The sequence below is a fragment of the Neofelis nebulosa genome, chromosome 5, assembly GCF_028018385.1.
Source record: "Neofelis nebulosa isolate mNeoNeb1 chromosome 5, mNeoNeb1.pri, whole genome shotgun sequence".
Lineage (NCBI taxonomy): Eukaryota > Metazoa > Chordata > Mammalia > Carnivora > Felidae > Neofelis > Neofelis nebulosa.
Genome location: NC_080786.1, coordinates 36,211,814 through 36,283,902, shown reverse-complemented (window position 1 = coordinate 36,283,902; position 72,089 = coordinate 36,211,814). Strand labels below are relative to the sequence as shown.

Here is a 72,089-nt window from a genome sequence, read left to right as displayed (position 1 = left end):
CTAGTGTCAGTGGCATTTTCTAGCATTACTTTGATGGGATATTGTGATACTTATCTGTTCTCCAGGAAGGAGTAAGTGGGAAGGAAAGAAGGCCAAAAGAGGGAAAGCACACCTCCTTATGCCACAGCCCACAAAATGTAAAGCAAAGATGAATGGGAGTTTGCCAGACTGCAGAGGAAGATGGTGGTCCAGGCAGAGAAGATTGCTACAGAAAGGGAACGATTTAGGGAGGCCACAAGCATGCTAGGGCCGCCCCTCTCGTCCCACCTCCCCTTCCTTCAACAAAAGGCTCAGCAAAGCCTGTCAGGGGTTACCTTGTCAAAGGCTGTAGATCTCGAATTCACAGAGTTTCTCTCTTTGCCTCAGTTTCTTCATCTATAAAATGCTAGTATCTCACAGGGTTATCATGAGGATTTACTGAGTTAATTTTTGTAAAGTGCTAAAAACAAGGCCTGGTGAGCAATAAAGGCCATATATGTGTATGAGTTATTATTATAAACAATCTGTGGCCTTGAATTTTTTTGCAATTTCCTCACGAGTTACCTGTTTTTAAATTTTCTTTAGAAAATTTTTTTTTTCAGTTCATGGAGAGAAAAGAACCTGTCAACTTAGTACATTTGAACAACAAAGTGGTTTTATTTCAGAAACAGTCCCTATTATGCTGTCCTGGTCAAAAGCTTTTTGGCAGTTCTTTTTCACTTGGGTTCATCTGATCCGATAAAAGATTGACTGGCCTCTGAGCACATATTCTTTTTGCTGGTTTTTCCTCTTTTTGGAAAAATCAATGGCAGCTGGCTATCAGTGGGCCTCTGGGTGCCCCATGTAAGCTGTTGAAAAACTGTTTAGTACAGAGGAAGCTGTGCTTTAGGCCTATTGTTCCCCATAATGTCTAGCCTCTTGCCTCTGTGCACCCTGGTGGACCTGGATGGGTAGGATGGTGGAGAAGTATAGCTTGCTAGCGGGGGTGTGCTGCTAAACTGGCTCCAGGGGGATGGGGCTTTGATTTTTGGCACTGCTGATTACTGTAGTATAAATCCTCCTGCTATGGCCGATCTCAGACTGCCCATATGAGGTCATTGAATGCAGGGTTGGGAAGAGATGTGAACAGCCAGTCATGGATGGAACAGAAGAAATCTTACTCCTATAGCAAGGTTGAGAATGTTCCTGTGGGGATTTCTTTCCCAGCAGGGAATGCTGGAGGGACTAGAAGAGAATTAACATTTTCTGAGCATCTTCTGAGTACATTGTGAACTAGGTGCTTTGCAGACATTATCTCATTTGATCTTTGTAGTGACATCATGAGTCAGCTAACTTCAGCCCCATGTTCACCCAAGAAGGGGAGCCTCAGAGCTGTGAAGCAACTTGCCCAAGGTGACACAGTGGAGGAGCAGGGACTGAGACCAGTACTGGTGAAGCATAATGATTCCTGGGATTGAAGTAGCAGAGAATAGCACTAATGGAAAAAATTATAGGTAATTCTCTATGGGTGAATCCATTTTAACTTCACTCCATCACTCTGACATAAAAATCATGGCTTTAAGGCCTGGGAGGAGCCTTTATTTAGCTCAATATCTCATCAAGAGGATGAGGCAAGTGAACGAGAACAGCTTAATTTTAGCATAAAATAGGGATAATATGAGCACATGTGTTCTTATAGTTAGGAAGGTGCTCTGTGTTCTTGGGAGAAACAGGCTGGGAAGGGTAATTTTATTTTCCCAGGGCCCTGCCATCCAGGGCAAGAGGCAAGGGCATTAGTGTCCTAATTTGGGGAAAACAGAGTAATTCCTGGAACCAGAATTACAAATGAGCCCATGGAAGGATGTGCATCCTTTCTTCTCCATTAGGCCTTTCCTATGGGTTCCAGGAACATGGACTCAAACCCAAGGAGGGGAACACTGCTTGAGGATACTGATGACTTTACACCCACAGGTAGACCATTTAGCTCAGACACATGCCCCGCGGTCTCTACCCAAGGAGGGGTGCCTTTGTGAATAGTCCTTGGCATTGCGGTACTTCCTGGTTTGGCTGTCACTTCTGTGCACAGGGGATAGGGAAAGCTCTCACATTCTTCTCATATTTCAGCCTTTGTCTATTAGGGAGGTATTGAGGAGGGACATTTCAAACCCACTCTCCATCCTGCTTTGATTTCCTCTGCTAGTGTGATTAATTAGCACCTGGGTCAGAGGGGTCATGTTAGTAGGTAGGGTCAGGGCCACCATGTCTTAGAGGGCCTGTAGGCATGCTTCTCTATCACATCCTGTGTCCAAAGGCAGTGGGTCCCTCTCTGCCCGTGGCCCATGTGCAAGCTCACTTGGGCAGAGCTGGCTTGCTCAGCTTCTGGCCACCACCATCTTTTCTGCACTTTGAACCATTGAGTCGGTAAGAACATTCTAATGGTGGAGACATAAACTAGCTGCTCGAATTGAAATGAATAGAATTAGTTTTTTTTTTCCCCTACCATAGTACGTCCCAGGGGTGTTTCCTATATTCATTTATTTATTTTTTTTAAAATACTTTTATTTTTTAAAATGTTTATTTTTGAGAGAGAGAGAGAGCACACACATGAGTTGGGGAATGGTGGAGGGAATGGGGGAGAGAGGATCTGAAGCAGGCTCTGTGCTGACAGCAGAGAGCTTGATGCAGGGCTCAAAATCACGAACTGTGAGATCATGACGTGAGTCAAAGTCGGACACTCAACTGACTGAGCCATCCAGGCGCCTCTCCTATGCTCCTTTAAAATCTGCTATTGTTCTATATAAGGTTCATTCACTCATTCATTCTTTCATGCACTTATCAACGGATATCTGTATGTCAAGACTCTGCTGAACTCAAAGATCTTGGAGGCAAGGCTCTTGACTCTTCTCTTGGGTCCCCCACAGTCCTTACTCATAGCCAGTTACACAGGAATACTTGGCAAAGAGTTACAGCATATTCTGGTCTTCAGACTCTGGGGTCCCTTGGAGTTAACCCCATCCTCCCAGGGGGTTTCATATTCCCAGAGGCTTTGAATCTATAATGCCAGGTCATGTATACTTCCCTCCTTACCCACGACAGACATAATATTGGATTATGAATCTCCGGGATTTCAAAAGATTCAGGCTTAATGACCCAGCTCTGGTTTATGTCTATGAAAGTCAGGGAACCTTAGTGAAGCCAGTCAGCAGAGAAGACTGGGAGATCCACAGAGAAATGGGGACTCAGAGTGGGAGGGGGAGGAGGAAAGTTGGGGAGGAGCCAGCAGCAGGGCTGTCTGTCCTCCTGGCTGACCTCGGGGTCTGAGCTAATGCAGCAATAAGGGGCCAGGCAAGTCAGGTCTCAATGATGGATGGGCCTCTCTGTCTCCATGGGCAGAGCACAGAGCTGGGGGCTTTCCCAGATGAAGCCAGAAGTCATTTTCCCTTCCAATGAAAGGGCAACTTGTTCATGTGGAAAGGAGAATTATCTGCATGTGAAATCTTCAGTTTCTTGAGGCAGAAGGCCAGAAATGGTTGCCTGGGCAATCTCCATAGCCCAGGCTGATCTGAGGAGAGCCACAGGCTTGGAAGCCCACAGACTTGAGTTCAAACTCTGGCCTGGCCACTCTGTGGTTTTGTGACCCTGGATAAACAAATAACCTCTCTGAACCTCTGTTGCCTTTTCTTTAAAATGGGGGCAAGATCACCTTTCTGGATTGTTGTGAGGACTATATAAGGTGCTATTGTTTAAAGGCCTGGCACACAGCAGGCACTTCATAAATGCTGATCTTCCTCTTCTCATCCTTAACATTTATTTCCGTGGTAATTGGTCTTCAAAGATGGCTTCCCATGAGTAAGACCTCCTGACATCCACATCTAGAATCTGGGCTGGGTGTGACTAGCACTTGACTAGCAGAGTGCAGTGGAAGTTATACCGTGTGATTTCTAAGGCTAGGTTACCAGAAGCCAGAGACTTGCGGCTTCCCTTGGGCCTCCTGAAGGGCTTGCTCTTGGGTTGCAGGCTCTCAGAACCCAGCTGCCATCATTATATGGAGAGGATATATATGTAGTTGCTCCAGATGACAGCTCCAGCTGAACTCCTAGGCAAAGCCAGCATCAACTGTCAGCCATGTGAATGAGTTATCTTGTACATCTGGCATAGTTAAGCCTTCAGATGGCTCTAACCCTAGCCACTGTGTGAGAGACCCCAAGTGAGAGCTATGCAGTCAACCCTTAACGTTTATTTATTTTTGAGACAGAGAGAGACAGAGCATGAACGGGGGAGGGTCAGAGAGAGGGAGACACAGAATCCGAAACAGGCTCCAGGCTCTGAGCTGTCAGCACAGAGCCCGACGCGGGGCTCAAACTCACTGACCGCGAGATCATGACCTGAGCCGAAGTCGGCCGCCCAACCGACTGAGCCACCCAGGCGCCCCTGCAGTCAACCCTTAGAACCAAGAAGATAATTATATATATAGTATATATTACAATATATTATATATATATATACATATATATATACACACACACACACACACACACACATATATAGGGAGTTTTGTTTTAAGCACTTATGTTTTGCATTTGTTTGTTAAGCAGTAATAAATAATGGTAACCATCAAGATCCAACATTTATTATTGTGTGGAAATTCCGTCATGGACAAATTTATTTCCTTGGGTTAGATATTAAGCTATCTGGATTCCCCTTTTAAAATATGAGGTCCATATTATCTCAGGTTTTACTGGGGTTAGGGTCCATTGTTGCCTGAAGCCTTGCACATGTGGATGAGGGAAGGGGATGGGCAGGGGGATAGCTTGGGGGATTCTGAAGTTAGACCATGTGGATTGAAAATGCAGCCTGAATGCCCTGGCTCAGCTGTCAGGCTCAAGGAGGGCATGGCTTCTGCATCATGAGTGCCTTTGGTGAGCCCAGTCCTCCATAGCTGTGGTATTTGCTCATCTTCACCACAGCCTTTGAAGCAGAGTTGATTGTACCCACTTTATAGATGAGTAAACGAAGGCTCAGAGATATGGAGATGTGACTTCACCCAAGGTCAGAGAGCCAATAGAACAGGGCCAGGTTTGTGTCCATTTCTGCTTGATTCGGAGTGGGGTCTCTTTTATCTGGGACCTAAGCATTTTTCTGGGATTACTTCTTCCCCCATCTCACGAGTTAGCACCAGAGACCTGCCACACACTTTTAGGTGGTGGAGGAGTGGCAATTTCCCCTGAAGGGCCATAACCAGAGCCCATTGTCCATCTCTTCAGAGTCCTGTGGTCCAGAGCAAGGGCAGGGGTCTTCCTCTGTTAAACATCCAATCAGAATGGATTTTCCCAGGGAGGCAAACCGCAGGTCCATAGTCTGGCAGGCAGGTGCCTCTGGGGCAGCCGGGTGGGGGCTGGGTTCCATCCACTACTCTACATGCAGCCTGCTGCTGTCACCAGGATCCTGGGTACATCCTATGTCTCTTTACCAACAGAGGCAATAAACTTGGAGAAGTTTAAAGTGGGAAAAGTCTGGGCATCTCCTCTCTCCAAGATGGAACTTACAACTTACACTTCCCTGCTAGTAGGTTCTTGGCAGGCTCACTTTATCTTCAAGGAACAAATGAGATGTGTTTCAACCAAAACAGCTTTCAACCTAAACCTGCTATCAGATGGCCTGACAGTCACTCCCTGTCTACCTGTCTAGCTTTTTTCAGAGACAGCACCTCCTTTAAATTCAGGAACAACCTTAATCTCCTGTGGATTGGGTTAGACTCAGGAAAGCTGTAGTTCACTGTGGGCAAAGGGAAGGGACTGGCTTAACAAAGGGCAGAGTGGGGGGACCACCCATGCAGTGGACTTTCACATGGTGAAGGTTGCTTAAGAGTTGCTATTGAATAACTCTTCATGAGGGCAGGCACAGCTCCAAGTACTTTGCAAAGAGACCTTCCTTTACTTCTCATGATAGGTCTGTAAGTTGAGTATTACTATCTCTGTTTATAGGTCAGGAAACTGAGGCTCAGAGATGTTAAGTGACTAAGATTCTCTTTATTCATTCAACAACCATTACCGTCTTAGTTTGTGTTCCTTGAAGCAGAGCCTGATGCAGGGATTGGACATATGTGATGTATTGAGGGAATGCTCTCAGGAGAATCATACAAGGAAGTGGGGGAAGCAGGATAGGCAGAGGAAAGGAATGAGCAATGATGTGGTGTGTCAGGTGTAGTCTTGCCTTGGCCTAAAACACTTTGGGGGCTCTGGAACATAAACAGCTTCACAGAGTTGCCCTATCTTGAGGCAAGAGAGCTCTGTGTTCATACTCCTGTATCAGCCAGTTACTTTGCCCCTGCATGTGGTGTAATCTCCTAGTGCCTCTGGACAAAGAAGCTGCTGTCAGCCAAAGGCCATTCACTGGAGATGGTCACATAAGTAAGCTTTTGGTACCAGCTCTTGAAGCTGGTGTAAATGACACTTGAGGGTGACCAGCCATTTTGATTTGCCCAGAATTGAGGAGTTTCCCAGATGTGGGATTCTTGGTGCCAAAACCTGGAAAGTCTTGGGAAGTCTGGCACAAGTTATGCACCATACTGGGCAGTGAAGGTACCTGAGTGGGGCAGTGACAGTGTCTACTACATTGACTGAGGATCTTGATGTGGGAAAACTCTTCTTGGTAATGGGAATGCAGTAGTTTCTGCCTCCAGGAGCCCAGAATCTACTTGGGGATACCCACATAGATGACAATGGCTGTGTTGAATGGAAGGAAGCACGGGAGACTCAGAGAAGGAATCCTCACCTAGCTTGGAGAGGTAGAGCATGGGGAGCAGGATAGGTAAGGTTTCCCAGAGGAGGTGATACTCAGTAAGGATCTGAACATAGTAGGGACTTAGCCTGGTGAAGAAGTTGGGAGGGCAGAGAAAGATGATACTGTAAATAGGGGGATTTGAGATGTGAAAGATAGAATCCCAACTACAGAAAAAAGTATGGTATAGGATGTCTAAGGTAGAGCTGGAGATGCTTCATGTATTAATTACCTAGTGTTGAGAAAGAAATTACCACAACACTTTGTGACTTAAAACAACACACATTTATTGTCTCACAGTTTCTGAGGGTTAGGATTTTGGGAACAGCTTAGCTGTGTGGTTTTGGCTCAGAGCCTCTCATGAGGTTGCAGATAAGACATTGGCTGGGGCATCTGAAGGCTTGACTACAGCTGCAAGATCCACTTCCAAGATAGCTCACTCTCATGCTATGGGAAAAGGCCTTCAGTTCCTCTCTGGCTGTTGGCAGGAGGCCTCAATTTCTCACCATGTGGGCCTTCCTAGAGGGGTGCTTGAATGTCTTCTGATATTGCAGCTGGCTTCTCCCACAACAAATGATCCAAGAGGGAGCAGGATAGAAGCCACCAATGCCTTTAAGACCTATGCTCAAAGTCATGTTCTGTAATTTCAATCCCATTCAGTTGATTCATCAGAAACAAGACACTAAATCTGGCTCATACACAAGGAGAGGGGAGTTGGGCTCCACCTGTTGAAGGGAGAAGTGTCAGATAATTTGTTAACATATTCTACATTCACCAGATCTAGGGATGAAAATGAGGTCTGTCATTCCTTCTCTCTCTCTCTCTCTCTCTCTCTCTCTCTCTCTCTCCTGCTAACTTTTCCACTTTAGTTTCTCCAGCTAATGATCACTCCACCTTGGAGGCAGGGGGGAAAGGATGGCTTTTGGCAGCCCTTGGTGTACATTATTCTATCTGACAGAAGAGATAAGACATACTTCTCTTCGTTTAATAACATCAAAAGGCAAGGCTCTGATTTTCCTTATTTGGATCACTTGGCCATACCTGGCCCAATGTTATTTCCAGGGGAAACATACTTCTCTGATTGACTGAGCCTGAGTCACATGCCCATTCCTATATCTAGAAGGAATGAGTCTTGTGATCATAGGTCCCACAGGAATCACGTGATAATGCTGAGGGAGGAAAGTACCCTCCAGACTGCAATTTCCATTTAATGTGATGGAAGCAAAGAGGATAACTTTGATAAAGGTCACAGGTAAAGTAAGAATGTGATGCTTCCAGGTGAGTCAGTCTGTGTGTATGGGTTAGAATGTTGATTGGTATGAAAGAGTTGGGGGTAGTGGTAGCAGTGAAATACAAGGCTAAAGTGGGGGCCAAGAGTGTGATGTTTGAAACCTCCCATGCCTCACCAAAACCCAATACAACATGATCACATCTATTTGTAGAGATTATTCTGGCAGTAATTAATTAATTAATTAATTAATTTTCAAATTGGTTCCATACAATACCCAGTGCTCATCCTAATAGGTCCCCTCCTCAATGTCCATCACCCACTTTCCCCTCTCCCACCCTAGCAGTAATTTAGAGGCTATAATTAGAGGAGGTTGATTGGAAATAAGCTGGTTCAGAAATGATTTCAGTGATACAGTTAAAAAAATCATTTAATAAGAATTTAACATGTCATCACACATGGTGAAATCTTAGTTAGTCTTGTTGGGTGGCTAGGAAATTACTGTGAAGGAGAACTTTCTAACCCTTTTCACCAACTCTATGTTAGAAATACCTTGGCTAGTCCCTTTATGCCCTTTCCCTCTAAGCCTCCTACACTTAGTGATGTTTGTAATGCACTTAGACCAGATAATGGTTAAACCAAGGGAATTAATTTCTGATGACAAAATATCAGGCATCTTGGCAGCTTGGCAGGGGAGATATTTTGGGTAAGAAGGGTAACTACCACCTTGTTCCATGCACAAAACTGTCTCATCCTATCACAAATGCAGGGGATCTCTGATGTTCACACCTTTTTTCATTTTGTTCTTATAGCACTTACTGGCCGTGTGCTCCTTTGTGAGCACCGAGCACCTGGCGATATGAGTATGACCATTAGTTCCTGCACGAGATTGAACAGCAGGCAGAGAGGCTTGCAGAGCCAGGCCAAATGACAACACCAACAACAGCAAGAAGAGCAATGTAAAAAGTCCTAGGCACTGTTCTAAGTGTTTTACACATATTATGTCTTTTGATTCTCATGACAGTCTCTGAAGTACTATTGCTATTGTCATTTTACAGCTGAGGAAACTGAGGCTCAAAGAAGTTGAAAAAGTTGTTCATAGTCACATGCTAGAAGTGGTAGTTTTCAACCCACACACTGTGATACCCACTACGCTGCTCTTTCCACTCTGCTGTGCTGACTCTTACTAACACACCATAGTCTAAGCCAAGAAAATGAACCTCTGGGTAGAAACTTACTGATATGGGTCACATGTGGCATCTCCATGTGTTCTATAGAGCTAGCAGATGGATATGATTGTGAATACCCTGGGGAGCGTTTTGTTCTCTGTGAATCTCTAGGCAAGGTCAGGATTTCAACCACTGTCACTTCCCTGGGAAATGTCCTTACAAGAAGGAGCAACGAAAAGCTTGGCAAAAAAAAAAAAAAAAATACAACATATTAGAGCAGAAGAATATAGGATAACACCATGCATTTTCTCTCTTCATCTTCATATAGGTGCTTGTGCATTAAGAAAGGGCTCTGAAAATGTCCTTGAACAGAATCCTGAAAAACTCTAATCCAGATGTGGTCATTAGGAATGCAGTTCTCCAGTAATCTTGGTTTTCCTCCTTCTGAGGCATGGCAAGGTTTTACACACCTGCCCCTTTGAGGTAACATGTGGCCATGTGACTTGCATTGGCCAATGAAATATGAGTGGAAGTGACATGTCTTACTTTGTGGAAGCCACGCTCCGTCCCTTTGCTGAGGTGCCCAACAAGGCTCAGATAGGACATGCTCTATCAGCTGTGTCTCAGAACCCCAGAACCCCAGAGGACCTGTGACAGGTACGCAGCAAGAGAGAGTTATACTTTCTTATCTTAAGACATCGATTTTGGGGTTGTTAGTTACTAGATCGTAATCGGGCATATCTGTCATGTCTCTGTTCAATCAAAGGAACCCTGTGTCTCCTATTGAAGGAATTACCTGGGTCTCTAATTGGCTTTGATTTTGGGACAGATAATGTTTTGGTGGCCACTGTGGCCAGATTTGGAATGGATCTATTACTTACCTCACAGTAACACTAACCAGAGTAGATTAAAAATGGAAAATTGAAGTAGGGATCATAATGGCACTTGATAGATGCACAGAGATTTATTTTTCAGAGTTTCTATATCATAATTTTTGTTCAGAATAACAACAAAAAAAATATGTGACAAATTCTATTTTCCAATATCTATCATCCCATTTGCTCTTCTGCAATGTGATGCTCTTGTTCCTCCATCAAGAGATGAAGTTGATTTCTCCATCCTGGATTCTAGGTGGGACTGTGAATACTTGGACCAATAGAATAAATACAGTGGAAATTATGTTGTGCTAGTTCTGGGAGTAGCTATTAATTGGCTGGAAGTTTCTGCTTCCTGACTGCTGTGTTTAGGCTCTGGGATACCATGTGGAGGCAGGGGAGAGGGGAGAGGGGAGAGGGGAGAGGGGAGATAGAGAGAGAGAGAGAGAGAGAGAGAGAGAGAGAGAGAGAGAGAGAGAGAGAGAGATCAAGAAGTGTGCTAGATACATGAATCAAGCAGAATTCTGGAACTGAATCCTCCAGCCCCAGAAGCCCCAGCCGATTCCATGCAAGGCTAAGATAAACCATCCAGCTGCATCCTTCCCCAGATCTTTGACCCAGATACTCATGAGCAAAATAGATGGTTGTGTTTAGCCACTATCTTTTGTGGTAGTATGTTAACACAGCACTAGATAACCAAACCATAAAAACAACAGTAAAACCTGGGAGGGAGGGAGGGAGGGAGGGAAGGAGAGAAGGAGGGCATGACTTATTTTTTTGTTTTAAAGATAAGAAACTGATGCTCAATGACACTAAATCCTTTGCTTAGATCATAGTGCTCCTTGGCAAAATAGGAAGGACTAGAACACAGATGTTCTAATTAATGTAGCTTCAGATTTTTCCATAACAAAAGATACCCTGACACATAGGATTTGGGGGCATATCTTGCAGAGGATCTACATGAGAGGAAAATAAAGCCCAGAAAGTTGAGAGCCTTGCTTTAGGTCCCATGGGGGAGTTCAGGCCACGGACCTGACAAGAATCCCTGTCTTCTGCCTCTGGGATTTAGTTCTCTGCCCTACAGGGTTCTGATTTGTCCATTGTCTGAAAGAAGAGCCAAATAGTTTGAACAATTAAAATGCGTTTTTGTTGCTTTTGTTTCTTGATAATACTGCATAAAAGCAAATGATAATTCTCAGGGGGATGTTAAATAAAAAGCTATAAAAATATCTCATTGCCACAGGCTGAACATTTGAAGGGAAATTTGCTGAGGAATGAGCTGTATTGTTAGAGCCAAGGGAACTAAGGAGAGGAGAAGCCTGCAGTCTGTTTCCACTGCAGGAGCCCCCTACCTGACAAACAGCCCTGGCTCAGACCCACCCCTGGCCATTTGTTTTACCAAAATAGAAATAAAAATATAAATCTGTGTATTGACATGCTTAATATATTGTATGTATTACATAATTTATATAGTGGGTGTCACCATTTTATTGAATAAAGTTCCTGTCACTGTCATCTCATATGGTCTGTCAGATTTGTTTCTTTCCCCATAATGTAACCTCAAAATTCCATAGCTTTATGGTCATTCTGTTATAAGAATTCTGTTTTCAGGTATTAAAAGGCCAAATCTAGCCAAATCTAAATAAAAGCCGTTATCTCCCATTTCACTTGTTTGTCCAGTTTACAATGACCCAGGCTTGGGATCTACAGTGGAAAAGGGGGAATGATTATCTTTCTGCTCTTCCTTGCTGTGTTTCCACATCCCTGATTGCTGCCTGTTGTGCCCTCTACTCTTGCCCCTCAAAGGTATACCCACAGCCTCTTCTCATTGGATTTCCCTACCTGGTAGACTCTACTTTTGAGTAAAATTCTATCAGGATGGCTCAAACCCACTAACCTCTGTGTCCATTTGACACCCTGGGTGTCACCCTGGACATACAAACTTGTTCTTGTCCAGCTCTGTCCCAACTCTTCTTGTATGGACATTATGGGCAACTTCTGCTAGATTCTGTCCTCATAAGTTTCCAGGCAGGAATCAAACATGATTCTGTAGGTTTACTAAGTCACAAACTCTTCAATTATCAAAGGTCTGAAGAACCCACTGTTGTACTGGTTAGCTCTTGGTGCAATAGCACTATATAACAAACCACCCCTAAACTCAGTGGTGTGGAAGAATAAGTTCTTATTCTCATCCTCATTGGGCTGCAGTTCAGCTGATTGACAAGTTGGCCTTTTCTGGGAAGCTTGGCTTTAAGTGGTGGTTCTTGCTGGCCTTGGCTCCTTGTTGTTGGTTGGCCTAGGTTTGTTCCATGTGTGTTTCTTCTAGGCCAAAGCTAAAGAAGAAGCAGCTATCTAGGGGAGCTATACCCAGAAGATGACAGAAGTGTAAGGGAACAAACTAAACCATGTATGTACCTGTCAAACCTCTGTGTATCTCGTTGGCCTGAGCAAATCCCATGACTGAGTGCAAAGTCTAACGGTACGTATACTCTGCTCACCTGGGGGCCAAAGCAAGTCACATGACCAAGCCCAACACTTGGGATGGGAAAGAACACTCCCATGTAGACGGTTGATTGGAGGGAATATTTGCTCAGTAGAGATCTTGTTTACCACAATCGCTGAGATGGGACTCCATTTTTACAACTCAGTTTCTAGGTGGTAAGCAAACGAGTAGCCCTGCTTCTCACAAGTACCCCCAGTCTCTTCAAACAGTTGTCTTCCTGGGGACACCCTCTCCACTACAGATGAAGAGAGGAAACCAACTCACTAATCCTACTTCATGTTGAATGAACTCTATCTGAATGACTCATCTTCTCATTTATTTATTTATTATTTATTTATTTACTTTTAAACATTGATTTATTTTTGAGAGACAGAGAGAGGCAGAGCATGAGCAGGGGAGGGGGAGAGAGAGAGAGATACAGAATCCACAGCAGGCTCCAGGCTCTGAGCTGTTTGTTAGCACAGAGCCCGATGCAGGCCTCGAACTCACAAACTGCGATACCATGACCTGAGCTGAAGTCGGACGTTCAACCAGCTGAGCCACCCAGGCGCCCCTCATCTTCTCATTTATAACCAGGATGGAATATTTGTTTCTGGACTGGCTTTACTGCCTTACAGCAAGGCCTGTATGGATGTGTCTAGGAATTCTCTTTAGAATGGATGTATATGTATCACCTTTTGTTCTCAGCTTTGGAGCTTACATCAACCAATGGAAAAGTCCAATTAACTAGTCTCTTTCTACTGGATGATGCTATAGTTCCTCTCATACTAGCTCCTTTTGTTTTTCCCCCTTACACCTATCAGTGGACATCTTTCCATGCCAGCACATAAATGCTACTTTCACTCCTTTTAATGACCTTATAGTGTTTCCAAGTATAAAGATATATTTAAATAACCAAGCTCTTAAATGGTAGACATTTAGGTTGCTTTTACTTATTTATTTATTTTGTTATTTTGAACCTCTTTGCAAACAAGCCTCCTTGACGTGCATCTTTATATATTTGTTTTATTTCCATAGAATATATTGCTAAAAGCAGGATTGCTGGGTTAGCAATAAACTCCAGAAAAAGGTCTTTTAGTTTTGTGTGGAGAAATTAAAACTCAACACAACATGTTCATATAACATTTCTTTACAACTGCTATTGCCGGAAGCATTATTATTCTTTAGAATATTTTCAGACTGGCAATTCTGATGGGAAAATGGAAAATCCCAATGATAAATCTGAGAAGAGTTAAGGAGATAAAGGCAAGAGAGACATCTCAGTTGTCCCTTTTCCTTTCTCTTAATTTTGCTGTGCACACACTGACCAACAGTGACAGATTGAAAAGATGTCTTAAGGCCAAAGGTGAGACCAGTCATTGGAGTTTCTGGGATTCACATTCTTTGCAATAGTAGCATTTGGTGTCTTTCTTCAGAGGCAAATTAACATGCTGAGTGCAGGGGGTGACAAGGATGAGCATTCAAATAATAAATAGCCTCTTAATAGGGTGGGCAAGCTATAGACTGTGGTTGCATCAGAGTCCCTGAATTCATCATATGCACACCATTATATTTAATAGTAGCAAAAGGTAATGCCCCAGCATTCGTTTTGCTCTTTGTATTTGAATAATACTATTACATTGTAATAACTTTAAAATGTTTTAAATAAACTTCTTTCCTGATTATCAAAGAAATATATTCTTTTTCAAAAGTAGAGGGAAAGCACGGAGGTGTAGAAACATATTTACCTCATAATCCTACCACCTAGAAGCTTATAGAACAAATGTTGGTGTTTTGACTCTGACTTAGACAAATGTTATTGCTGAGTCTGTAATAATGGAGTATCATCCCCTGGTGGAGCCTTCCTGAATTGCAGGTTATACAGGTGACCAATCATTTCAAAGGAAGAAATGAAGGAAAGGGAATGATAGATTTGTTCAACTTTATTTCAAGACAAAAGCCTTTGGATATTAAGTAAGAGGAAGAGGGGTGGGGGAGGAGGGAAGAAGCATAGGCTTGGGATCAGAGGAAGAACACAGATGTGATGGAGGGGCTTTGAAAGAGTTTTATTCATTCACCTCTCTTGCCGTAAGGCATCTGTACTTGTTACAGTTGTAAAAACATGTTTTCATCAGCTAAAGCATAGTAGGTGGAAGACAGTTTAAACCTGCTATTTTGATTGAGTAGCAGTTGGGAGCAAAGTGGAACATAGGCTTCTTGAATTTGAGAATCAGGCAAAACTACTCTTTTTATCTAACTTTAGTTTCTGTGACTTTAAGAGAGCAATATAGAAGAAAAAACAAAGACAAACAACTCAACCTAAACCTTCTCTTTGTGTGTGAGAGGCTAGATGTGGAGAACTGGCCAAGTGGCTCTGAGCAGACACCGTGACCCAGGGACCCTGGAAATGGGGTTTATTTGCAGAAGCTAAATAAAAGGGCCCTTGGTTGTAGCATGATTCACTTCTGTTTAAACTGTGCTGGAAAAGATTTCTACTTTAATCATATTAGTTGGCACAGCAGGCCAACCGTGCAGGCATTGCCTAGGCAACCTTCTGTCATGGATGCTGACATGGACTGGGGGCTGGGGAAGGGCAGTTGGACCACAACAGGGATTTCTGACCTTGTCAAGTTTGAGGGTCTTCATAAATGGCAAAATATTTCTGGTATCTCCACAGGTTGGTGCTTGTGCTTGTAGTAACTCTTTGTTCATTGCCGCAGCAGCTTCCCACATTTGAAAAACGCAAGCAAGTTCATGCATGGGATAGGCGCTGCTATTTTTCACAGGCTGCAAACAGTGCTTGGTGTACATGCTGATGCCTGGAGCTCCTTGTTTGCTTGGTGGCCCAATGCTGGGCCTCTCTGGGCCAGGAGATCTCTGTGTGCCGTTCATGGCAGATGAACGACAGATCGCCCAGCACTGCTCTGGGAAAGTGCAGAGTCCATCTCACTTTTATCTCGGTGCAAAATAAATCAGATCAGAGATAGGCTAGGTCTCCAGATGTGGGGCCTCAGAACTTGTGGCCCTGGACTCCTGCAGGGTGAGGCGTGGACATGGAATTTGGGGCTTGTTAATTTTTTTTTCTTTTTAAAATATTTAGAATTTGGGGCTTCTTGAGTTCACTGAAATCCTGTGCAAAATCTCGTGTATTTGTGCTTTCATTAGGGTCTGTCATTTCTGCAGATTCTCAAAAGGAGCCCAGTAATTTGGAAAAAGTTAGAACTGCTCTGCTTTAAAAGAGGCAGGCTGCATCAAGACACAGTTGAATGGAATAATGGCAATCGTGTGGATTATCACTGCAATTATAGCAACAAATCTCAATTGCTGAGCATTTGTCACAGGCCAGGCACTATGCTTGAGACTGTAGGGATATATTATCATTTTACACCCCTGTAGTCTTCATGACTATCCTTCCCAGTGGGAGTTCATATCCTCTTTTACAGAGTGAAGTCCTGGGGCCCAGAGAGTGTAAATACCTGGACAGAGTCATATAGGAACAGAGTGGTAGAGAAGGGACATGGGCCCAGGTCTGGTTTCCTTGATGCTGGTGCTCTCTTGGGGTATCACCTTGGGAAGGTGACAGTTGCTCAAAGGAGGTGTCCTCCTGGTGATGCTGCAAATGCATCAGGGACTTCACTTTCCCTTCCTGGCTGTTCCTGGAGAGCTGGGGCCAGGGGGAAGACCTTGTTTTCATAGTTAGAGCTGATCCACTGAGAAAACCCAGTATTCACAGGTGAGGCCTGAGGTGAGGTCCCTCCAACCTGACAGGTAGAGTCTTGCCTTTAAACCTACAGAGGTTCTGGGCTGGTGCAGAGAGAAGCTTATGTAGTTCTCTAAACTATAGCCATTCACTTTTAACTGCATAAGACCTGCAGCTTTTTTTTTTTTTTTTTTTTTTTTTTTAACTGGGAAACAAACAATTTAGTTAGGGACACTGAGTGTCCGGCACTTGGATATCAGTGGCCTTTCTGTTACTATTCTTTGTGCGGAGATGGGCCCCAAAAGCCTCTACTGACATGAGGCAACCATGCAAGGGAAGGGGCTGTCTGGACCTTGTCACAGGATCTTGCTGGGTGTCCCTCAGCCTAGGCGAGCACTTGGGTCTCTCTTCCAGTGTCTTTACCCTGTGCCACCCGGCAAACTCCATGCACCCTCTGTGCTGCCACATGTTGCTTCCCCTAGGAGACTTCCTTGACTAGCTGGAGCATCTTGGGCCCTCCTGGTCCCGCTGTGACCCACCGTGCCCTGAATGCTGTGCCCCTTTCCACATGGTTTCCATCCTGAGGGTGGGGCACTGTCTCCCTTATCTTAGTGTCCCCAGCACTTAGCAAGTACTTAGTAAGATGCTGCTAAAGAAGGTACAGACAAGCCCCAATCTGGTACTTACAAAAGGTGAAGGGAAGGCATATTGTTAGTGGCAGAACCCCTACTCCAATTAGCTTAAGACACAAGAGAGGATTCAAGAAGGCAAGGGTGCATCCTGATCCTGATCCAGACCCCAGATCGCCAACCCCCACCCCCACCACCTCTCACCTCAGCTTCTCTCGTGTTTCAGCCTCATCCTCAGACAAGCTCTCTGTGAGACAGGGCACAGAGGGAAGGTACAGTGGGACCATCACCCATCACAGCCTCCAGGACAGGGGCTGCATTCTACCTCAACCTCTCTGTGCCACTTAGAAATTGTGTGACCCCGGGCAAATTACTTGACCCCTCTGGGCCTCATTTTCATCAGTGAAGTGGCGATCCTAATAGTGCCTACCTCAGAGGGCTTTTGTGCGAACTACATAGCCAGTACAGGTGACATGCTTTGTACAGTGCCTGTAATGTTGTCATAAATGTTAGCCATTACTACTATAATTACTATTCATTTCCAACCCAACAACCTATGTATGCTTCTCATTAGCGATAGGATAAACTCAAAATCTATTTTTCATTGACTCCTATAATGTGCCTCAAATCCTATCTAGGCTTATCACTTTTGAAGAGGAAAAACATGCTCTTGTGTATTTCTCCTTCTCTCTCACACTGCTGCCACGCTTCACTTCTGACACTTCTGATGCCACATGTGTGGGGCAGTTCTCACACCAAGTGATTCTCTGTGACATCAGCTGGTGTCCTGTCACTTGCTTCAATTCTGACGTGATCAACCTGGAATCAGCATCAGATCCCACAGTCTTAAGGGCTCAGTCCCACAAGACCGCCCCACTTCAGACACCACTCACACATCCCAGGTCACATGTACTCTGACCTACTGGCTATAAATCAGGGTTCCTACAACTCCTCCTTGGGTTCAGTCATTTGCTAGAATAGCTCACAGGACTCAGGAAAATACTTATACTTACCAGTTTATGATATAATAAAGGATATGATAAAAGATACAGAAGAATAGCCAGGTGAAGAGGTATACAGGGCAAGGTCTGGGAAGGTCCTAAGCATAGGAACTTCTGGTTCTATGGAGTTGGCGTGTGCCACCCTTCCAGCATGCGGATGTGTCTAGCAACCCAGAAGCTCCTTGAGCTATTGGGATTTTTATGGGGGCTTCACCATATAGGCATGATCAGTTATTAACTCTGGAGAATGAGGGGTGGGACTGAATTCCAAACTTTGAATCATAGCTTGGTCTTTCTGGTGGTCAGCCCCCAACCAGGAGCCCACTGAACTCTCTCATTAGAACAAAAGACACTCCTATCACCCAGCATATTCCAAGAGATTTAGGAGCCCTATGTCAGGAACCAGGGTCCAAGACCAAATATTAGAACAAAAGGTGTTCCTAGTGCTCTTATTGCTTAGGAAACTATAGGGGTTTAGGAGCCCTGTGTCAGGAACCCGGGGCAGAGACGGATACATATTTCTTACTGTCTTGCGTTCATATATCTGACATGCTAGTCCAGCCTCTGCACCTTTATTCACACTGTTCCTCTACCTACTATGCCTACTTTTCATTCTCTGCTACTTCAATTCCCTTTAATCTTCATCACCCTAGGGACATCATGAAGGCCCCCACTCCTTCTGTGAAACCTGGCCTGGACACCAAAGTCCACATAGGGGTAGGACTTGATTTTCTCCCGCGGTTTCATGTGTGGAAACCCATGGAGGGCACAGCACACCTGTCTACTCCATGTGCCCACGGCCAGATGGGTGCAGCACTTGGTCATGTTTTCCTGAGTGAATTTGTTGTCTGCATCAGTGCTCAGAGAGAAACTTCCCACATCTCTCTTTATTAAGATGAAATACTCCTTTTATTCTTATTTTCTTGGAAGGAAACAAAATCAAAGAAATAAACCCTGAAACTGCTACAGTTTTATATAGAAAGCATTATTTCTGAGCTAAATGATTTTTTTCCTGAAGGAAAATTTAGAAATTGTGGCTCCTGGTGGAATTAAAGGAATGGAAATGAAGTCATGCATAGATTCACAGCATCTGAAGAACTCTGTTTTGGACCCTATTTTGCTCACTTCTACAACTTGGTATAAAAAATTCAAGCTTCTGGGCCCACTTCAGCTTTGCAGTAACACGTGTCCCTTGGGCTTTTCCCCAAATTGCATTTTTTCCTGGTTTCAGTCAATTATTTGCCTTGGACTGTATTAGTTTTTCTGAGAACCTCTACAAAACTGGATTCTTCTGGTCATTTGCTGGCTGGCAAAGAAACCCTTTGATGTCAAACCAGAATGTCCTCACGGATCATTTGGAGACCAGGGTGACCGAGGAAATGTCTCACCTTACCCCCTTCCTTCTTGTCACCTACCCTTCCTCCCTGGCCTACTTCCTGTAGCAGATATTGAAGTGTTCTCTCAGAACCATGTCTATTTGATCTTCTAGTCCTTCAGGCCTCAAGGCAAGTCCCTATTAGTTCAGGAAGTTTTCACTGACCTCAGATTGGATGATGTGGCTCAGAGGCAATGAATGTGGAATGTGCCTGTGTGTATGCACACACACACACACACACACACCTGTGTACACGTGTCCATACAAGTGTATGTGTGCATACTAGTGTGTGTGTGCATGAGCATATGTGTGTCCACACAGATATATGTATACAAGCATATGTGTGTATGTGTGTGTGTGCCTGTGTATGTTGATATATATGTACATATGTGCTTGTGTGTCTGAGTGTGTGTGTATGTGGCATAGCTGAGTATGTGGGGCTGGGTACTGATGATAGCTTATACTAGGAAGTCATGGCAGTAGGCAGAATTAGGGACACTTGTATGTAGGTGTTCTCCCAGCACGTTGCTAGTTGTATTATCTGTCTTTGTTTTCTGCATATACCTCCGTATTTACTTTGGGGTAGAGCAGGTGTTGAAATGATATCAGCAATTTAAATTATATCAACATTTCCCCACATACCCTGTTTCTTATTATTTCTCAAAACAAAAAGAGGGAAATACATACATGGCAAATTCAGAGTCTAACAACCCAAACCAGTGAGCGCTTTGTCTGTACCTATTAGGGGCCATTCCTTCTTGCTCTTCTGCAGGCCATCCTCATGGTAGCCTTTTCTTTGGCCTGTGTCTTTTCAGTGTCCCTTTCCTATCATCAGTCCTCCAGTCTGTTCAACTAGCCACTATGTTCAGTTTTCTCTGTTAAAAGGACTGGTGTGGTGTTTGTTTTCCAAGCTGAGCCCAACTGATAACAACACATAGCTGCTGCTCTTTGATTCACCAGTCCTTCAAGATCTTCACCCATTCAAGTCAGAACTGTGATATTCTCCAGAGCTTGTCCAGTTTCCGCTGCCTGGATCTGCCATCCGTTCAGTGCTTAATCCAGAATCTTGGGCACCATCCTTAATTCCTCTCTCCTGCTCACCTGCACCCACCCCATCCCCGCCCTTCCATTGGTAAGAAGGGGCTCTGATTCCACCTTGAATCTCCCCCAGCCCAGGTATCCATGCTTGTACTAACAGTCCTCTTGTCTTTTCTCTTGGCCCCTCACAACTCATTTCCTACCCAGAATCAAAAGTACTACTACTTTTGAAATATAAATAGGATGTTATATTGTGTAGCTTAATATCTTTCAGCAGCCTCCTGAGGCACATACCTTCTGTGATGACCCATAGATCCTGCCAAGGCCACTTTCCTGTCTTTTTTTCCTCCTTTCCTACACACCAGCTTCCCCAGCTGTGTTCCTGTTTCTTGAACATGCCAAGCTCTTTTCTGCCTTAGGACCTTGGCATCTACTACCTTCGATCTGGAATGCTTTTCTCCTCTGTTTGTCATATGGCTGGCTCTTCCCCATTCTTAAGGAAATAACTTTAAATTTACCTCCTGGGGAACCATTCACTGACATCCTTTGTTTTAACAGCGAGGGCTGCCATAACAAAGTGTCATAGACTGGGTGTCTTATAAACAATAGAAATGTATTTCTCATAGTTCTAGAGGCTAGAAGTCCAAGGTCAGGGTGCCAGCATGGTCAGGATCCAGGCAAGGCCCTCTTCTGGCTTGCAGACTGCTGGCTTCTTATATCCTTACATGGTAGAAAGACAGTGAGCTAGCTCTCTTATAAAGGGCACTAATCCTGTTCATGAAGGCTCTACCCTCACAACCTAATCGAGGCCCCACCTTGAAATATGATTACCTTGGGACTAGGGTTTCAACATATGAATTTGGAGGGGGGCACAAATACTTAGTCCACTGGACCCTCTTTAGAATTGGTACTTCCCAGGCTCCATACTCCTTTCCTTCGTAGTAATTGTCATTATTTCCAGTCATCAACATATCTATATCTTTATCTGTCCTCCCTCATTATAGTGTAAAATACATGGGGCAGGGACTGTGTCTGCTTAATTCACCACTGTATTCCCACGCCTTGCACCCAGGTCTCAGTACAGATGTGCCTAATGAATGAATAAATGTAGAGTGGCTATCAAAGGAAAAAAAGAAGAGAAAAGAAAAAAAGGAAAAAGAGGAGAGGTGTAAATAAATCACAGTTTACTTAGCTAGCAACTGTACAGCTACAAGCTGTTTTAGAATAGATGTGACCAGAATTATCTGTTCGTGTAGCCCTAAACTCTTCTCTGAGGAAAGACTAATAGGGATGTTGAAATAGGTAGATATACAGAGATTATGGCTCAACACAGTGGCATATACCTGTGAATTTCTTACTTATAAGTGGCATACATGTTTATGTATATATACTTCGGTGCATATACATCGTTTCATCTTATAAAACCTCTTCCTCTTACCAGCATTTTCCACTTTGTAATATGCTGTTACCTATATTGCTCATTTGAATCCAACCACAATCCTAGGAGTCAGGGAAAGGAGCATTATTCTCATTTTATTAAAGATCACTTGTAAAATCTCACATCAAACCCATCATTGTACAGACAAAGAAGCTGACACCCAGTGTGAGAGCGAGACTTCCTCATATGTTCCTCAAGTTCAGGAAGAGCTGGTGTTAAAACCAGATTCTTGCCTCCGTTTTTGTACCTCAGGAAGGGTCCTGGGAAGGGAGCCTCTGCATGACGTGTAAGGGATTCGATGCCATTTAGAAATCCTACCTTGCATTTGGTAGAATGGCTTGGCTACTGGTTAAGTGGACCTCTCAGAGAATCCAGCCAACTCTTGTGGTCACTGAAGGCAAGGCTATGTGTCCTCTAGAGAAGGAAGGTCTGGGTGCTGTGGCTTATCCAATTCTGGCTGTACTTGCTTTTCTGTGTGTAGGTGTGATCATTGTAATGCAATATTCATACCACTCTGTTTTTTTAAGTTTAATTTCATTTTAGTTTATCAGTAGTAAAATCCCTGCTGGCATGTCATTTAATTTGCTCCCTGTGCTAATGATGATTCTGAAGCCTTTTACAGAAATGATTATATGGTAATACCAAATCTGATGGTGGATTCAAGCCATCATTTACAGTAATAGGATCATAACGAAGCTCCCTGGGGAATTTCTTCTTGTAATACTGTTATGGAGCGGGGCAGGAATCTGCTCGACTTTATCCTACATTATTAGAAGATCCTCACAGGGCACCTCTTGTGGGAAAGGGCCTTTTCTGCCTTTGATGCTGAGGTTCAGGGCAAAATAAAGGATTGCAAAGCAGTGGTCCTATGGGTGAAGCTAGATGGGATGGCCACACCTGTTTTATGGAACAGCTCATGAAAAGGATGGGATTAGAGAAGGTGGAGACCAGTGACTGCATGTGCCTTTCCACCCCCACTCCCACTTCTGTGTGTAGAACCTCGTCATGCAGATTGACATGTGGGGTTCAGAGGAGGGTTATTCTATGTGCCTGCCTTCTAGCCATACTCTTTCCCTCCCCAGTACTGATGTGCAATGTGAGCCTCACCAAGCCAGGCACTGAGAACAGAATTAATGAGGTCCCACCTCTGCCCTACAGACTGGGGACAAATGCAAGTGCCTGAGTTTCAAGGGCTGGAATAGATATCTCTGTGGGGGATGAGAGTGGGGGAGGAGAATTTGTTTAGTGAGGATCCAGGGGAGGAAGGAGGTATCATCCCTACCTAGAAAATCAGCAAAGGCTTCCCAGAAATGGTTGAACTGGGTCTTTAAAGACTGGTGGTGTTTAACCAGCAGAAATGAGGTGGGGTTCAGGAGAAGGTCATTCTAGGCAGATAGGGCCTTGTCAGTCAAGAGACCCTGGGGGCCTCTTGTTGTCCAAAGGGCCAGGGCAAGTTCTGACAGGCTGTGACTCTGCCATTCTTTCTTACCTTGCTTTCAAGGACCATAGAGGAGCCTCCAACCAAGCATTCTACTGTTCTTTGCTCTGGGGACCAGCAGAAGTATGGAGGGGAGGGAGTGCTCTCATTCTTTATGGGTCAGGGGCAAGCTTCAGAGCATGGGGAAAGTTATGGGAAGGCAAGTCCAGACTCCATAGTTAGGAAGAGCATTCTAACAATGTTGGCTGCTTATTGTTGAAATAGACAACAGGGTGAGGTAATGAGCTTCTCATCAATCATTGACTTGCTCAAACACTAAAATCTAGTTAGACTAGGGTCAGAATGTATACCCACAGGAACTGACTGCAAAAAGACCACCCCTTTTACCACCCCGAGGTCCGGTGGCTGCCATGTACACAACACCACAGAATTCTGAGCCAAGGGTTAGGCTCAGAGCTACTGGAGGCATAGAGACTTGTGGACTGTTTTGCATCTTAGTTTCAAAGTAATCAGCAAATAGCAAGCCATGACATCAGGCATTTCCTTTTATTAGCTCTTAGAAGACTCAGAGGTCCCGGGAACCTCGCCTACAGTGATAGCCTCACTGAAGCATGTGTTGAGAAAAATACGTATGTATGTGTGTATATATGTCTATCTGTGGTACATTGCTGAGGTTGCTTCCTGCTCTGCGAGGAGCTCAGAAGCGCTTCTGGAGGGCAGTCTGGATGTTCTTCAGCAGGCCCCACTTAGCTCGGTTCTTCCCATGCCCATCTGGGGTTACCACCTGCAATCAGAAGCAGAGAACCATGGCACCAGTCACAAGGGAAACAGCAGCTTCCAGGAGCTTGGCCACTGCTGTGCACCAGACCCTACACACATTATCTCATTAACTCTTCACGAAGCAGGTGCCACTGACCCCACTGTATGAGTGAGAGGAAACTGAGGCTCAGAAGGACTGGGTAACTTCTCACTTTTCTAAAGTCACATACCTAATATGTGGTGAGACTGGGATTTCACAGACCAGGTTCCATTTCCTTAAAAGGCACCTCATTTAACTGCATGCTGTGACCCCAGGTGGGCTTCACCATAGAATAGCCCTCCAGGTGACCCCCAGCCCCTGGAAATTGCTTCTGTCATAGCTCTTATCATTTGTAAATTCCATCAAATGTGTTTGGCTCTTAACAGACTGAGCATTCTGACTGGGGTGTGGGGGAAGTGACCATCTTTCATCTCTGTAATCCCAACATTGGCTATGGTAAAGAGAAGCTTCTTAGAGAAGTGGATGAAAGGTGAATAGAACCACAAATGTATATCTGCCAGTTGCCTCCCTCTGATGGTTCACACTGTCTGTGATCGCAGTGAGTGGTCAGAACTACCTGGAAAGGGGAGACTGCACTAAGCAAGTTTCTTACAAGTCTAACCGACTCAGCTTTACACGTGGATCTCCCTGCTTTTCTTTGAAGGTGCTAAGTTTCTCCATGCCTCTGGTCTGGCAGCATTCCCATTCCTTCCCTGTACACATTGACTGAAGAGGCGGTTAGGGAGTGAGGCTGAGATCCAGGAATGAGAGCCCACTGGATCAGTAGGCTCTGTCTAGATGAATCAGGACTCACAGGGCAGATGGGGTGGAGGTGTGGTTTGGGTGGCAAAGAGCGATGTTTGTACAATGTCCTTATATACAAAGCTAGTAAGTCTTTATGTTACCCATTGCTGGATAAAAATTGAGATAACACAAAGAGACAGCCCTGGTAAGGGTAATAAAAATAGTGTTAAAGAAACACACTGAGCAATGGGGGTGGGTGATAATGAAGGAATAACAGTGTTGTGGCAGAGTTGGGGATTGACTCATACAACATAGGGGAGTTGAATTTTGTCATAGTCAGGGTCTCCAGAGACAAAGATCATGTGTGATGTGTGGATGGAGCAGTAAGGATTGGGGCGTGTCTATGAACAAGGGGATCATATGAAAAAGGACAAAAGAAACAGAGAACAGTCTATGAGATACTGAAGTAATTGAAATAATTGACATCCCCTTCCTTACCCAAAATGCTCAGATGGTTTTCCAAATGAATTCTAAGAAACTTTTAAGAAAAGTTTGTTCTAGAAAGCAGGAAAAGAGCAGAAGCTTCCTACCTCATTTTATTAAGCTAATAAGATATTGATTCTGGAGCCAGATAAAAACAATATAGGCAAGACATTATAGGGCTATTTCACTTATGATCATAGATACAATAATCCAAAATAAAATATGAGCTAACTAAAACCAAGTATATTAAATAATCACAGCATGATCACATGGGGTTAATTCCATGAATGCAAGTCAAGATTAACATCAGAAAATCAATGTAATTCATTTCATTAATGCCTAAAGGAGAAGAATCATATGATTGTCTCAAATAATACAAAAAAAATTGCATAAGGTTGTACAAGCTCTCAGCAATTCAGAAGTGGAAGGAAATTTCCTTAACTCAATGAGAATTATACACCACAAAAACTAAATTAAAAATCCTCATAACTCAATGGAGAAACATTAAGATTAGGAATAAGACAAGGATATCAAGTATTTCAGCCCCTATTTTCTGTAGGACTCATGGCCCTGGCCAAAGGTATAGGGAAAGAAAAGAAATAGAGGTTCAAGGATTGTAAGAAAGAGATATAACTATCATTATTCATAAATGATAGGACCATAGCCTGGAAAAGCAAGCAAAATCAACAGATAGACTCTCAGAATAATAAGAGAGTTTATCAGGATTTCTAGAATCAAGATTAACCTCCAAACACCAATGGCTTTTATTCTAAACCAGCAATACATTAGAAAATATAATCAAATATAAGATAACATTCATAATATCTACAAAGTCTGTCAACTATCTGGTTAACCAGGAACATATAGTACCTCTATGAGAAGAATTTAAAAGCCCTAGTAAAGCACATTGAAGATGATTTAATAAATGTCAGACCTATTACAAAAATATCAAATGTCTCCAAATTAACTTAGAGACTCAATGCTATCCTAATCAAATTCTATCTGGATTTTTTTTTTTTTTAGGAATTCAATTTACTCGCTCCAAAATTTATATGAAGGAACAAATTCCTATGATTAGATAAATAAACCTTAAAATAGAAAGAAGGGTAATGGGTAGACTTACCTTAGCAGTTCATCAAGACAAAGCAGAAAGCTAAGGTTAAACAATAAAACCAGTGTGGTATTGACATAAAAACAGACAAATAGACCAACAGGAGACTATAGAGAGCTCAGAGACAACTTTTGAATATATGGCACTTTAATATAAGATCGCAGTGGCACATTTACCATATACTAATGGAAAAGACATTGCTTGGTAGATGCTATTGGAAAAACTGCCTCACTAGACGGTCAGAAATGTGCATCATTACCTGGCACTACACACAGAGGTGGACTCTGGATGGATTAAGGTCCTAAGTTTGACAGGTAAAATGAAAGTTAATAAAAGAATAATAAAAGAATATGAGGAAGATTATCTTTGTGAACTAAGCCTATGGAAGGACTTTCTTAAATAAAACTTCAAAAGGTCAAACCAGAAGAAAAAAACAATTGATGACTTCAGTCATATCAAAATGGAAGTTTTCTGTTGTTTCATGAAATACACTATGAACAAAGTTAATAGGCAAATGTCAGAACAGAGAAGATATTAGCAATGTCTAAAAGCATTATCTGGAATATTTAAGAACATACTGCAAATCACCTAGAAAAAGAACAAATGCAATAGAAAAATGGGTGAAAGATATTTAGCAGGTTATTTACAGAAGAGGAAATCCTGAAAACTAACAAGCATGTGAAATGAAATTTCAAACAGTAAGGAGATTATCGCACTTTGTACGCATTGGATTAACAAAATAGTAGAAAGCTGGACCATGCCACATACAGGTGGGGCTTAGGCTCTAGGGTCCCTCATTCATTCCTTATGGACACGTTCATGCACACATTTAAATCAAGTATGCACATACTCTGTGATCCAGCAATTTCACTCATGGTATATTCTAATAAGGGCTGAATTATGTCCTCCCAAAATTCATATGTTGAAGTCCTACACCAAGTACTTCAGAATGTGCCTGTATAGTTGACCATTGAACAATGCAGGGCTTAGGGGCACTGACCCCCGTGCAGTCAAAGATCCATGTATAACTTTTGACTCCCCCAGAACTTAACTATTATTAGCCTACTGCTGACCAGAAGCCATACTGATGACTTGGTCAATTGGTCCATTAACATGGTCAATTAACATATTTTATGTATGTATTATACACTGTATTTTTACTATAAAGTAAGATAGGGAAAATAAAATGTTATTAAGAAAATCATAAGGAAGAGAAAATATAGTACTGTACTGTAAAAAGTCAGTGTATAAGTAAACCCACACAGTTCAAACCTATGTTGTTCAAGGGTCAACTGTATTTGGAGAGAGGCCCTTTAAAGAAGTGATTAAGTTAAAATGGGGTCATTAGGGAGGGCCCTAATCCAATCTGACTGGTGTCCTTATAAAAGGAGGAAATGTGGACACACAGAGACCTGCCAAAGGTGCACTGGCATAGAGAAAAGGCCATGTGAGGGACTCAGGGAAAAGGCAAGTGTCTCCAGCCAAGGAGAGAGACCTCAGAAGAAACCAGACCTGCCAACATCATGATTTTGGACTTCTGGTTTCCAGAACTGTGAGAAAATAAATTTCTGTTGTGTAAGCCAGCCAACCTGTAGCATTTTAGTATGGCAGTCCTAGCAAACAAATACAATGTTCCAGAGAAATTCTCATACCCCTATCCTGCCCACAAAGTGCCACGAATGAGGCTGTTCACTGCATCATTACTGGAGATCATCTGGGTGTCTGTCTTGGCTAAGTGAACAGGTAAAATATGGTGCCCAAATGCACATTGTGAAAGATGAGGCCACATTAGGAGTAAGGGACTAAATGTGTATAACTACATTGCTACAGCATAAAAAACACAGTGTTCTGGGAGAAAAGGTGAGAAACAAAGTAGGGTTAAGTAGCACAACACTATTTGTGCAAATTACCAGCACATTCAAAACAATACATACCATGTAAGAACTCATAAAAGCAATAAGATGTACATGAAATGTATTAGAATGGATGTCTGGGAAGGAATGGCTGCATAGACAAGAAAAGGGCCTTGCATAGGCCATTGTTGAAAATGGACCATGAACTGAAGTGTATGATTAATTCAACCCTCTGTGTATGAAGTTAAAAGTAATAGGTCCAGCTTGATCTAAATTATCCTCACTCCAGGGTTCATGTCTTTCTGCAGAGCAAGTAGAGAGCAGGTGATAGGATTCTCTATTTGCATGAAGGATCAAGCAGCAATTTGGAAAAGAATAAATCCTAAGGAGATAGGGAGTGCAAACCATTTTTCTCTCATTTCAGGGCAGGGGGTGGCTGTGAGTATGTGGGTGGGTGAGGTAGGTTTGGGGCAGTTATTCTGAGTGTATGATAGTGTGGGATAGTGTTGGTCTCTCCGATTGCCCTGCAACCCCACCTCCTGAAGATGCATATCTCAGCCTGGACAGGAGGTCTGAAGTAGAGACAGAGGTAAAACCAGTAGGGGGATTTCATGAAATCCAGGTAAGATGCCCAGGAAGGCCAGGCAGCCTGGCTCTGTGCCTAGAGTTCCAGCCTGGGCAGGAAGGGGTCAGCACTGCAGAGACTGAGAGTAGTTGGCAGGGCTGTTTCCTGAGCACATGGGAGACACCAGAGGTGACCCCCAATACAGACTGGGGAGGAATTTGTGGGGATGAGTGGGGGCAGGAATGGGTGCATTTCCTGAAGAGGTAATCAGGAAAAGCCCAGAAAAGTAGCAGTTTGTGACTATTGTTAGGCCTGAATTTTTACCTCCAAATGTGATGTAGCTGGGGATATCTGGTTTCTAGACTGCGGTAGGCAGAATTTTGGCCCCCAAAGATATCCACGTTGTGATCTTGGGAACATGTGGATGTGTTATGTGTCACAGTAAAGGGGAATTAAAGTTCCTAGTCAGCTGGCTTTAAGACAGAGATTATGCTGAATCATCAGGTTGGTCCAATGTTATCACAAGAGTCCTTCAAAGAAAGAGGGAGCCAGAAGAGAGCCAGAGAGATGAAGGTGTAAGAAGGACTCAACCTGATGTTGCTACCTTGGAAAATGCAGGAAGGGGCCATGAGCCCAGGAATGTGGGCTGCTGCTAGCAGCTGGAAAAGGCAAGAAAATAAACTTTTCTGAGTCTTCAGAAGGAACACAGCCCTGCTCACACCTTGATTTTACTGGGTGACACCCATTTTGAAGTTCTGATCTCTAGAATTGTAAGATAATAAGTAAGTTTGTATTGCTTAAGCTGCTGATTTGTTATGGTGGCAATGGGAAACCAATGCACAGATAGAAAGTTAGGTTTGTCATGGGAAGACTTCCTGGAAGTTAGCAGAGATTTCAAAGTAAGGAGGCAAAGTAAGGAGGCTCTTTTCAGAAATGTGGATGGTGGTCAGGAGGTACCCTGCGGATTAAAGGAAGAACAGGAAGAGAAACTGAGGATAAAGGATATATGACTTGCCTAAAAACACATTTCTTCATTCCTTCAAAACTATCCGGCTCTTGGATGTAAGAGGCTCTTGGCTGAAGGCTGTGGGCCGAGAGGAGTGAGGAAGGCCAGCAAGGCACCTGTCCACTTTGGGCTTACAGCCTAGTGGAGTTGGGCCTTGGGCCATGGCACACCAGGTCAAGTCCAATGCTCAGTCTTGCCTCTCAGAAAAAAAGTCCTGCTCTCACAGCTGTTGGCTTTGACAATATTCTCTCAGAATGAGGTGCCAGGTCCCCAGGGTGGGGCCCACTGGCCCAGATTTAGCTGAATCTGACTGTGGTGCAGGAGAACAAAGAGCTCCAGCCTTGGATGAGAACTGAGTTCCCACTCAACTCTTTCTTCAGTTACATGAGAGCACTTTCCCTCTTGAGCCTAAGTTTCCTCATCTGTAAAATAGAGGCAATAATTCCCCACCTCCAGTGGTTGGCATGATCAGTGGTAACAAATACACAGTATCTGACAGGGAGTCGGCCTTCAATAAATGGGACCTTTAAAATGCATTCACGTTAATTTTCATGCTTTGTATATTATACTTCAAATAAAATCCCTTAAAAAAATCAGCAAGTCACAGACTATGAAAATCAAATATGAAAGGTGTTATTTCGCTTCCTTTTCAAAAGTATGTATGATGGAAATATTGTATTTTGGATAAGAAATGATTCTGCTACCTCATTACAGCATTTTAAATGAAACCTTTCAGGAATACCTGCATAGGGCCGATGCCAAAGGAAAAGTATTTCGATTTTATGGGAAAGAACTGAAGTCATTACTTTTATGAAGCTTTATAAATGTCATTCAAACACACCATCTTATTTTCATTTGCTATTGAAGCCTTTACTTATGCAAATCATGACAAATGTTAAGGAAACCAGTGTTTCCCCTAGAATGCTAATATAATCACAAAGAGGGAGGAAGAATTACTTCTGAAGGAAAAATCTATATTGCAGCTCTGCAAGTCAGATAAAAATGAAGCTTCCAGAAAACCTCATTAATTAGTGCTCTGCTCATTTAGAAATTGTGTTAAAAAGCAAAGAAACTGGAATGAGTTTCCTTCCCATATAGGGAGTACAAATTAATCGCATAAACACAATTTTAGGGGGAATGTTACTTCTTGACTGATTGCATAAAACACTTAGCTTTTGGGCATCTTATGGTACTTTGTAATTATTAATTTTATTCATCCATTTATTTCTTCACTCTTTAATTTAGACATTCATTCATATATTCATTTGTTTGATCACATTTTCAGTCATGTATTCATTCAATAACCATTAAGAACCTGTGATATGCACATTGCTGTGGTAAGCATTGTGGGAGAAAGAGAGATGAATTAGATGTGAAGTTTGTTCTCAGGGAGTTCAGAGCTTAAGAGGGAGGACAAAACATCTTCTTAAGACAGGCCGACACACTTCAGTCTCTCCACTCCCTGTCCTTGTGCCTAGCATGTAAAAACGACAGGAGATACATTTAAAAATATTAGTAACAGCACTGAGTGCCTTTCATGAGCAAGACATTTCTGAGGAATTTCTAAAAAATGAGAAGGCAGATGGAATTAGATGAAGGAAAAATCCATAGTCGAAAGGACATGCTGCAAAATATGGTAGCAGCTGTGGGTGTTCCATGCTTGGGAAAGAAGGGTGGCAACAAGAATTGGGCAATTGACAGGGTAGCTGGCTGGGGTAGAGTGAGAGGAGCAGGCAGGCCGACTTTCTCCTTCTGCCTCCTGCCCAGGTGAGTATCTGGCCTCCATGAGAGTGGGAAGGGGTTCATGTGGGTGCTGGCTCCAGAAGCAGTCCAGATGGACTAGAGAGCCTCTGCCTTCAGCTGATTTGCTACTGGTACAATGACCTACAGCATAATCCTGCCCCCACCCTACCTTGTGCTTCCCTCATCGCTAGAAGTAGCAACCAATCAGATTCTCTTCTGCAAACATTTGACCTGAGACAAAGGGAGGTTGCTAGTTAGACTGTGTTGGTCACACAGAAGTTGGGCCAGGACAATCCAAAGCCACAAGCAAGCTGAATTTAAGGGAGGAAATACTACAAACTAGCTGAAAGTGGTGCAGATTCAGACAGAAGCAGACATGGAAGTGTGGGCAGAGGGAGGACAGAGAGACAGAGACAGCGACAGAGAGATGGACAGAGGAAGGGAGAGAAACTGGTGGCTTTCTAGTTCCCTTGAGGATTAGATGTTTGTCCTGGCTGGAAGCGGTCTCATGAGACTCCTCTTTCTCTGTACCATACATTTCCCTTTTCAAAAGCTGAAATGAATGAACTTACTGTCTTTCCTCTAAAGAATTCCTGATTAAGCCATAATCTACTGGTATCCCAAAGAACATCATTATGGTTCTACAGTACGATAGCTCTTGGTATTTTTCTTCCTTTTCTCCTTTGAGTATCAATAAAATTATACTCATGAACGTATATCCCCCAGAGATATAAAGAAGAGTCAGCTTCCCATCACAAAGAAAGATAGGAATAATCATGTCCCTTTTTCTGGGGGATACCATTCTGACATGCTCAGTGGTTACTCCTTGACTTTCAGATAAACAACAAATAAAATATTGCATGGGACATACTTACATTAAGAATTATTTGTTGTATGTGCCCTGTATTTATGTCTGTTAAATCTGGCACCCTACGCTTGCTTTGAATCACCACTGGGATTAACAATGAACTCTTTTTTTGTCCTTCTCATACCACAATTATTTGTTTAATAGACCCTGAGCTCCTTGAAGGTAAGGATTATGCCTTATTTTCCTCGGAATGTCTACATCCTAACAGAATGCCTGGCCCAAATGTTTTTTGAATCAAACTGAACTAACAATTCTTAGGCCTCATTTGCCAAGTTGGTTGAGGCCAGCAGCCCTCTCTTTGACTCTGAGTTAACAAGTTTTCTGGGATTAGAGGGGGCAGTCACACTGTGGGTTCTGTGATCTTGTGATCATCCTGACAGAGCTGCATCCAGAACTTACAAAGAAAGTCTGAGAAAAAAAATGTGCACAGTACCTTGCAGATGTCACTCCATTGACCAGGACCATTATTGTTGATGGCTCTGACTTTAAAAAGATACTCAGTGTTGGGGGTCAGGTTGTGCAGCTCCAGATTCTGCTGCATTATATCCTGAATTTGCCCACAGAGTTCTGTCCATACATTGTTAGGAGGGGTAGTAACGAGTTCATAAAATTCCATCTCAAAAGAGTCCACATCTTCTGTTGGGCATGTCCAATAAACCTATGAAGCAATGAACATATGGGTGTGGTACTAATATACACCATTCAGCTTTCTTTCCCGTAAAGATTTGTGCCATTAACTCTCAGTGGGGCAGATTTCAGCTGACCCCATCTCCTCTAGCTGCTGAGGACTTCAATGTGGACTATGTGCAGCAGTCTTGAAAGGCTACCTGATAAGACTTGACATGATGCTCATAATGCATTTCAAGAACAGAAGAATGCTCCTCTGGGTTCTGTTACCATCAGCCAACATGGCAGTGACCATTGTTCTCTTGACACCATTAACCAAGGTAGCTGCCATTTATTGAATACCTTCTATGCATCAGATTCTGTGTCAGACATTGCCTAACTCACCTAGTCTTCACAACTCCCTGGAAGGGAGATTTTATTATCCCATTTTACAGTTGAGGCTCAGAAAGGTTACATTTAGCAAATTCCAATAGAACCACAGACTACTAGACAATGAAAAGTGTATCTGTTCCAAGCCTGTATTTTACACATAAGGAAGTAGAGTACCAGAGAGGTGCAATGGCTTACCCAAGGCATGAAGAATATATATTCACACTCAAAACATAATATATCAGCTTTCAGAAAGAGATATATTAACAAATATCAATTAGCAGATTGTGTCTGGCACATAAATATTTTATAATGATTATATTTCTAAACAGATATTGTATTCTTTAAGCTTTAACAAATTTAAATGTTATTATGTTTATAAAGTTAATTTAAAATTACTCCTAAGTGCATAAAGTTTTGTGAATTTATAATTAATTTGTAGTTATTTTTATATATTTATACTTTTAAAACTTTTTATAAATTTGTATAACTTGTCAGTAAAAATTAACTTATTTTTTTCTGAGTATCAAAACAAACATACTCATTATAAAAGACTTGGAAAATGCAGAAAAAATACAAGGGACAAAAATAAACATCACTTATAATCCCAAAATTCAGTTCAAAATTCATTTCCTTCCAATTTTAGAACATTCACAAATACAGAAATGCATACAATTTGGATTATATTGCTTTGATTCCTGCTTCCTTTCATTTTTTATATTTTATACATTTCCCTATATTATTAAAAACTTAGTAAAGCACCATTTTAATAGCTGTCCCATAAGTGATTTAATCTTTCAGTAGTCAAACATTTAGGTTGTTTCTAATTTTACACTCCAATAAATAATGATGCAATGAGGACTTTGGGGGCATGAATCTTCACCTGAATTTTTAATCATTTCTCTGGGAAAGTTTTCTAGAAATAAAATTGAGTTTTTAGGAAAAAATCCTTAGGATTTTTAAGACACATATTTGACAAGTTATAAGACTAACTTTGAGAATGTTTTCTATGCCAAAAACCTAAAGTGGGTTATTAGTCAACCATCATTTGAGAGAGAAGTCAGCACAGATTTCATCTTCGGCATCACTAAACACTAGGATTCCTGTATGATTTCCATTCCATGATCCTAATAGGGATCACTGATATCTTCACATCAAATACCACTATTTGGCAGTAGATTTAGGTGTCCTCTCTTGACAGGCTATGACTTGACTTTCCTAGGCCCCTTTCTTGGGCTCTTGCAGGGACCACTAACCAGTGGCATGGGGTGACTGTTTTCCAAGCCCAATTATGGGGCAGACATCACCAGAGCGAGAAACTGCCAATCTCCCAGGTCTAAGTTGCATGGAGAGACCTAATGCCATCACTGAGCGAATGTCACATACACTGGAGGCTTTGCTGATCTGGTATCATTTGGAAATGAAGGTTCAGTTACTCAGTTGTAGGTGTCTCTTACATGAAGGGTAGAGATACTTTGCTGTGTCTGATAGCCCATGGGAAGGTATATTCTACTTTTCAGAGTAAGGTCATTCTTGCTGTTGATTATAGACTCTAAAACATAGATTATGATGTCTCAGGAGAACAGCAAAGTAAAGCTTGGTCAGTGTCTGGCTTTCATTTTCTTGTTTTTAGACCCTTGATACTAAAGTGTGGTGTGCAGACTGGCAGCAATGGCAGCACCTGGAAGGTTGTTAGAAACAGAATTTCAGGGACCCCTGAGACCCACTAAAACAGAATCTGCATTTTAACAAGACCTCCAGGTGCACATTAATGTTTGAGAACCAATGGTTTAGACTTCAAGGATGCTAAAAGTCTTTGGGAATGTTTTCAGATTATGAGCGCAAAAGATGGGCCCTGCCACATGAAAGCCGGCCATGGGCTGGCCTGGGAGATGTCCCTGTAGGGAACCCCAAGAGAGGCAAGTTATGCTCTAACAGGATCTTTAATTGCAAGTTAATCTTTTTCCTTCCTTGAACTTTAAACAGTTCTATAAACAGTTTGATTTAGGTTCAGCTGGATTTGAATGGAATGTTAAGGGAAAGGTTATTTGTCCGTGTTAGGTCAAGAGGGTCAAGGAGGAGTCATGTCTCCTGAAGTCAGATGATGGCAGTTGTAGAGTTCTGTGAGAGATCAACACTCCCTCCCTCTAAAACTGAATCTTATGAGATTAGAATTGGAATTCCATTGGGGATTATCCTTCTATTCTTTCCAAATCATAGAGAGTATGAATACTTTCTTTAGAAAAGGTAGCAATTTAGAGGAATCACTGCTGATAGATAATGGGGCCTATATTTCTAATTGGATTTTCTGTGTTCTGTCTACAATTACAGGCTTTGCCCCTGGGAAACATTACACCCTCCAAGCAGTCTCTTCAAATTACTTTGGTTCCCAAATTGGGTTGCATTTGAAATGGGGTTGGGGCCTTCAGATAGATTTTTGACTATGAGTTAAATACATTATTTGGTTTAAGCCAGTATTGTGCTACTTAAGATTTTAGGAATTTAGGAGCAGATTTGAGTGACTGAACCCCAGAGGTCAAAGAGGTAAGTGCAACCTTTTCTGACTACCCACCTCCATTCCATACCGCCCATCCTCCTGCCTTCCTCATGGGCCCAGAGCCTTCCTTACCTTGGCAGCTCTAGGATACACCAGAGTCTGGTAGATGACAATTGGGCCTGGGGTCTTCACAGAATCATCATTGAATGAGTACCAGTTGTGGAAGCTGCTGCTGTTCTGCACAGGCTGGTTTTCTGCCCCTGTGCTCCAGTAGGTACAGAGGCCATCTGTGGGTTTGGCAGGTGTGGCTGACTGGGCTCGCCCATAGGCTTCCAGACCCATTTTGGCCTTCTCACCACTGGTGGTGTTGAAGGACAGCAAGGAGGAACTTCGCTGGTTGCCAAAGCTGTGAGTGCTGAAAGTGACCTTCCTGGAGATCATCATTTCTGAGTGCATGGGATAAGGGGAGGGCAGGGACTCCCCTGAGGAGCGTACCTTCTTGGGCCCTGTGGGGAAGAGCTCGTGGATGGCACTGGAGAGCTCAGCAAAGTCCAAGGGCATGCAGTGCAAGGAGTGTAGCCGGAGTTGTGGGTCAGGCCTATAGGTGCTCTGGATGCCATCCTCGATCTGGTCCACCAGAATCTTGGCCGACTGCAGGAATGCCACCTGGCCTGTCTCCTTCAGTGCTTCCTTGGAATAGGCGATCAGACCATCCATTTCGTTCACTTTCATGGTTGTGACATACACGTATTTTTCAATCTCCTTCTGCCTGGACACCTCTAGATTCTCTATCTGCTCCATGATGTATTTCTCCTTCTCCTGTAGAATGTTGCGCAGCTTGAGAAATCCATTTCGAATCTCTTTTCGCTTCATCTCCTTGTCCGCCTTAAAGCTATTTTTTAAAATGTTGAACTCCATTAGGTCATTATCAATCTCATAGCGGACTGCAAAACAACCAGGTTAGTTACTTCGGTTAAAATTTTCATCTCCCCAGATGTCAAAGCTGACTGCAGGGAATTCCCTCAGATTCCATGAAAGTGGGTGGAGAGGGAGGGAGGGCACTTGTAGTTGAACTGCAATAGGCCTGAACAGGTTTATGAGATGCATCTGGCCTCCCTCAGGATCCTGCCCCCCCCCCCCCCACCGCCGCCTCCTTGTCTAATACTTCCCTCAGGAGTCCCAGCCTTTCTTTCCTTGGCATAGTTATAGCTATAGTAATCCCTGCGGCCCTGGGTTGGAATTGAAAGTTCAAGGCCACCCTTGATATGAGTTTCAGACATCACTTGTGAGCATGTTGGACTTGAGAAGAGGTGATGTCTCAAAGTGACTGGTTTTCCCTGTGGGAAAGCTAAGCTTCTGCAGGGGCAAGAGAAAGAACTAAATTTCTGATGACTTCTTCTAAATGCTGCCTTGCCTCATTCACCAAAACCCAGACCTAGACAACAGTAGGAAATCAGCTGGGCTTCCTCTCTTGCCTTTTCCTCATTTCTTTCTAAAAAAGAGTCTGCTATTGCACTTCAAAGAGAACCCAGTTTGTTCTGGATCCTCTTACATGGTTTTTGGATTTTAAGTTCACTCAGTCATTCAACAAACATTTACTGGATACCTATGTCACATGCCTTCCAAGGTACTAGGGATACAAATATGAATATGAGAGAGCACCAATGCTCAAGACACTCATAAATCCAAGGATACTATAGTATAGAGGATGCTATGATTGAGAGTATGTAGTACATCTCTCTGAAATGAGTACCTTTGTTGGCTTTACAGTGATTTAGGCATCAGGCTGTGACAGTGATGTGAAGACATGTCAACCTTCTGTGGCCTCATCTAAAGGTAAGGTCCTCCCTTGATAGGCCAACTTTGTAGTGAATTGATGGGCTATAATCCTCATCAGATTTTACTCAGGAGTAGGCGTGCCCAAGATTTTTTTGTACTTTGTTCTTAACATATTCCCAGGTGCACAGTCAGCTGGACCTTTGTGGGTTGTGGCCATTTTAACAATGATGTGCATTTGAGTAAGAGAAACCCAGGAGTCCTGTCAGACCATGAGAACAGGGAGCATGGCTCTTTTAGTTATCACTATGACTAGGGTGTGTAGAAGGGCTTGAAAGGTATTTATTGAGTGAAAGCCATTCTGTCCTGTTTTCTGACATCATTGGGGTAAGTGTTACTCTTCAGCCTATTTTGTGAAACTGCTATTTCCTCTGCCCACCTCCTCCCTCAGGCTGGCACAGAAGGGATGAGGAAGCAATGCAGACAGGGGCTGAACAGGAAACTATCAGGGTGATTGCAGAGGAGCTGAGAAATGCTTCCCGCCCTCCCCAATGCAAGCCCTACTGTGGCTTATGGCAGCTGAAATTCCACTTTGTTCATTAATTTCTTTGACTATTCAATAGTTATTCACTGCTAAAGAATCTTGCATAGGAAATTCCTTGCTTCATTAGAGATTAATTAAGTTTATGTAAAGTCCTGAGAGGTAGCATAAAAATTCCTTAGGTGAGGGGGAAAGAGGCAGCATCACGAGAAAAGAAAGAGGAGGACAGAAGCACCCCTCCTCCCATCTTACAAATATGGCAGCTTTGCAAGAGCTGGTCCTAGAGCAAAGTTAAGTCTAGATCTCTCTCAGGGAGTACACTAAAAGTAGCTATTATTTATTAAATATTATGGGCCAGATCTATATAATTCACATATTATGGATCATATCTCTCTATTATAATATATTACATGTATCTTCCTATGAGGAAGATATTGTTCCTATTGATAGATAAGGAAACTAAGGCTCAGGGAGATTAAGTTACTGTCCAGTGTCACACAGCAAGTATATGGGAGAAACCAAGGCCTGTCTCTAATTCTATTTATCTGAGTCCAAAGCCTATGTTCTTAATTGTTCCAGTCGTGGTTCTCAGTCCTCTGTGAGCACCAGAATCTTCTGGGAGAACTTTAAAGAAAACTCTCCTCTTGGCCTCACTTGCTGAGATTCTGAATTGGCCTGAGTTGGGGCTCAGGAATCCAGGTGAGGCAGTTAGCAGCTGCCGGGAATCTTCTGGGGATCTTGTTAAAAGTGCAGATTCCCACAAAATCGGTATGGGTGAGGCCTGAGGTTCTGCATGCCTACCGGGCTCCTGGATGGTGTCATTGCTGCTGGCCCTAGTTAGTAAAGCTCTCCAGGGGGTTCCAGTGTGCACCTGGGGGTCGACACCACAGCTTCAATAGACCCAAACTAGATCTTTCCTCCAGGACCCAGAGTTTCTCAGTGTATTGTCAGATCACCTGATTTTGAATTACTTGAAGATTTATTTAAAATGTAGATTTATGGCACCTTCCCCCAAAATAAGTTGAGTCCTTAAAAGCAAGTTTGAACTCTGGTTAAAAAAATTTGAGGGGTGCACAGCAAAGGAAACAACCAACAAAACTAAAAGGCAACCAACGGAATGGGAAAAGATATTTGCAAATGGCATATTGGACAAAGGGCTAGTATCCAAAATCTATAAAGAGCTCACCAAACTCCACACCTGAAAAACAAATAATGCAGTGAAGAAATGGGCAGAAAGCACGAATAGACACTTCTCTAAAGAAGACATCCGGATGGCCAACGGGCACATGAAAAGATGCCCAACGTCGCTCCTCATCAGGGAAATACAAATCAAAACCACACTCAGATATCACCTCACGCCAGTCAGAGTGGCCAAAATGAACAAATCAGGAGATTATAGATGCTGGAGAGGATGTGGAGGAAGGGGAACCCTCTTGCACTGTTGGTGGGAATGCAAATTGGTGCAGCCGCTCTGGAAAGCAGTGTGGAGGTTCCTCAGAAAATTAAAAATAGACCTACCCTATGACCCAGAAATAGCACTGCTAGGAATTTACCCAAGGGATACGGGAGTATTGATGGATAGGGGCACTTGTACCCCAATGTTTATAGCAGCACTCTCAACAATAGCCAAATTATGGAAAGAGCCTAAATGTCCATCCACTGATGAATGGATAAAGAAATTGTGGTTTATATACACAATAGAGTACTACATGGCAATGTGAAAGAATGAAATATGGCCCTTTGTAGCAACGTGGATGGAACTGGAGAGTGTGATGCTTAAGCGAAATAAGCCATACAGAGAAAGACAGATACCATATGTTTTCACTCTTATGTGGATCCTGAGAAACTTAACAGAAACCCATGGGGGAGGAGAAGGAAAAAAAAAAAAGAGGTTAGAGTGGGAGAGAGCCAAAGCATAAGAGACTGTTAAAAACAGAACAAACTGAGGGTTGATGGGGGGTGGGAGGGAGGGGAGGGTGGGTGATGGGTATTGAGGAGGGCACCTTTTGGGATGAGCACTGGGTGTTGTATGGAAACCAATTTGACAATAAATTTCATATATTGAAAAAAAAATTCTAGTTAGTTAATATGTAGTGTAGTAACGGTTTCAGGAGTATAATTTAGTGTTTCATCACCTACATATAATACCCAGTGCTCATCACAACAGGTTCCCTCCTTAATATCCATCACACTTCACTTAATACCCAGCTCACTTCATAATAAAGCTGAAAACATTTTCAATACAAAAAAAAAGAATTACCATATTGTGGACATTGAAGACGTTTACGATATTTTGCTATTATGAATTATACAGTAGTGAACAGATGCTGATATACGTCAGATGCTGATGTTTTTGTATGTAGTTACCATACCAGACTACAGAATACATAATGGTATGATTGAAGTTAATTTTCAAGTGGCCAAAATGATCACACTAATCTCATTGACAACAAATAGAGAAACATGCTTACTCTTCAGAGGCCCAAGGAAAAAGCAGTTCATAAAGCAGTTGGGCAAATAACCATAAAATAATTTTTAATAAATAAGTATGTTAAATATAAATAAAACATTTAAAATTAACCTGATTATTTCGTCTACCCAATGTCATAAAATACTATTTAGATTCTTTTAGAATGACATAAATTGGCATCATGATTATGCAAACATATAATTATATACCTATGCATCTAGCACCAGGGAAAGTAAACCATCTAGAATAAAGACCAATATGTATGTGTGGGAATACATACATTCTTATGAAAATTTGCCAACTCGCCAAAGTCTAAAACAGCATTCATTTGCCATTTTTAAAAAGAGATGATAAGATAATATCAGTGCTAACTATTGCAATCCACTGTTTATTTATGACTCCTGTGGGTACAGAGGAGTTGTGAGGAAATTTAGAAAATTTGTGTGTATATGAAATTTGTGTATATGAAATTATGCCATTAACTAATGTTATATGAATTTTGTGGGAACTCCTCCAGTGTTTAAGAAGGTGCATATCTCCCCAAAATGGACTTTCTCCTTTCTAAGGATGAGTGTTAAAATTCATACCTTGCTTCTTGATTTAAAAAAAAATTAAATATCTTGAATTTTTTGGAGAAAAGGTAAAATGTTGAGTAAAGCTTTAATTTCAACATTCTAAAAAAAAAATTGAGGGGTGGAGGCACCTTTCAGTCAGTTCAGAGTCTGACTTCAGCTCAGGTCATGATCTCATGGTGTGTGAGTTCGAGTCCTGCATTGGACTCTGTGCTGACAGCTCAGAGCCTGCTTTGGAATCTGTGCATCCCTCTTTCTCTGCCCTCCCTCCCTCCCCCCACCCCCCGCTCATGCTCTGTTTCTCTCCCTCTCTATCTCAAAAATAAATAAACATTTAAAAAAAATTTTTAAATTAAAAAAATTTGAGGGGTGGGGGAGGAGTTTCCCTCAGAAAGGATGGACAGGGTAAATTCTCTACCTACATATAAATGGATATTCCATACGAGGGAAACAAAAGCAAAAATGAACTATTGGGACTTCATCAAAATAAAAAGGTTCTGCTCAGCAAAGGAAATAGCAAAACTAAAGGCAACTGACAGAATTTGCAAATGACTTATCAGATAAAGCGTTAGTATCCAAAATCTATAAAGAACTTACCAACTCAACACCCAAAAAACAAATAAGCCAGCGAAGAAATGGGCAAAAGACATGAACAGACACTTCTCCAAAGAAGACATCCAGATGGCCAACAGACACATGAGAAAATGCTTCACTTCACTCATCATCAGGGAAATACAAATCAAAACCACAGTGAGATACCACCTCACACCTGTCAGAATGGCTAACATTAACAACTAGGCAAGAATAGATGTTGGCAAAGATGCGGATAAAGAGGATCTCTTTTGCGCTGCTGGTGGCAATGAAACCTGGTGCTGCCACTCTGGAAAACAGTATGGAGGTTCTTCAAAAAATAAAAAATAGAACTACCTAAGGACCCAGCAATTTCAATACTAGGTATTTATCCAAGGGATACAGGTATGCTGTTTCGAAGGGGCACATGCACCCCCATGTTTATAGCAGCACTATCCACAACAGCCAAAGTATGGAGAGAGCCCACATGTCCACTGATGGATGAATGGATAAAGAAGATGTGGTATATATATATATACACAATGGAGTGTTACTCAGCAATCAAAAAGAATGAAATCTTGCCATTTGCAACTACGTGGATGGAACTAGAGGGTATTATGCTAAGCGAAATTAGTCAGAGAAAGACAAACATATAACTTCACTCATATGAGGACTTTAAGACACAGAACAGATGAACATAAGGGAAAGGAAGCAAAAATAATATAAAAACAGGGAGGGGGACAAAACAGAAGAGACTCTTAAATATGGAGAACAAACAGAGGGTTACTGGAGGTGTTGGGGGCGGATGGGCTAAATGGGTAAGGGCATTAAGGAATCTACTCCTGAAATCATTGTTGCACTATATGCTAACTAATTTGGATGTAAATTTTAAAAAAAAATTAAAATTAAAAAATAAATAAATGGATATGCCATGAAGGTGATCCCTGTCTCCTTCCAATTGCTGGGCTCTTTGGAATTTGAACTGATGTCCCCTCATATTGAATTGAATTTCATTGTCTGGCTTCTAGGTGCTCTGGACTCTGAGAAAACTATTCTAGCTTTCTCCTGTGTTAAAGGCCCAGGCCTCTTATGGTTGCATGGGGGGCACAGCAGACTATAGGCAGCAACCCCTTCCCATGCTGAGGCCCCAGAGAATCCAGCCAAGCCCAGGCAGTGAGTCCACCTTAAGAAAACCCTCTGGGAACCAGTGGGACTACCCATTTGCTTGGTAATGTGGCTCCTATAGAGTTTTCTTTAATATAGAGACTTCCCTGATGGTGGTTCCAAAACAGTAAATATCAATCGACAAACAATGTTTCCTAGTATAAGCAATTGAGAAATGAAGGTATTCCTGAAACACCCATGCTGGTGAGAGGTCCTAGGTGACAGAGTTAGCAAAGTCCATCTCTGACCCATCTCTACATCCAATAGGACCTTTATGTGCAGCTCAGAGAAAAACTCTCCCACTCATATGTTCAGGCATATTTACACATGGACACAAAGGGAAAGGGCTGGGGTGATCTGGGGCACTTTGGTCACTTGATGCAGGCCAGTCCTTAAGGAAATGAGATAGACCACAGATTGTGGGGGTGGTAGTGGTGGTGGTGGTTTCTGTTGTGTTCCAGTCCTCCAGTCTTCAGATTCTGGTCGCTGTTTAGCACAGAGAAGGTTGTCAAAGGAATGTTATGGGTTTAACATGGATGTTGGAGTCAGATAGATTGGGTCTGCCATTTACACGTTGCCTTGTGCCAGTGAACTCGTGGAATCCCCATTTTCTTATTCATGGAGGGAATTTCAGTTCCTGTACTGCAGGAGGAGTGAGGAGACCAAGATACTTCTTCTAAAGGGCCTGGGCAAAGTAGGCCTCTATTCAAGGAAGCTATTCCCAGGGGCTAAGAGCCCTAAAAGGATGCCGGAGATCCTCATGTCTAATCAAGTGGATCCACACCCAGAAATTATGAGGCTCTTTACTGAACCCTGCAAGATATTGTTGTACTGGGTTCCAGCATGGAAACTAGGCTCAGTTTCCCTTAACCAAAATGTACTATTTTATAGGTAACCAATATAAAATAACCTTGAGCAGGCATGCAGAGGAAAAACCAGCTGTTGATCAGAATGTTATTGGCTATTTCTGAGTTTTTCTGTTATTATGTGTTTGTTACCAGTTTGTTTACTTTGGTGTTTGCAAGTTTTGGGGAAAATGCTGTCGGGGAAAATTTTAAATTGAAATAATTCTCAACATCGATTTAATTTTTTCCCTCTGCAAGTTGGGAAAACACCGAAGATACTCAACTTTTGTGACAAAACCCTTCAGAAAGGCTCACAGAACTTCAGGATACTGGAAGATCAAACTCATCATTTTCCAAAGGAGGAAATGAGGCCCAAGGTCATGAAGATTATAACCAAGATTATAGAATCTTTCTGCACTGATTATGTGTCAGATACTTTTTTTGCCTGCTTCACATAGAATAACCCATTTAATCCTCACAATCACCCAGCGGAGTTACTACCGCTATGCCCATTTTATAGATGAGAAAGCCAAGGCCCAGGGAGGTTAGGAGGCTGGTGATGGTTGCCCGGTGTGCACACCAGCCCAGTGCCTGGCAGCCTGGCTCAGTGTTTCCCAGTGCTTGGACTGGCCCACCGGGTGGGGGAGGCTCTCACCAAGTGGACTGCCTGGAGCCGTTCTCCCCATCAGTACCTGAACTAGGGGTGACTGTGCAGGGGAGGGGAGGGGACCAGGACCTGCTTTGAACTTGGCGATGGCGCTGAAGAGGGCGGCCGCCCTCTCGGAGCAGGCGTCGATGAGGTTGACGGTGTCGTGGCCGTTGTGGAATGCCGTCTTGCAGAAGGTGCAGAGCAGCTGGTTGTCCTGGCTGCAGTACTCGACGATGCGGCTGGACGGGTGGTGGATGCAGATCTTCTCGTCCTGGTCCTCGGAGCTGGTGTCCACGAAGACGTGGTCCTGCATGGCCACGTCCGAGTGGAAGGCCTTGAGGCAGTCGTTGCAGAGGTTGAGGCGGCACGTGATGCAGCGCTTGTAGGCGATGCGCCGACTGCGGCACACCTGGCAAAGGGTGGGCCCGGTGGAGCGGTCGAAGCGCCACTTGAGGTAGCCGTGCTGCTGCATGTAGCGCTTGGTGAGGCGCCCGCGCAGGTAGTTCTCGGGCAGCTGCATCTTGTGGCTGTAGGGCATGCAGTGCGAGTGGCTGCACACGGGGCAGACGAGGATGAAGAAGTTCTCGGTGACCTCGGCGTGCTTCTGCAGCTGCCTCAGGCACTTCTCGCACAGGCTGTGGTTGCAGGGCAGCATGAACGAGTGCAGGTGCAGCCGGTTACACAGGGGGCACGAGAGATGGTGCACCAGGTTGCTGTTGGCGGGCATCGTCTTCACCTCATCGACCTGGGTGTCGCTGCTACCGACGCGCAGCGCGGTCTTGGAGCTGGAAGGAGAAGCGGACACGGGGAGGACTTCAGGAGGCCGGCTCCAGAGCTCACCCCGTTTCTGGCCTCTGGAAGAACTGGGGGTCACTGCCAGGCAGGCCAGTGTGATGGTGGGGAGCACAGGCTCTGTGCCAGGGCACTGGGATTCTAAGCCTGCCTCCAACATCCTTTAGCTGGGTGACCTCAGGGCAGTTAATTGACCTCTCTCTGCCTTTTGCCTCATTATAAAATTAGTAGTCACATTATAGTTTCTTGAGGGGACTAAAACTACATTTAATACCTACAAAGCTTGACTGAGAGCAGTCCCGGGAACACAGTAAGTGCTGAACGACTGCACATTGTGAATTTTGAAGAAGAGAAAGCAGGACAGACTGGTCTGGCACCATCAGTGGGGCCTCAGTGCTCTGTTGCCCATCAGCAAAGTCACAGAACACCAACACCCGACAAAGCCATTCTGGGACTGTGATGGAGCAAAGCAGTAATAAGACCACTTCCTCCTGTTTGAACGCAGGCAAGACAAGAACATTGTCCAAACCACAAAACGACCAGATCTTGCCTATCCTGGTTCATGGGAGAGACTGCTGCTTTTTCACCGATTGCAGCATTTGGTGCCCTGTGAACCTCCCATCTTGTAAACCAGATTTTTATTAAGATACCTGATAGGAGATTTACCCCCACTTCCTCACCTGAAATGAGCCTAAATTTCATAATAACTTGCAGATGCCTTCTTACTGAGACACCTTACTCTTAACCATGGTGTATGTTCTCACTTGGTGCAGTGACTCAGTAAATCCAATCTTGTCCACCTATAAGCATGTTCTTGCTTGGCAGGCATTGGCATCATCAGTATTACGGTATATAGGGTAGAACACAGAAGAGGGTGGGTAAAGTGTCCCCAGGACACCAGGAGGTCAGTCCCTAGAACCAAGCCTAGAACCAGCAGACCGACAGGTAAGAGTTAAGGGTCTAGGCTCTAGGGACAGATTGTTCATGATGGAATGTACCCATTTAGAGCTGCACCTTTGAGACGAATTTCTTAATCCCTCCCATTCTCACTTTTCTCATCTGTAATCCAATGGTCAAAGCTAACGATACTACTTCCTTCATGAGAATTTTACAAAGTCTACCTGAGGTAATCCATGATAAAGTGACTAACTGCTGATACATAGTAAGGACTCAATAAATGTGGCCTCGGCAGTTAGTCCCCTCTGGTACTGGCCAGCTAATGTCCACAGTAGAGGAAAAGAGTGGTCACGTCCATGAGAAGTATATGGTTCTATTATTTGTGTGTGTGTGTGTGTGTGTGTGTGTGTGTGTGTTGATTCTTTATTTGTCTGAGGTGGATTTCATGTATTTAATTGTAGGAACCATGGATGAGGTAAAAGCATACTTGTAAAATTCAAATGCATATTTTGAGAAGCTACAATCAGGGCAAAAGCAGTTTATGAAAATAAATGAATTAGCTGTGGGGATGGAGGTAAACAGATACACAATTTGTGACTGATCCTGTCTCTTATCTTCTGTTCACGTTAGTGATATTTGGGTGTTGATCTTGACATTGTGGCTGCATTTTCTTCTGCTTCTGATTTCTTGAGGTTCCTATATGCTCCTATCTCCTTCCCCATGGACCTATGTCTCAGAGCCCAGACAGTCAAAGGTGTTGCCAAAGCATACTGAATGGGAATGGCCCTGTGGTGGCAGAGAATGCCTTTTGTGGCACTCAGGCTCCTGGAAAGTTCATCCCTTAAGGATTTGGGTGCTGGGTCCTAGGCCTGCTGGCCTCGATTTTCTCAGCCCATTCCCTCTCTGCTTTCTCAGTCTCCTGCCTGGGCCCTAAAGGGGTCACTGGAGGGACAGTGAGTTGTATACGTGGTAGCTGGATGAACCTCTTTAGTTCAATAAGGTAGGACTCTGAGAATCATGGTGTAATATAAAAAGGGAGATGGCATGGTGTAATATAAAGCTGGAGGGAAGGTGACATTGGTAGAAGAAACAGCAGGGCTGAGAGGCAGCCCAGGGAGTTTGGGTGGAGGTCAGAAAGGAAGTGGGAAAGAAATGAGAAAGTCAGAAAGAGATACTTGAGACCAGAGTGGGCTGGATGAGCAAGGTGTTGAGCAGGAAGTGGTGATGAGGAGCAGGGGGAGGCAGGGATTCAGAAACCAGGAGAGAGGCCAGATGGAAGACAAGCCTCAGTGTACCCACTGCCCACCTCCTGACACTTGCAATAGCATCTCTGACTATCCTCTGAAAGCCTCAGGCTTGGACCCGGGCATTCAAGTGGCTGTGGCTCCATGCCCAAACAGCCACCAGACCCAGCAGCCTTGCCTTCTTGCTGAGATATCTGGCCTCTCCTCCTCTGCACACACCCTCCCTTCAATTCAGGCCTGTTCCCCTAGCACCTGGGTTCTCACTGTGTCACCCGGAAGGTCTCCTGGCTTCCCTCTGATCCCTCCAGGCCATCTGCATTTTAGTATCACTTGGGGGTGGCTTTTACAATTCTGATGTCCAGGTGATCCCCCAGACCAATGAAATCAGAATGTCTGGCAGTGAGGACCTTTGTAAAGACCCCCAGGTGATTCCTGTAAAGCAAAGTTTGGGAGTTACTGACCTAAGGCATCTTCCCACAACACCAATGTCATCCCTCCTCCGTTGAACTGTGGCCAGTGACTCTCCATGGCTGATATGCAGGAAATGGGGCGTTGAGTCAGGAGAGAGGAATGTGGATGCTACTTTCTGCACCTGAGAACCTCTGGACTTGCATCCAGAACCCCTGGATCCTCTACTCATGCAAACACCGCAAGAGCTCCCTGAATGGAGAGTAGTATTTGTTAAGCATCTCCTAAGTGCTGAACTGCAAGTTGGATCATATCCTTCTCCTGAATTCACTGAAACTTTACTCACAGAATTGTTTTTCCAGCCTGGAAGGCTTCAAACCTGCGTCTCATTTTTCTGCCTCTCCAAAAGCTCTCCTCTTATGGTTCTGAGCTGTGATCTTTCCTTCTCTCAGAAGTCTGCCCTTGCTACTCCAAACTCCCCTCACATGTGACATAAAAGGACTGCCTTGGACAGAGCAAGAAGAGAATATGCAATTGCTTGTCACAGAGCATTCATGCCCCATGTGAGTAACTGAGACCCTGAGATGCATGACTTCCAGATGGGAAGAATGAGAAGGCTGGCAGGAGTTGGTCTGGGGTACTTATAAAGGACATAGGGGTCAAAAGTGGCCTGTGGAAGTTACTACTTTTCCAATAAGTGTTGAAGGTATCAAAAGTTCAGAGGAGGAAGAGACAGGGCAGCTTATATTTTTAAATCCCGTAACAGATTACAAGGTGCATACGTTAATCCCCAAACCCACCGAATCACAACAGATCCTATACTCTCCATTTTGCAGTGCAACATTTTTAAGTTAAGACACAGATTCCGGGTTCAAAATCTGGCTGCGTCTTACTAGTTGTGTGATCCTGGGCAACTTCACCTTCCAAAGGCTCCGTTTCCTCGTCGGTGTGGTGGGCGTGCTGTGAGGGTTGCTGGGGGTCACACATGCAGTGCCTGGCAAGTGGCTTACACGCTGAGTATTAGCCACTACTATTTAGTGCAGGTGAGAGAGCCCAGTGCCTATTCGCACAGCTGGTGGGGCGTGGATGTGGGACTCAGGGCTAGATGTGGTCACTGGCTGTTCAGGACAGGCTTAATTGCTACAAAGTTCTTGGCCTCCTTTTTTCAGAGGGAGAAAGGGACTTGGGGCGGGGGTACGTATGGAGCCCACAGCTGGCAAGGAACCTGTCGGGCGCCCGGCACTTACGAGGTGCGGATGCTCCTGAGGCGGCCCTTGTGGAACGTGATGGTGGCATTGCGGCAGCAGCGGCTCTCGTAGTAGTAGCACTGGAGGTTGCTGCTGGTCGTGCAGCAGCACTTGCAGTTGGGGTCATTGGCCCAGGAGCAGCAGCACCAGTGGCAGTTGGGGTTCTCGGAGCAGGTGCAGTGGCAGCACTGGCAATTGCGCTCATCTTTGTAAGGGCAGGGGAAGCAGGTGCAGTTCCGCTCTGAGGTGAAGAGGAACTTGCAGCACAGACAGGAGCATAGTTGAGGACAACATCTCTGCCATGTACAACATGGAGAGCAAACACACATGGCCGTCTCCATGGCGCCTACATGATGGCTACCGGCTGCCCAGAGCTCTTGACGCCTTCTCTACCAGAATCCTGTGGGCTCCCAGGCAGGAGTCCCTCCTCCCTCTGATGAGGTCCTCAGCTTGGAGGTTGCAAGAGGTTGGCTGTCGTGAGACCTTTACAGGCGGCGTCCCTACTAGGAAGCTCCTGGGTTGGCATTTACCTATATCAGCCTGAGGCCATTTGCTTATGTCACAATCCCTGTCTCCCCACCCTGTCTCACCATGCTGGGTGGGTGAGATGTTGGGGCTAGTGGCAGGGGCCGCTGATGGACACTCCATGCTTCCACAGGATCAGGTCCAGAGGAGGGTTGCTGCAAAGAGCATCCTGGAGGTTTGTCACCTTTTGGGTTATGGGGTGGATTCAGGAAGCTATTTCTCTTTGCTTGAGGTTTTCCCTGCCACTTGGGCTAGTTGACTTCAGGGTATGTCTTCATGGACTGAAAGGTCTGGAATGGTTAATTGGGAGTGGACTGACATGATGTTCCTCTCCCTGGGCTTTTCTGCATTGATTAAACTCTTAATGCAGTGAACAAAGCACTGTATTTACAAATCATGGCAATGCCACATTTAAGGGAAATCAACATTTGGAGAAAGAATTAAAGGGAAAAAAAGATAGAAGTTCAGGTAGGCATGCCTTTCAGTAGTCATTGAGTTTGTCAATTGCTGCATAGTCATTGCTGAGTTTCAGGAGGCTTCATGCATATGTCACTCTAGTTATTTCTTGGCTTTTTTGTAGCTTCATGGTGTTTGGCTGAGGCTCAAGCTCTGTTTTCCTCCCCGTGACCTCCCTTTTATCAAGAGGCTGGAACTCTACATGATCATCTTTAACTTTGCTTTTAGTATATGCTCAGTATTTCTAGAAATGGCCTTATATTTTAAGGGAGAATTTCGCTTTCCTTTACTTTATGCAGCTTGCAAAGATTAAAAGAGAAAGGTTTCATGATCATACTACCCTATGGTATAAACACTGTCTCAGTATTTTTCCAAAAGGGAGCAGAAGTGAGAGCTGAATTTGGCTGTAGGAGTTTATTGTGTAATTTATTATCTCTCCCTGTGATTATCACCTTTATATTAGGAAAGAACATTCACTGAGTGCTAACTGTGCCAGCCACACATTGATTTTAAGTTCCTACAAATGAAAATTCTGGATCATAGGGTGTGTGTTTTATTATTATTTTTTGATAGATTACTACTAAATTACTTATTTAAATGAATGTGTCAGTTTCTACTGACACCAACAATGCATGGGAGATGCTTCCCCCCCGCCCCCATTTTCCCAATTTTCTCAAATATTCTTCTCTATCCTCCAGGCACGGAGGTTTGAGTTTTACTCCTGGATTTATAGTACGTTTTCATCACTGGTCTGTGTAAGGCTCCTTGTTGTTTTAGTTTTTTTTTTTTTTTTCTTAAATTTTTTTACTGAGATATAGTTTAATTACCATGAAAATCACCATTTTAAAGTGAACAATTCAATGGTTTTTAGTATATTCACAAGACTGTGCAACCATCACCACTTGCTAAATCCAGAATCCATCACCCCAAAAAGATACCCTGTACCCATTACCCATCACTTTCTATGCCCCCTTCCCACAGCTCTGGGCAACCATATATCTACTTTGTGTCTCTACGGATTTGTCTATTTTGGACATTTCATATAAATGGAATCATATAACATATGGCTTTTTGTATCTGGCTTCTTAGCATAATGTGTTCAAGGGTCATCCATGTTTTACCATGTATCGATGTTGTATTTTTTTATGGCTGAATAACATTGTAGGTATATACAACATTTTGCTTATCCATTGATGGCCATAGGTGTTTTTCCTACTTCTTGACTATTACGAGTAATGTTGCTGTGAACATTTGTGTTCAGGTTTTTGTATGAACATGTTTTCAGTTCTTTTGAGTATACACCTAGAAGTGGAATTGCTGGGTCATATGGTAACTCTGTGTTTAACTTTTTGAGGAAATGCCAAACTGTGCATCCAAAACAGATGGATTTTACATCTTTCCGTTCCTGTCAGCAATATATGAGTTATAATTTCTCTACACCCTCGCAAAAATTTGTTATTGTTCTCTTAAAATTATTATTATTATTATAGCCATCATAGTCGGCATGAAAGTGGAATCTCAAAATTACATCTCTTTACCTAGCAATTCCAGTGATAAGAATCTCTCCCAAAGATATACTGGCAAAAAAAAAAAAAAAAAAAAAAGAGTTTCACTCATTGTGTTACTTATAATAGCACTATTTTGACAGCATAAAATGAGAAACAATCCAAATACCCATCAATAGGGAACTGATCAAATAAACTAACATATATCTACACAAACCGAAACATATCCACACAGGTACATCCACTGTCTAATGCAGTTATATAAACCAATGAAAAAGACCTCTGTTGACTGTTTCAAAATGATTTCTCAAATATATTGTTGAGTACAAAAAGCCAGGTGTAGAAATGTGCATGTAATATGCTACTATTCATTTCAAGAAAGGTCTTAAGTCATTGGTTAATCTTTTCCTATGATATTGAAAAATAAACCACAAGATTAGATTTATGAGGGAGGGCAGAAAAAAGATTGAGGGGCCTATACGACCTAATTTATAGAATTGATTTTGAAACTACTTAAATATTTTACATAATTATAGAACAAAATTAAACTAATAAGCCCAATCCTAAAAATTAAAGCAAAATGAAACAAACGAATCTGTGAAGTGAATTTGAGGCACATATGAAGAGGAATTATTTTAAGTTAGTTTAAAACACAGTAATTTGGTGATATATCCCTGGGAGGGGGCATTAATCCCTAAGGGGAAACAAAACAAACAAATAAAACAAAGCAAAGAGAAGTTAAATTCTTTCAGTAATGTAGTGTTGGTATTCTTATTCTGGAAATCTTATGCGGGTAAGGCTTTGTTTGTACAGTAAAGCAAACAAGGAATTAGGTTGATGTCAGTGAGAATCACCATTTTGGACAACAGGGAAGGGGCATACAGATGGACAACTGATGAAGTTTAGAAAATTATGTAGTCCTGAATATTAAACTCATGACGTATCTTATCTGGGAAAAAAAAAAAAAAAAACAAACCCAAACAGCAACATATTTCTTAACTCCAGCCACTGAAAAGTCCCAGAAACCATGACTTAACCAGTAGTAATGAGCCCTCCGTCTCCTGGATTGTGGTCCTGAATATTACTGAAAAGAAGCCAGGCTCTTTGGAGAAATGGATGATACCAGATGTGGGGCAGAAAATGTACAAGGTAAATGTGGGTTTAGATCTACGTTTCCCAAAACTGAACAGGTCCCCTCTGGCATCCGTTTATTAGCTGGTGGAGGTAGGACAAGAAGGACAGCTTTCCAGCAGGGCAGAGGCAGGTGTGATGGCTCAGGTGTGAAGGAATGAGACCAAATGAGCAGGTGTAGTGATGCTGTGGTACTTGAGCCTGGGGATCCTTGTTAAGACCCAAATAATTGTTCCCCCAGTTGTATGAGTGCTGGCTGCTCACAGTTCACACTTGAACCAATCTCTGGGGATTGCATTCTGTGGAGAAAAGCTGCCTTGCCCAAGAGTACGCCCCTATTCAGGGAGCAGACCTTCCTAAATTAGGACTTTAAATGGCCATCCCAGCTACTGAGGAAGTCCGATTGGATTGGCTGAGGTTTACAGTTGAAACTATACTGTAGTTTAACTTTTTCCTCTGCAAAATCTGATTTCCCTCACTCCCTGAGAACCCTCTCCAATAAACCTCCTGTGCACAAATCTCCATTTCATAGTCTGTTTCTTGGTGGAATCTGGCCCACGTGAATGAGTATAGGTGCTATTCTGGTTTATAAGCTCCATTCCCCATATGAGCCAATATGTTTTATTTCCTCCCACGGGAATAGCTTTCAGGAGGCCTAGCAAGGGACATACCCAGTTACAAGAATGCACTGCATTCAGAGGAGTTCAAACTATGGGTTCTCACTGGGTATTTATAGTTAATTCACAGTCCTCCCAGGCCAGGTATAGTTTACTAATTAGAGGTCATTTTTACCATGAGCAATGTTGCCTGGTAACATTGATGGCATTCCACTTTATTAGGTTTCCAGGGGAACAGAGCTAGAAAGTTAACCCAAGGTCAGTTTTCCATAGAAAAGGAGAATGTATTTGTTAACCCTATATTTGCATTTGAAAACCCGCAAGTTTGTAAAGATAATTGAAACAGAACAAAAATCCCAACAACCCTCATTTAGGTGATACTAGAAAACTACCTTGTTATTTTGAAACCTGGCAAATAAAGGGAAAGAATAATTTATCCAGACTTGGTTATATGGATTGTGCCTTAGGATAATAAATGAGTTGATAAGGAGAGTTTTCTCTTTATAGAAGTATGCCAGCTGAGAAATGAAGAATGATGAACTTAAGATTCCATCCATTTACATTTATCTCCTACAGAAAAGATGAATCTAGGCAATATTATCAGTGACTGCTAATAGCACAAGAGGGACAACCAGACATTGTGTGCTCTGGATGGAAGTATACAGCACCACCGATGAAGTGTTCTTGCAAAGAGTTCCAGCCTGAATCTGATCAAGCTTCTAGATCTAAATACCAGTTGTTGGGGACAAGATGATATTGGGGTGAGGCAATTTGTAAAATGAAGACTGTGGAAAACTGTTTAGGACAAATGACTGTTTTTTCTTTTTTCTTTCTTTGTTTCTTTTTAATGTTTATTTATTTTGAGAGAGAGAGAGAAAGAGAGAGCGAGCATGCAGGGTAAAATCATAATAGGGGAGAGTGGCCTAGGCCTGCATTTAAGCATGTGACTCTTTTTTTTTAAACATTTTTTAAAAGTTTATTTATTTATATTGTGTATGAGTGAGAGAGAGGGGGAGAGAGAGAGAGAGGGCACAAGTAGGGGAAGGGCAGGGAGAGAGAGAGAGAGAGAGAGAGAGAGAGAGAGAGAGAGAGAGAATCCCGAGCAGTCTCTGCTGTCAGCACAGAGCCCAATATGGGGCTCGATTTCACGAACTGTGAGATCAACAGCCAGAGGCTTAACTGACTGAATCACCCAGGCATCCCATGACCATTGTTTTTTCAACAAAGACATTGCAAGGGACACACACACACACACACACACACACACACACACACAGATATGAAGGGGAACATTTATAAATTAAAGGGACTTAAGAGACAAGAAACATATTAACCAATTGTAATTCTTGAAACTTAATAAGATTCTGGTTTGAGCAAACTGTAAAAATATTGTTTATGGTTCAGTCGAGGGAATTTTAACACTGCCTGAAGACTGGATGATAGGAAGAAATAATTGTTAATTTTTTAGGTTTGATAATAATATTCTGGTAGTATTATTTTAAAAAGTCCTCAACGTTTAGAGATACAGACAGAAATATTTACAGATTATGTGATAGAATATCAGTTTTCCTCCAAAACATTCTAGACTGTGGGTAATGGATTTGATGAAACCAGATTGGCCATGATTTCATAACCACTGAAGCTGTGAGCATTAGGTTTAGGGGGGCTCATTATTTGGTTTCCTTTACTTTTATATGTTTGAGAATTTCCATTATAAGTAATAGAAGCATGTATACACTTAATTTTTTTTTAGAGAGACATTTTTAATTAATTTTAGAGAGAGAGGGAGAGCGAGTGGGGGCAAAGAGAGAGATTCTCAAGCAGGCTCCCCACTCAGTGTGGAGCCTGACATGGGGCTCAATCCCACATCCCTGGATCATGACCTGAGATGAAATCAAGAGTTGAATTCTCAACCAACGTAGCCACATAGGGGCCCTGATACATTTAATTTTTAATATAATAATCTCACTCCTGGGAATCTATCCATAGGTGTTATCCATGTATGAATGTTCAATGTAGCAAAACTAACACAAGAGAAAAAAGATTCTGCAAATAAGCTGAATCCCCAACAGTGACATATGGTTGAATAAATTGTGACACCATGCAGTCATTACAAGGAAATATTTGGAGGCAAACCAGTTCACCTTAGATGAGTTTTCAGGAATGTTGTTGCTGAATGAGAAAAGCAAGATGCACACATGAATGTAGGAGACCTCATTAAAAAAAAAAGAAAACAGGCAAAAATTCTACATAGGCACATTTGCATTTGTGTATATGGGAGGGTGTCCAGCAGGTGTTAACATGGTTACTTGGGGCCGGGGGGAGTGGGAAAGTGCTTTGGGTGGATGGTGGGGAGATGGGGCCGCTGAAAAACTTTGGAAAAATAAAAGGCAGCTGTGATGTGCCCATGTTCTGCTGGCCGGGTGGGCTATATGGCAGGAGCATGGGCCGTGGGACCAGCCTGCGCTGCAGTCCAGCTTTGCCGCTTGCCAGTGGTGTCACAGTGGAGAGTCCAGCAGTGTTCACGAAGCACCTATTGTGTGCCGGTCTGGCCTGCGTGCTTGCGACACAGAGATGACCATTGCTGTTCCTGCCCCTCGGAAGCTGCCATGCTAAAGAAGGAAGAGAGTAGGTCAACATGTGTAAGTGTTTTCCACACAGGATGCTGGGGGCATATTACTTGACTTTTATGAACCTCAGTTTCCTTATCCATATAATGGGATTACAATGTCTGCTTCACAGGGCTCACATGAGGATTAAATATGTGCAACATCAGTGTAATTGCACCCTCGTGGGCCGCATCCCTCTCAACATGTTCTTATTGTCCCTCCAGGTGGGAAGATGGGTAGTGAGAGTGGGTAAGGTGGGGGAGGGCTGTCGGTCACGAAGATAAGTCTGAGAACTAAGGTACACAAGAGTAAGGTCAAATTTAATGCTAGTTTCTGGAGGAAATAGAAGAAAGGAGGTAAATGTATTTGTTTAATCATTCATTTGGAAGCATTTGCTTAATCCACTTACATTAGACATCAGTGAGTAAAGTAGACCAAGATCTGTGCCCCTTTAGAGGTTATGTTATAATCCAGAAGGAGGAGATAAGACAATAGACATTAAAAGAAAGAAATGATTATTTGTTTTTTGGGTGTGGAGTTTGGTAAGTTCTTTATAGATTTTGGATAGGACCCCTTTTTATCCGATACATCATTTGCAAGTATCTTCTCCCGTTCTGTTGGTTGCCTTCTAGTTTTGTTGATTGTTTCTTTGCAGTGCAGAAGCTTTTTATCTTGATGAAGCCCAATAGTTCCTTTTTGCTTTTAATTCCCTTGCCTTTGCAGACCTGTTGAGTAAGAAGTTGCTGTGGCTCAGGTCAAAGAGGTTTTTACCTGTTTCCTCCTCTAGGGTTTTGATGGTTTCCTGTTTCACATTTAGGTCTTTCATCCATTTTGAGTTTATTTTTGTGAATGGTGTAAGAAAGTGGTCCAGTTTCATTCTTTTGCATGTTGCTGTCTAGTTCTCCCAGCACCATTTGCTGAAGAGACTGCCTTTTTTTTTTTTTTTTCCATTGGATACTCTTTCCTGCTTTGTCAAAGATTAGTTGGCCATACATTTGTGGGTTCATTTCTGGATTCTCTATTCTATTCCATTGGTCTATGTGTCTGTTTTTGTGCCAATACTATACTGTCTTGATGATTATAGTTATAGCTTTGTAGTAGAGGCTAAAGTCTAGGATTGTGATGCCTCCTGCTTTGGTTTTCTTCTTAAGTATTACTTTGGCTATTCAGGGTGTTTTGTGGTTTCACACAAATTTTAGGAAAAATGGATAGAAAACATGTGATTTATATTTGCAATAGAATACTACTTGGCAATGAGAAAGAATAAAATTTTGCCATTTGCAACAACGTGGATGGAACTGGAGGGTATTATGCTACGTGAAATAAGTCAGTCAGAGAAAGATACATGTTTTCACTTATATGTAGAATTTGAGAAACTTAACAGAAGCCCATGGGGAGAGGGAAAGGGAAAGGGAAAAGGAAAAAATAGTTTCAAACAGAGAGGGAGGCAAACCATAGAGGCTCTTAAATACAGAGAACAAACTAAGGGTTGAAGGGGGAGGGGGAAAATGGGTGATGGGCATTGAGGAGGGCACTTGCTGGGAAGAGCACTGGGTGTAAGTGACAAATCATGGGAATCTACCCCCGAAGCCAAGAGCACACTGTATACACTGCATATTAGCTAACTTGACAATATATTTAAAAAAAACAGCAAGAAATGATACTGTGTGACAATTAGAAAGTCCCATGGGAAATAGGAAAAGCAGAACAGAAGGAGTGAGTTAGTTTCCAGGGCTGTGGCAACAAAGTATCACAGACTGAGTAGTACAAGCAACAGAAATTCCTTGCCCTCACCTCTGGAGGCCAGAGGTCTGAGGTGCAGGGGTCTGGGAAGGATCTGTACCAGGTGGCTCTCCTGGCTTTTGGTTGTTCCTTGGCTGGTGGTAGCAAAACCTCAGTCTTCACATGGCTTTCTCCCTGTGGGCATGTCCATCTCTGCGTCCCAATTTCCTCTTTTTATAAGGACACCAGTTATGTTGAATCAGGGGCCCACGTGACTCCAGCATGACTTCATCCTAACTAATTACATTGACAATGACCCTATTTCCAATAAGGTCATATTCAGAGCTACTGGGGGTTCAGACTTCAGTGTATGAATTGGCTTAACAGGACGGGAGGTTGAAGTGCCCAAGCGGGTGAGTGGTCAGTCGTGTTAAATAGGGAAACTTGTTGAGAGGGGGTTGGAGAGAAGGCTTGCAGGAGGTAGAGAGAGGGCCACGTGGATGTCTGTAGAAGGGTGTCCCGGGTAGAGGGGACAGCTCATGCAAAGGTACTGTGGCAGAAGCATGCCTGGGATCTTCCCAGAGGAGCAGGGAGCCAGCGTGCCTGCAGCAGAGTGTGAGGGGGTGAACCAGGAGATGAGGCCAGATAGCATCAGGCCCAGACCACGCATCCCTTGGAGGCCAGTGGAGGATTTTGGCTTTTACTCTGAGCATAGGGATTGCAGGTTCTGGTCAGAGTGCCACACTGACAGCACACTGCAGATTGGTGGGAGGCAGGAAGCCACAGCTGTGACTCAGGTGGGAGATACTGATTTAGAAGAGAGCAGTGTCCTGAGTAGAGAAGCGAGGATGGGATCTGGTACACAAGAAAAGGGATTGACATGGGAACCGGACCTTGGGAAATATGTATAATTTAAATGCTTTCCCCTTATTGCATATATAAAGGATCTAGCAAAATACACAACGGACAGAAGACCCTCAGTAAAGGTTAGCTTCTTTCCTCTCCCTTCCGTCCTAGAGTCTGGCCTCCTCTGCAACTGCCCCGCTGTTCTCCATTTTCAATCACTCATCTTAATCTTTACTGGCTCCTTAATCTGTAAAGAGGGAAAGTGGTATTGGTTTAAAGAAATGAATTGTAAATGGTCTTCTGAGGAATCACAGGTTTTTGAGGCAGTGCCTTGGTGTCCATGTGAATGAAAGAAATAAGTAGAGAAACTTCCAGGTATCCGTGCCCATTCCCGCCCTGTCCCGGCTCCATTCCCCACTTCATCCAGAAAAACTCAGTATCCATTGTTTGTATATCGGGGCTCATTAAAGAGTTTTACTTAAAAAAAAAAAAAGATTACTGCTTCTTAAAAACAATAAATTTTTAGAGCATTTTTCCTATATGAGATATTTTAGAACCTTTTAAAACCAAAGGAATGAGTCTGTAATGGTAGAATTTTAGATCCTCGTTCTGCTTCTTTTGCTATGGATAGACTTTATGACTTCATCAGGTAATAATGATGATGACAATGATAACTAATACTTATCAAGGGCTAAACTCGCCTTTGTGTAGGACTCTGCATAGAAAAGTATAAAGAATGATGCTGTGCATAGTCAAAGTCATAGGTTTGTGAAGCTAAAGACCATTGGAGCTTGGAGAGCTGTTCATAATATTCTAGTTGCAACCCTCTCATTTTATTAGCAAATAACTGAGAGAAATGTTGACTTGGTCAAGGTCATCCAAGGACAGGTGGGTCTAGAGTCCAGGTGACCTATGTCCCAGGTCCCCAATTTTCCCATTACATCCTGCTCAAAGGCAGATGTGTTCAGACTGGGATATGGAGTGCCATATTACAGCTGTTGAAACAAAGGGTAGGTAGGAAATGTGTACTGAAGCCATTTGATGTGACATTTACTGTCCCTGGGAGTTCAGGTTTATAAGCTCCACCACATTTAAGAGCCTTTTAAAGTCTCTAATTGCTCATTTATCTGATGTTACAAAAACCGTCTCCACAGATACAGACTGACAGGTAAAGAGCTTGTTGAGAATTTATTTAAAATGATAAACTAACATAATGCATCTTCTCTTGAGAGACTTATCAAAAGCACCACAGTTTGTGGCAGTATTTCTTATGTAGTTATTATTGGCCGTGGCCTCCTCATTTTCTTGGGCAGTGTTTCTTTATTTTTTTTATTTTTATTTTTCTATTTTTTTATTTTTTAATATATGAAATTTACTGTCAAACTGGTTTCCATACAACACCCAGTGCTCATCCCAAAAGGTGCCCTCCTCAATACCCATCACCCACCCTGCCCTCCCTCCCACCCCCCATCAGCCCTCAGTTTGTTCTCAGTTTTTAACAGTCTCTTATGCTTTGGCTCTCTCCCACTCTAACCTCTTTTTTTTTTCCTTCCCCTCCCCCATGGGCTTCTGTTACGTTTCTCAGGATCCACATAAGAGTGAAACCATATGGTATCTGTCTTTCTCTGTATGGCTTATTTCACTTAGCATCACACTCTCCAGTTCCATCCACGTTGCTACAAAAGGCCATATTTCATTTTTTCTCATTGCCACGTAGTATTCCATTCTTGGGCAGTGTTTCATTTCTTGATCCCATGAACTACCACACTGTGAATAAACCTGGCAGTTCCAGTGGAGACAAGTAGATCAGAGTGCTTGGTGAAGTGTAAAAAAAAAACCAGTTTGGGGTTTTCCCAGATCTGGGTGTGAATCCTGCCTCTGCCTCTTAGATTTGTCTTACTTTAGATAAGCACTTAACTCTAGGCCTCACTCCCCCCCGCCCCCCACCCTGTAAAATGGGAATTATAATAATACTTATGAGTGTTAGGAAGGTCATGGCAATGAAGTAAGTACAATCTGTAGAACGTCTTGTGCCCTGTCGGTCTTGTGGCAGGTGCCAGTTGGTGGACAGTCTGCTGGGAGGCAGGATGGAGCCTTGCGTTGCGCTGCAAGTGTGGGCTCTGGACCAGCAGCATCAGTGCATCCAGCTGGAGGCACGCTGGTGTGGCTTTCGAGTCAGGCTGCTTGGGGTCAAGTTTCAGTATGGTTCCTAATTAGCTATGTAGTTTTGGATGAAACATTTAATTTCTCAAAGTTACTGTTTGTTCATCTGTGAAATCAGAAGGATGATGATAGGAATGCCTACCTCATGGGCCATTTTTACATATCAGTGAGATGCTGCAGAATTTCCCACGATGTCTGGTCTGTGAGGAGTCACCATTATGATGTGAGACTGTCATCCAGAAGCAGCAAGCCTGTGGTAAAGAAAACTAATATGACATTTTGGGATAAGGAAAGATATGTTCTATTCATATTTTCATAGTTGCTAATACAGTGTTGGGCAAAATGATCTCCTATGTATCTTTGGATTTTTCTCTGCATTTGTGTTTTCTCCTTTATTGATTCTTAAGGTTATAATTTTGTGCTTTCTCTCTTTCATTCCTGATTAGGCTGCCCAATGATGTATTCGTTGTATTGATTTTTTTTCCCCAAAGAAACTGCTCTTAATTTAATTGTACTATTTGTTGATCACAGATTCATGGCCTTTTGAGTTTATATTTTTCTTCAACTTCTTTTTTTATCTTTGAACTTTTTTATGTTGAATGCTTATTTATTTTTATTCTTGTTTGTTTAATAGTATAAGTGTTTGAAGTTGTGAATTTCCCTGTAAGTACAATTTTGAATGTATCCTAGTTCTTTTTATTTTTTTAAATTTGTTCATTTATTTTGAGAAAGAGAGAGGGATAGAGTGTGCACGAGTGGGGGAGGGGCAGAGAGAGATTCCTAAGCTGGCTCTGCAGTGTTGGAGCAGAGCCCAAAGCAGGGCTCCACCAGGGGCTCCACATGGGGCTCAACTCATGAACCATGAGATCATGACCTGATCTGAAACCAAGAGTCAGACGTTTAGCCACCCAGGCACCCTGAATGTTTCCCAGTTCTAATTGGTAATGCTATTATTTTATTTTTTAAATATTTGATAGTTGTAATTTATCTATTACCTGTGACCTAATAGTTAATTAGGAGAGATGTTTTCCCCCAAATCTGTAAGTATTTGACTTTTCTATGTTTCTGTTTGCTACTTATTTATTGTTTTATTGTATTGCAATCTTAGAATGTAGTTCTTCGCATTATAACACCTTGGAATTTATGCCCAAAAGATGATAACTTTTGTAAATGCACCATAGCAACCTAGAAAGACATAATTTTAATTATATCCTTAACACATTTTATATCTTTACTTATTTTCATATACTTGATCTGTCAGATATCTAAAGTGTGTATTAAAACCTTCTACTACTTTCATATTTTTGTCAATTTCTCTTTGTATTTCCTATGGTCTTACTTTACTGATGTTGATGTTTTGTTATTTGATTCCTAATGGATCATGACAGTATTATCTCCACTGTGGATTGCATCCTTCATCATTGTGAAGTGGCCGCACACAGTGCTCTTGACCTTGAATTCAACTTTGTCTAATAACAGTGGTCACAATTCCTGCCTTGTCTCTGTTCAGGCTTCTGCTCCAGTTTAAGAAGCTGTTTTGGGGAAAGGAAAAGTGGTATGGCTGCCTATCCCTCTCTCAGCTCTGTCGACATTGTTTTTGTTTCCCCATGTGGTGGAGGAACAGCCTTCCACAGGGGTCTCTGCTTCTCCCCTGGCTCACTCTAGACCAGTGTCTCCATCTCTCCTAGGAGAGAGCTCTCCAGATCCCTTTCCCTGATGTTTTCAGATTTCCTAAGCACTGGGGATGCACCAGTGAGTAACACACAGACCCTGGGTCTCAAAGCCATCTCACTGTAGTGGAGACAGTCAAAGGGAGAGGTCACAGTGCGGAATAGCAATGGTTACAACTGATGTTGCCTCTGTTCTATGTAAGTGGATGCTGTAGTCCAGTCTTCCTGAGGAAGACACGGATCAAATATAGCCTGGATAGGAGTCAGCAGGCAAATGGCAAGGACTATGTGGGCATTCGAGACAGAGAGGATGCAATGATATAAGGCACAGAGATGGCATATATATATATCTATTTCACAAAGAAGGTAGTAGAATTTCAAAGAAGTGAAGTAACTAGCCAAATGTAAAGGTTAGTAGGTAAGAGAATCAAGATTTGAATTCATGTCTTTCTGACTCCAAAGTCTGTGCTTTGCCCATCCCAGGGTACCACTTGCCCAAATACCATTTCCCCTCTTTGGCATCCCATTTCTTTGTCTTCCTCTTGTATTTTTGTTCCTAGATATCACACTTTCTTCTGTAATAAAAAAACTTTCACACAGAGGAGCAACAGTTTAATGTCTGAACCACTTTCTTTCCAAAGACTTCTGTATCTTAATGAGATTAAAGTCAAAAGCTAAAGGAATACAACTCCAGCAGTGGAATTTCATTCCTTATATAGAGAAGGAAGTTGGGGAAGTGCCTGAGAATGTTGTCAATGCCTGAGAAGTTGCACCACTTGAGTTCATCCGAAGACTCACTATACCCTCTGCATCCCTCTTTCCCTCCTTCCTTCCTTCCCTCCTTCCTCTCTCCCCACTCTATTTCTTCCTTCCTTCCTTCCTTCCTTCCTTCCTTCCTTCCTTCCTTCCTTCCTTCCTTCCTTCCTTCCCTCCTTCCTTCCTTCCTTCTTTCCTCCCCACTCTATTTCTTCCTTCCTTCCTTCCTTCCTTCTTTCCTTCCTCCCCACTCTATTTCTTCCTTCCTTCCTTCCTTCCTTCCTTCCTTCCTTCCTTCCTTCCTTCCTTCCTTCGTGTCCCTTTGCTCACACTGATTTCTAACTCCTTTGTACAAAGAAGTCTCTGACTCATCTCTTCAGTGACTGAAGCCATGGAAGAGCCCTGGACCTCTGGGAAGGAGGTGCTGATAAGGGACACAGGCTTCAGTAGTGAGAACAGAACTTTGCTCAGTTTATAGTTTTCTAAAGCCATTCTTGTTCAGGTCTCAGTTCTTCCTTCAAATCTAGGTCTTGTGAGGACTCCTCTTTCTGGAGTCCTGTGCCTTCCCTGCCTAAAAAGAGTTTTGAATTGCTGAGAATGCTGAACTTGCACTGTCAGGAGAAAGCCAGCTTCTTCCTGCTATGGACCTCAGGCTCTGCATGAGTTTCTTCTGTAAACTCGTGCTACCCATGTCAGCTCTCACCCTCACATCCCTTTGATGTGGAAGGCATTCTGAGGCCCTGACTCTGATTTTTCACTGCTCTGGGGGTGCATCTGCAATGTGGAGGTGGGGATGGGAGGGGCCTTCTCTCAGGTTTGTCAGAGTTCCTGTTTCAGGGAGATAGGTGGCCTTGCCAGGAGATGGTCAGTGAGAGCCTTCCTGCTCACAGACATTTTATTCTGTGGCTCAGCTTTTAGTGAGTTCTACTCATTGAGCATTGACAGGCAGTTGCATATTTACTAGAGAACTTCCAAATTCCAGTGATTGTTGCTTTGAAACCCAGGGATTCCCTAACAGTTGACATGAATTATTCCCGACAGAATTATTCTTTCAGGGCCCACTCAGTCAGTCCAACACACACACACACACACGCACACACGCACGCACACATACACACCATCTTGGAAAGCTAGAGTGTGGCCAGGTTGTGCTTGCTGCTTTGGGAAATGTAGAAATACAGGCTCTTTATCACATCACTTAATTTATACTTTTACCTACACTGAATATATTTTTCAAACCTAAAATCAGGGTATATGGTGGAACTCTGAGGGTTTTTGTTTGGTTTGATTTTGAAGTAAAAGAATATCATATCAAAACCTGCTATGGGGCATCTGGGTGGCTTAGTCCATTAAGCATTGGTTCAGGTCGTGATCTCAGGGTTTGTGAGTTTGAGCCTCACGTCTGGCTCTGTGCTGTTAGCACAGAGCCTGCTTCAGATCCTCGGTCAACCCCCCTCTCTGCCCATCCTTTCTGGTTCTCTCTTTCTCAAAATAAATAAATAAGCTTTAAAAAAACCTGCTTAAGTAGAAAAAAGAAAAAAGTTGTTTCATTTAACAGGACCGTACAGTTATAGTTTCAGACATTGCTGAATTTAAGGACTCAGTTTCTTTCCACATCTCTGCTCTGCCTCTTTCTGTCTTGACTAGAGCCTCAGGTTTCATGTGGTATAACATGATGGTGGGAACAAATCTCCAATGCTTTCCTCCCCACAGTTTAAATCCAGAAATGAAAATACCTGTTTCCCCAAAACTTAACTACATTTTTATTGGCTCTTGTTGGGTCATGTGACCATTCCTAAGCAAATGGCTAGGGCCATGGAAATGCAGTGTGCTGATTGGCTTAGACTCAAGTTTTATGTTCAACCCTGGAGCTGGGGTTGGCTCCACTCAGAGGATGGGGTCTGAGTGTGGGAGGGGCTAGTTCTCCAGAGGGAGGCAGGGGTTAGTGAGGAGCAGAGTGGCAAATGGGTGGTGGGGGTGAGGGTGGGGCAAAAGCTGTAGGTATTCACCACACCTGATCTGACCAAAAATTTTGAACTTCTAGACCTAAAACCAGCTTGAGAGAAGTAATTTCATGTCAGTGTATTGTCATTTCTGGAACATATTTTTCTTTGTGCAATGACAAGCCTGTCACAGAACTTCAGTGATTTATCGTGGCTGAACTGCTACCTCAATCCCTATGGTCTTTATAATTATTTGGTAATATCTCCCAGGGAAAACCAGCAGAGAAGAAACAGTGTCTCACCCAGTCTATATATTGTTGGCAATTTTAAAAGAGATTGTTTTGAAAACCTATTTATTATATGTGCTGAGAACTTATAAGCTTTCAACACTTTCCAGGGAAGTGTGAAGTGCTTTGAAGGCTGCCAACAAAATGCCAAGTCAGCCCATTGACAGAAAAAGGAAGAGAAACCTTTGGAAAATACATTATTGTTTCGCATTAGCTTACTTTCTGTCTGAATCTGAGCACCTGACCTGAGGAAGGAGGTAAGAGAGGATAAAGGCATGAAATGCTGAGCAAGCCTTTTACTAATGGTTTCAGTGGGAGAGACGCTACCTTCATCATTGAAATTCTAAGGGAAATACCCATAGTTTCAAAGATGTTGGACTGCTTCTTCTTGCAGTGCAAAACTTTACAGGGTGAAAAATAAATTTCAGCATAAATTTCTTTGGACATCTTTTATTAACAGACTCAGGCTAACCAAGTGATTCCTCAAAAGCTCATCAAATTTCCAAGAAGGAAAGCAAACTATTAATCATGAAATATTAATTATTATTATCTCACATATTTTAGAGTGAACATAGAATGGCGAATTTGTTCTAGGACAGTGAGTGATCTGAGAGTGTTGGGAAGAGGGAGCCATGCCGTGTAGACCAGAAAGCAGGGCAATGGAGGAATGGATCCAAGTAAGTAAGCAATTCATTCCACAAGCTCCCATGAAAAACTTCTATTCAGTAGATGCAGGGTCTCAGTGCCATAACTATCACAAACAACACAGTGATAAACATTCTTGCATGGTTATCCTTTCCTTGGATTGTGTAAGAGTTTCTTCCAGGTAAGGACGAAGGTGTGGAGCCGCTGCTTGTCAATCATGTCTGCTGTGTGCCCCCTCAAACACAGCAACACCAGTTACTCTTTTCTCAGCCAGGCATTAGATAGTAATTGTTTAATTTTTTGTCAATAAATGGGTGTTTTATCATGGCATCAAATCTTGTGTCCTCCTGAGGGGGAAGTAACCAGAAGCTCATGACTATTGAGATCACTGGATAAAACATGGCATTTTTTTTTTCACTGTACAATCTCTGGTTACCAGTGAGGTAAAAAAAAAAAAAAAAAATTCATAAACTCATCAATAACCTGGGGTTTCCTTTCCTGTGATTTCCCCATATATATTGTTTGTATTTTTTAGATTTCTTGGCTTCTTGTTGCTGATACAATAGAGAATAAAGGAGAAGTGTATGTATGTAAGTCACATTTTTTAAACCATTGTCCTATTGATATATGGGCCATTTCAGTTTGAAATAAAGCAGTATGTCAGTTTATTATTTAAAATGTATCACTATAATTCACCATTGCAAAAGACTAACAAAGAAATAAAATTTATTCATCCCAGTAGATACAGAAAAAAACATTTGAGAAAATACAACAACATGTGATGAAAACTCTCAGGAAACCAGGGATAAATGGAATTTCCTCAACCTGACAGAGCATTTATGAAAGACCTGCAGTTAACATCATATTTACTGGTGAAAGATTGAATAATTTCCCTCTAGGTTGGGAAATAAGGGAAAGCATGACCACTTTCACCACATCTATTTGACATTGTACTGGAAGTCATAGCCAGTGCAATAAGACAGGAAAAAGAAGTAAGAGATAACATATATTGGGAAAGAAATAAACTGTATTCCCAGATGACATAATTGTCTCCATAGAAAATCTTAATAAATCTATTAAAAAGCTATTAGAACAACTAAGTAATTTTATGGGCTTATAGGACATAAGGTCAAAATGTACAAAATGTACAAAAATAAATTGTATTTCCCTATATTAGCAACAAAAGTATCAGACTTGAAATTAATAATGCCTTTTAAAATAACATCAAAAATATAAAATCATTTAGAGAAAATATAAAATATTTATGGAAAACATTTACACACAAAATCTGTACATATTGAATATATTTTTAGTGTACTGAAAAATATTTGCTGAGAAAAATTTTTAAGACTTAAGAGACTTCCAGTTTATGGTTCTGTAGTAAAGATATTGGAAGTCTCCACTCTGTCCTAACAACAGGTAAAAAGCTAAATGAGCAAAAAATCAACAACTCTTCTTAGATCCATAGGAGAGGGGAGGACACAGGACACAGGGCCAGTTACTACACCCAAGACTTGTGAGGCAGACATGCAAATGCAGGGAGTCATGACTAGAAAGCAGCACAGGAACCAGTGCCGGGGTAGGAAAACCTGAACTATAATTGACAAACTGCTGGAGGCTCAGTGTGGACAAGTATGAGAGTTAAAAACTCCAGGAGGACCCCAGTCATAGGGGAGGATCTCATAATTCTATGAGATTTATCTCTAGGAGTTAGACTACTTTCCCACAGTAAATATCCAGGAAAAGTCCCCTTGTGATTCTGGCAGGCAGAAGGGAAAAGGAATCATTTTGAAATATGCCTGGGTACTCTGTTCTTAACAAGGTCTGCACTCAGGGGAAACTAGTTAACCAGAGCTTAACTTGCTGGGGTATTTTTCAGACTGACTGGGGGAAAGGGAGAGCATGAGTTCTAGCTGGCTGTAGCAGTCATGTCCCACCTCAGGTGGGGAAGAAAAAACCAAGAAACGCATGTGAAGTTCAAAGTCAAGAGGCCCAGGCTCACGAAAAGACTAAGACCTAATCACAGGACTGTAGAAAGCTTTCCCTCCCATCACACCTCATGACCACATTACTAAAGGCCTATTTTCAGCAGTTCCTTCTACCCAGTGCATCATATCCAGCTATGAAGAACAAATCACAAAGCATACCAAGAGGCAAAAAACACACTTGAGAGACAGAGCAAGCATCAGAACCAGACATGTCAGGGATGTTGGAATTATCACACCAAGGATTTAAAATGATTATGATATTTTATTTTATTTTATTTTTTTTATGTTATGTTATGTTATGTTATGGGAAGCTAATGGATAAAATAGATTTTATGCAAGAACAGATGGTATATGTAAGCAGAGGCATCGAAGTCGTAAGAAAGAACCAAAAAGAAATGGTAGAGATGAGGAACACTAAGAGAAATTTAGATTTCTTTGATGGGCTTATTAGTAGATTGGATACAGCTGAGGAAAGAATCTGTAGCTAGAGGCAATTTCAGTGGAGTCCTTCAAGACTGAAAAGCAAAGAGAACAAAGACTGGAAAAAACGGAACAGGATATCCAAGGACTATAGGACAACTACAAAAGGTATAAAATACAAATAATGGTAGTACCAGGAGGGAAGGGAGATTGAAAGGAACAGAAAAAATATTTTAAGCAATAGTGACAGAAAATTTCCCAAATTAATGTCAGGCATCAAACCACAGATCCAGAAAGCTTAGAAAACACCGAGCAGGATAAATGCCAAAAAGCTACACATAGGCATATTATTTTCAAACTACAGAAGATCAAAGATAATGAAAAATTCTGAAAGAAGCCGGAGGGGGAAGAAATCTTATCTATAAAAGAACAAGATTATATCTGACTTCTCAGAAACCATGAGAGCAAGGAGAGTGTAGTGAAATATTTAAAATATTGAGGAAAAAAATTGACCTAGAATTCTGTACCCTGTGAAATTATCCTTCAAAAGTGAAGGAGAAATTAAGACTTTCTCAGACAAACAGAAATTGAGAGAATGTGTTTCCAGTATACCTACCTTGCAAGAAATGTTAAAAGAAGTTTTTTAGAGAGAGGAAAAATAGTACATAGATCGGTAACTTGGATCTAAACAAGAATACTGAGGAAGGAAAATTCTGAAGGAATACATGAAGGTAAAATAAAAACTTATTTTTCTTATTTTTAATTGATCTAATAGGTAACAGTTCATTTAAAATGACTTGTGTCATAGGGGCGCCTGGGTGGCTTAGCTGGTGAAGCATCTGACTTCAGCTCAGGTCATGATCTCACGGTTTGTGGGTTCAAGCCCCGTGTCGGGCTCTGTGCTGACAGCTCAGAGCCTGGAGTCTGTATTGGATTCTGTGTCTCCCTCTCTCTCTCTGCCCCTCCCCGACTCATGCTCTGTCTGTCTCTCTGAGAAAAAAATAAAATATTAAAAAGTGATTTCTATTGTATTTGATTATACATGCCTATGTATGTATCTTATATGTATATATATGCTTATGCATGCTTAAAGAAGATTTAAGAAATAGAGTAATATGAGTAGGTTTATGAATTTGAAGACTTAGTATTGTTACAATGTCAATTCTCCTGAAATTGATCTGTAGATACAAAACAATTCTAATCAAAATCATAGTAGGCTCCTTACAGCTTCTTTCACAAGCTCATTCTATAATTTTTATAGAAATTCAAAAAACCTAGAATAACCAAAGCCATTTTTGCAGAGAAGAATAACAGGAGAGAATGCGCAGTACCTAATTTCCAAACTCACTACGTAAAACTACAGTAATCAAGGTAGTGTGGATTTGTCATAAAGATAGACGTATAACTCAATGAAATGGAAGGAAAAATTCAGAAATGGACACATATATACATGTTCAATTGATTTTCAACAAGGTGCTGTGAAAATTCACTGGAGAAAATCTAGTCTTTTCAACAAATGGAATGGAAGCAATTGGATGGTTATATGGGAAAAAAAATGAACCTTCATCTTGACTTCATATAATATATAAATAGGAACCCAAAATGGGTCATACTGTCATATAAAAGCTATAACTATATGAAATTTCTAGAAGTAAACAGAAAATGTTTGCGACCCTGGCTTAGGTAAAGATTTCTTAGATAAAGCACAAAAAAGTAGAAACTATAAAAGAAAAAGATTGATAAATTGGACTTCATGAAAATGAAACGTTTTGCCCTTTGAAAAACCCTGTTAAGAAAATGGCAACACAAGCCTCAGACTGGGAGAAAATATTTGTCAACCATATATTGGGTAAAGGACTTGGATTCAGAATATTTAAAGAACTGTTAAAACTTAGTATTAGGAATCCAAACAACCCAGTTAAAAAAAAATGGACAAAGATTTAGTAAGACCCTTTTTACCAAAGAAGATATAGGTATAGCAAATAAACATATGAAAGGATGATTAACATCAGTTGTCCTAAAGGAAATTGAAATTAAAACTGCTTGAGAGGGGCCCCTGGGTGGCTCAGTCAGTTAAGCATCTGACTTTGACTCAGGTCATCATCTCATGGTCTGTGAGTTCAAGCCCCGCATCAGGCTCTGTGCTGACAACTCAGAGCCTGGAGCTTGCTTCCCATTCTGTGTCTCCTTGTCTCTCGGCCCCTCCCATGGTCATGCTCTGTCTCTCAATAATAAATAAACTTTAAAAAAAATTTTTTTTTAAAAGACTGTCTGTGCCAAGTGCCACAGAGGACGTGGAACAACCGGCCTGCTTGTCAATTGCTAGGGGGAGAGCAAAATGCCGTTGCCACTTTCGAAAATAGTTTGCTATTTCCTTATAATGTGAAACATACATCTACCATATGACCCAGCCATTGCAGTTTTGGATATTCATCCTTGAGAAATAAAAACATATTCTGAATAAATGTTTTTACATAAAGTTTGTAACAGTTTTATTCAAAATAGACAAAACCTGTAAACAGCACAAATGTCTGTCAGGTGAATGGAGAAATGAACTGTTGTATATTCACCCAATGGAGTACTACTCAGCAATAAAGAGGAACAAGCTAATGGTAGATGCAAGAATGGAATTGAATTTTAAAAGCACTATGGTAAGCAAAAGAAGGAGGACTCCAAAAACTATATACTTTAACCTTCCATTTTATGACATTTTAGAAAGAGCCAAAGTGTAGCGACAGGATGCACATCAGTAGCCTGAAGCAAGGAACTTTTGCACTGTGGGGTCCACCTATACACGGATATTTTTTAATAAATAAATTACAATATTGTAAATGTATGTTTTCTTCCTTGAAATTTTCTTTTTAAAAAATTTTTTTTTAATCTTTATTTTTGAGAGAGAGAGACACACAGAGTGAGAGCAGGGGAGGAACAGAGAGAGAGGGAGACACAGAATCTGAAGCAGGCTCCAGGCTCTGAGCTGTCAGCACAGAGCCCGACGCAGGGCTCAAGCCCACGAGCTGTGAGATCATGACCTGAGCTGAAGCCGGAGGCTTAACCAGCTGAGCCACACAGGCGCCCCATTTTCCTTGCAATTTTCTTTTTAAAAAAAAATTTTTTTTTTAATGTTTATTTATTTTTGAGACAGAGAGAGAGCATGAATGGGGGAGGGTCAGAGAGAGGGAGACACAGAATCTGAAGCAGGCTCCAGGCTCTGAGCTGTCAGCACAGAGCCTGACGCGGGGCTCGAACTCACGGACCGCGCAAGATCATGACCTGAGCCGAAGTCGGCTGCTTAACCGACTGAGCCACTCAGGCACCCCTCCTTGCAATTTTCTTAATGACATTTTCTTTTCGGTAGCTTATGTTATTGGAAGAATACAGTATATAATATGTATAACATACAGAATATGTGGTATTGACTGTGTATGTTATTGATAAGGCTTTTGATCAACCGTAGGCTATTAGTTCAGTTTTGGGGGAGTCAAAAGTTATACTGGGATTTTCAACTGTGGGCGGGGGTTGGCAGTCCTAACCCCCGATGTTGTTCAAGGGTCAACTATATATCTTGACTGTGGTGGTAGTTACAAGATTGCACACTTTTGTCAAAACTCACCACACTGTGCACTTAAAATGAGGGACTGTTTGTAAGTTACACTGCAATAAAGCTGATTTTTAAAATTGTTGAAGCATCTATTGTGTTGATACAATGTTTTCGTGTTGTTGTGCAGGGAATCTGGTGGAGGAGTGCTGTAGGACCTGGGTTAAGGAGGTGGTGGGGTATGGTGAGGTTGGAGGTCAGGTCTGCAGCCTGGGTTGCCCAGGTGCCAGCAACTCTCTGGAAGGTTCCCCCTTCTC

At 42.4% G+C, this 72,089-nt stretch overlaps 1 protein-coding gene and 1 long non-coding RNA gene across 3 annotated transcripts; one reads left to right on the top strand and one right to left on the bottom strand.

Moving 5' to 3' along the window:
- Positions 1-23,638: 23,638 nt before the first annotated feature.
- On the bottom strand, positions 23,639-49,505 carry TRIM42 (tripartite motif containing 42). The gene is made up of 5 exons (XM_058730047.1): positions 48,952-49,505; positions 44,451-45,148; positions 35,909-36,720; positions 32,717-32,941; positions 23,639-23,895 (listed from the first exon to the last, which is right to left on the bottom strand). The coding sequence occupies exons 1-5, from the start codon at positions 49,290-49,292 to the stop codon at positions 23,809-23,811; spliced, it is 2,163 nt and encodes a 720-aa protein (XP_058586030.1). The 5' UTR covers positions 49,293-49,505; the 3' UTR covers positions 23,639-23,808.
- A 29-nt stretch (positions 49,506-49,534) lies between these two features.
- LOC131511922 (uncharacterized) lies at positions 49,535-66,436 on the top strand. Of its 2 annotated transcripts, none has more exons than XR_009261812.1 (6): positions 49,535-49,651; positions 52,443-52,586; positions 53,762-53,946; positions 65,292-65,438; positions 65,776-65,858; positions 66,362-66,436. It is a non-coding gene; the product is annotated as an uncharacterized LOC131511922 (long non-coding RNA). The 2 variants fall into 2 exon arrangements; XR_009261811.1 differs by having other exon boundaries at positions 65,746-65,858.
- The last annotated feature ends 5,653 nt before the right edge of the window (positions 66,437-72,089 follow it).

Excerpts from the sequence above, each read along its gene's own strand:
- TRIM42 (XM_058730047.1), bottom strand. The coding sequence starts at position 49,292 with ATGGAGACGGCCATGTGTGTTTGCTCTCCATGTTGTACATGGCAGAGA. Across the intron at positions 45,149-48,951 it reads CTCAGGAGCATCCGCACCTC|CTCCAAGACCGCGCTGCGCG; the intron begins GTAAGTGCCGGG and ends TTCTCCTTCCAG. Across the intron at positions 36,721-44,450 it reads CATCGCCAAGTTCAAAGCAG|TCCGCTATGAGATTGATAAT; the intron begins GTCCTGGTCCCC and ends GTTGTTTTGCAG.